This window comes from Amphiprion ocellaris, chromosome 24, assembly GCF_022539595.1.
Source record: "Amphiprion ocellaris isolate individual 3 ecotype Okinawa chromosome 24, ASM2253959v1, whole genome shotgun sequence".
NCBI lineage: Eukaryota > Metazoa > Chordata > Actinopteri > Pomacentridae > Amphiprion > Amphiprion ocellaris.
In genome coordinates this window covers 10249909-10316722 of record NC_072789.1, presented here as the reverse complement: position 1 = coordinate 10316722, position 66814 = coordinate 10249909, and the positions used below count along the sequence as shown (strand labels likewise).

Genomic DNA, 66814 nt, shown 5'->3' with positions numbered 1-66814 from the left:
AGGTAAGTTCTGTGCCTCACATGTTGAAGATCCATGGTTCAAATCCCCACTCACACCTTTTATTTGTCCTTTGGATGCTCCAGTACTAATTGATACCATCATTTAAGCCAAGTTACAGCAACACTTTGTAGGAAAGGTGGTGCAGAGGTAAGTTCTGTGCCTCACATGTTGAAGGTCCATGGTTCAAATCCCCACTCACACCTTTTATTTGTCCTTTGGATGCTCCAGTACTAATTGATACCATCATTTAAGCCAAGTTACAGCAACACCTTGTAGGAAAGGTGGTGCAGAGGTAAGTTCTGTGTCTCGTGTGTTGAAGGTCCATGGTTCAAATCCCCACTCACACCTTTTATTTGTCCTTTGGTTGCTCCAGTACTAATTGATACCATCATTTAAGCCAAGTTACAGCAACACCTTGAAGGAAAGGTGGTGCAGCGGTAAGTTCTGTGCCTCACATGTTGAAGATCCATGGTTCAAATCCCCACTCACACCTTTTATTTGTCCTTTGGATGCTCCAGTACTAATTGATACCATCATTTAAGCCAAGTTACAGCAATACTTTGTAGGAAAGGTGGTGCAGAGGAAAGTTCTGTGCCTCACATGTTGAAGATCCATGGATCAAATCCCCACTCACACCTTTTATTCGTCCTTTGGATGCTCCAGTACTAATTGATACCATCATTTAAGCAAAGTTACATCAACACCTTGTAGGAAAGGTGGTGCAGAGGTAAGTTTTGTGCCGCTCATGTTGAAGGTCCATGGTTCAAAACCCTGTCCTGATCTTTTATTTGTTCTTTGGTTGCGCCAATACTAATTGATAGCATCACTTGAGCAATGTTGCACCTGGAGCCACTGTACAGCCACAACAGAATCCACCACAACTTCCTCACAAAGAGCCTCCATCCAAAGCATGAGGCGCCGCCTGGTGGTCGGAGGAGGAACCAAGAAATAGGAAACACCTCCTGCAGACATGGAGGCAGAATCAGTTGGCTTTAAAACCCAGAGAGGTTTCAGTTTCCAGCTGTCTCCAGTGAATGAGCAGCAGCAGCATCCAGTGCAGGTTGTGCTTTCTAACCATAGACTACAGTCTATGGGAATGACTGACAGGTCGTCTGGTCGCTCATTCACTCTGTTCTCCTGCTTTGGATTTGGTGCAGCTGAGTTGTGGCTTTATCTTGGGTTACAGTGAGTCTTCTGAGGTTTTTGGTCAGACAGAGTCGCAGCGGTAAGTTCTGTGCCTTACATGTTGAAGGTCCATGGTTCAAATCCCCACTCACACCTTTTATTTGTCCTTTGGATGCTCCAGTACTAATTGATACCATCACTTAAGCAAAGTTACAGTCACACCTTGTAGGAAAGGTGGTGCAGCAGTAAGTTCTGTGCCTCACATGTTGAAGGTCCATGGTTCAAATCCCCACTCACACTTTTTATTTGTCCTTTGGTTTCTCCAGTACTAATTGATACCATCATTTAAGCCAAGTTATAGCAACACCTTGTAGGAAAGGTGGTGTAGCGGTAAGTTCGGTGCCTCACGTGTAGAAGGTCCATGGTTCAAATCCCCACTCACACCTTTTATGTGTCCTTTGGATGCTCCAGTACTAAATGATACCATCATTTAAGCAAAGTTACAGCAACACTTTGTAGGAAAGGTGGTGTAGAGGTAACTTCTGTGCCTCACATGTAGAAGGTCCATGGTTCAAATCCCCACTCACACCTTTTATTTGTCCTTTGGTTGCTCCAGTACCAATTGATACCATCATTTAAGCCAAGTTACAGCAACACTTTGTAGGAAAGGTTGTGCAGAGGTAAGTTCTGTGCCTCACATGTTGAAGGTCCATGGTTCAAATCCCCACTCACACCTTTTATGTGTCCTTTGGATGCTCCAGTACTAAATGATACCATCATTTAAGCAAAGTTACAGCAACACTTTGTAGGAAAGGTGGTGTAGAGGTAACTTCTGTGCCTCACATGTTGAAGGTCCATGGTTCAAATCCCCACTCACAATTTTTATTTTTCCTTTGGATGCTCCAGTACTAATTGATACCATCATTTAAGCAAAGTTACAGCAACACCTTGTAGGAAAGGTGGTGCAGAGCTAAGTTCTGTGTCTCACATGTTGAAGGTCCATGGTTCAAATCCACACTCACACCTTTTATTTGTCCTTTGGTTGCGCCAGTACTAATTGATACCATCATTTAAGCCAAGTTACAACAACACTTTGTAGGAGAGGTTGTGCAGAGGAAAGTTCTGTGCCTCACATGTTGAAGATCCATGGTTCAAATCCCCACTCACACCTTTTATTTGTCCTTTGGATGCTCCAGTACTAATTGATACCATCATTTAAGCCAAGTTACAGCAATACTTTGTAGGAAAGGTGGTGCAGAGGAAAGTTCTGTGCCTCACATGTTGAAGATCCATGGTTCAAATCCACACTCACACCTTTTATTCGTCCTTTGGATGCTCCAGTACTAATTGATACCATCATTTAAGCAAAGTTCCATCAACACCTTGTAGGAAAGGTGGTGCAGAGGTAAGTTCTGTGTCTCACATGTTGAAGGTTCATGGTTCAAATCCACACTCACACCTTTTATTTGTCCTTTGGATGCTTCAGTACTAATTGATACCATCATTTAAGCAAAGTTACAGCAACACCTTGTAGGAAAGTTGGTGCAGAGGTAAGTTTTGTGCCGCTCATGTTGAAGGTCCATGGTTCAAAACCCTGTCCTGATCTTTTATTTGTCCTTTGGTTGCACCAATACTAATGTATAGCATCACTTGAGCAATGTTGCACCTGGAGCCACTGAACAGCCACAACAGAATCCACCACAACTTCCTCACAAAGAGCCTCCATCCAAAGCAGGAGGCGCCGCCTGGTGGTCGGAGGAGGAACCAAGAAATAGGAAACACCTCCTGCAGACATTGAGGCAGAATCAGTTGGCTTTAAAACCCAGAGAGGTTTCAGTTTCCAGCTGTCTCCAGTGAATGAGCAGCAGCAGCAGCATCCAGTGCAGGTTGTGCTTTCTAACCATAGACTACAGTCTATGGGAATGACTGACAGGTCGTCTGGTCGCTCATTCACTCTGTTCTCCTGCTTTGGATTTGGTGCAGCTGAGTTGTGGCTTTATCTTGGGTTACAGTGAGTCTTCTGAGGTTTTTGGTCAGACGGAGTCGCAGCGGTAAGTTCTGTGCCTTACATGTTGAAGATCCATGGTTCAAATCCCCACTCACACCTTTTATTTGTCCTTTGGATGCTCCAGTACTAATTGATACCATCACTTAAGCAAAGTTACAGCCACACCTTGTAGGAAAGGTGGTGCAGCAGTAAGTTCTGTGCCTCACATGTAGAAGGTCCATGGTTCAAATCCCCACTCACACCTTTTATGTGTCCTTTGGATGCTCCAGTACTAATTGATACCATCATTTAAGAAAAGTTACAGCAACACCTTGTAGGAAAGTTAGTGCAGCGGTTAGTTCCATGCCTCACATGTTGAAGGTCCATGGTTCAAATCCCCACTCACACCTTTTATTTGTCCTTTGGTTGCTCCAGTACCAATTGATACCATCATTTAAGCCAAGTTACAGGGACACTTTGAAGGAAAGGTTGTGCAGAGGTAAGTTCTGTGTCTCACATGTTGAAAATCCATGGTTCAAATCCCCACTCACACCTTTTATTTGTCCTTTGGATGCTCCAGTACCAATTGATACCATCATTTAAGCCAAGTTACAGGAACACCTTGAAGGAAAGGTGGTGCAGCGGTAAGTTCTGTGCCTCACATGTTGAAGATCCATAGTTCAAATCCCCACTCACACCTTTTATTTGTCCTTTGGTTGCTCCAGTACCAATTGATACCATCATTTAAGCCAAGTTACAGCAACACCTTGAAGGAAAGGTGGTGCAGTGGTAAGTTCTGTGCCTCACATGTTGAAGGTCCATGGTTCAAATCCCCACTCACACCTTTTATTTGTCCTTTGGATGCTCCAGTACCAATTGATACCATCATTTAAGCCAAGTTACAGGAACACCTTGAAGGAAAGGTGGTGCAGCGGTAAGTTCTGTGCCTCACATGTTGAAGATCCATAGTTCAAATCCCCACTCACACCTTTTATTTGTCCTTTGGATGCTCCAGTACTAATTGATACCATCATTTCAGCCAAGTTACAGCAACAGTTTGTAGGAAAGGTGGTGCAGCGGTAAGTTCTGTGTCTCGTGTGTTGAAGGTCCATGGTTCAAATCCCCACTCACACTTTTTATTTTTTATTTGGATGCTCCAGTACTAATTGATACCATCATTTAAGCAAAGTTACAACAACACCTTGTAGGAAAGGTGGTGCAGAGGTAAGTTCCATGCCTCACATGTTGAAGGTCCATGGTTCAAATCCCCACTCACACCTTTTATTTGTCCTTTGGTTGCTCCAGTACCAATTGATACCATCATTTAAGCCAAGTTACAGCAACACCTTGAAGGAAACGTGGTGTATGGTAAGTTCTGTGCCTCACATGTTGAAGATCCATGGTTCAAATCCCCACTCACACCTTTTATTTGTCCTTTGGATGCTCCAGTACCAATTGATACCATCATTTAAGCCAAGTTACAAGAACACCTTGAAGGAAAGGTGGTGCAGCGGTAAGTTCTGTGTCTCGTGTGTTGAAGGTCCATGGTTCAAATCCCCACTCACACTTTTTATTTTTTATTTGGATGCTCCAGTACTAATTGATACCATCATTTAAGCAAAGTTACAACAACACCTTGTAGGAAAGGTGGTGCAGAGATAAGTTCTGTGTCTCACATGTTGAAGGTCTATGGTTCAAATCCCCACTCACACCTTTTATTTGTCCTTTGGTTGCTCCAGTACCAATTGATACCATCATTTAAGCCAAGTTACAACAACACCTTGAAGGAAAGGTGGTGCAGTGGTAAGTTCTGTGCCTCACATGTTGAAGGTCCATGGTTCAAATCCCCACTCACACCTTTTATTTGTCCTTTGGATGCTCCAGTACCAATTGATACCATCATTTAAGCCAAGTTACAGGAACAGTTTGTAGGAAAGGTGGTGCAGCGGTAAGTTCTGTGTCTCGTGTGTTGAAGGTCCATGGTTCAAATCCCCACTCACACTTTTTATTTTTTATTTGGACGCTCCAGTACTAATTGATACCATCATTTAAGCAAAGTTACAACCACACCTTGTAGGAAAGGTGGTGCAGAGGTAAGTTCTGTGTCTCACATGTTGAAGGTCTATGGTTCAAATCCACACTCACACCTTTTATTTGTCCTTTGGTTGCTCCAGTACTAATTGATACCATCATTTAAGCCAAGTTACAACAACACCTTGCAGGAAAGGTGGTGCAGAGGTAAGTTCCATGCCTCACATGTTGAAGGTCCATGGTTCAAATTCCCACTCACACCTTTTATTTGTCCTTTGGTTGCTCCAGTACCAATTGATACCATCATTTAAGCCAAGTTACAGCAACACCTTGAAGGAAACGTGGTGTATGGTAAGTTCTGTGCCTCACATGTTGAAGAGCCATGGTTCAAATCCCCACTTACACCTTTTATTTGTCCTTTGGATGCTCCAGTACTAATTGATACCATCATTTAAGCCAAGTTACAGCAACACTTTGTAGGAAAGGTTGTGCAGAGGAAAGTTCTGTGCCTCACATGTTGAAGATCCATGGTTCAAATCCCCACTCACACCTTTTATTCGTCCTTTGGATGCTCCAGTACTAATTGATACCATCATTTAAGCCAAGTTACAGCAACAGTTTGTAGGAAAGGTGGTGTAGCGGTAAGTTCTCTGTCTCGTGTGTTGAAGGTCCATGGTTCAAATCCCCACTCACAATTTTTATTTTTCCTTTGGATGCTCCAGTACTAATTGATACCATCATTTAAGCCAAGTTACAGCAACACTTTGTAGGAAAGGTGGTGTAGAGGTAAGTTCTGTGTCTCGTGTGTTGAAGGTCCATGGTTCAAATCCCCACTCACACTTTTTATTTTTTATTTGGATGCTCCAGTACTAATTGATACCATCATTTAAGCAAAGTTACAACAACACCTTGTAGGACAGGTGGTGCAGAGGTAAGTTCTGTGTCTCACATGTTGAAGGTCCATGGTTCAAATCCGCCCTCACACCTTTTATTTGTCCTTTGGTTGCTCCAGTACTAATTGATACCATCATTTAAGCCAAGTTACAGCAACACCTTGAAGGAAAGGTGGTGCAGCGGTAAGTTCTGTGCCTCACATGTTGAAGATCCATGGTTCAAATCCCCACTCACACCTTTTATTTGTCCTTTGGATGCTCCAGTACTAATTGATACCATCATTTAAGCCAAGTTACAGCAATACTTTGTAGGAAAGGTGGTGCAGAGGAAAGTTCTGTGCCTCACATGTTGAAGATCCATGGATCAAATCCCCACTCACACCTTTTATTCGTCCTTTGGATGCTCCAGTACTAATTGATACCATCATTTAAGCAAAGTTACATCAACACCTTGTAGGAAAGGTGGTGCAGAGGTAAGTTTTGTGCCGCTCATGTTGAAGGTCCATGGTTCAAAACCCTGTCCTGATCTTTTATTTGTTCTTTGGTTGCGCCAATACTAATTGATAGCATCACTTGAGCAATGTTGCACCTGGAGCCACTGTACAGCCACAACAGAATCCACCACAACTTCCTCACAAAGAGCCTCCATCCAAAGCATGAGGCGCCGCCTGGTGGTCGGAGGAGGAACCAAGAAATAGGAAACACCTCCTGCAGACATGGAGGCAGAATCAGTTGGCTTTAAAACCCAGAGAGGTTTCAGTTTCCAGCTGTCTCCAGTGAATGAGCAGCAGCAGCATCCAGTGCAGGTTGTGCTTTCTAACCATAGACTACAGTCTATGGGAATGACTGACAGGTCGTCTGGTCGCTCATTCACTCTGTTCTCCTGCTTTGGATTTGGTGCAGCTGAGTTGTGGCTTTATCTTGGGTTACAGTGAGTCTTCTGAGGTTTTTGGTCAGACAGAGTCGCAGCGGTAAGTTCTGTGCCTTACATGTTGAAGGTCCATGGTTCAAATCCCCACTCACACCTTTTATTTGTCCTTTGGATGCTCCAGTACTAATTGATACCATCACTTAAGCAAAGTTACAGTCACACCTTGTAGGAAAGGTGGTGCAGCAGTAAGTTCTGTGCCTCACATGTTGAAGGTCCATGGTTCAAATCCCCACTCACACTTTTTATTTGTCCTTTGGTTTCTCCAGTACTAATTGATACCATCATTTAAGCCAAGTTATAGCAACACCTTGTAGGAAAGGTGGTGTAGCGGTAAGTTCGGTGCCTCACGTGTAGAAGGTCCATGGTTCAAATCCCCACTCACACCTTTTATGTGTCCTTTGGATGCTCCAGTACTAAATGATACCATCATTTAAGCAAAGTTACAGCAACACTTTGTAGGAAAGGTGGTGTAGAGGTAACTTCTGTGCCTCACATGTAGAAGGTCCATGGTTCAAATCCCCACTCACACCTTTTATTTGTCCTTTGGTTGCTCCAGTACCAATTGATACCATCATTTAAGCCAAGTTACAGCAACACTTTGTAGGAAAGGTTGTGCAGAGGTAAGTTCTGTGCCTCACATGTTGAAGGTCCATGGTTCAAATCCCCACTCACACCTTTTATCCGTCCTTTGGATGTTCCAGTACTAATTGATACCATCATTTAAGCAAAGTTACAACAACACCTTGTAGGAAAGGTGGTGCAGAGGAAAGTTCTGTGTCTCACATGTTGAAGGTCCATGGTTCAAATCCCCACTCACGCCTTTTATTTGTCCTTTGGTTGCTCCAGTACTATTTGATACCATCATTTAAGCCAAGTTACAGCAAAACCTTGTAGGAAGGGTGGTGCAGAGGTAAGTTCTGTACCTCAAATGTTGGTGATCCATGGCTCAAATCCCCACTCACACCTCTTACTTGTCCTTTGGTTTCTCCAGTACTAATTGATACCATCATTTAAGCCAAGTTACAGCAACACCTTGTAGGAAAGGCGGTGCAGTGGTAAGTTCTGTGCCTCACATGTTGAAGGTCAATGGTTCGAATCCCCAGTCACACCTTTTATTTGTCCTTTGGATGCACCAGTACTAATTGATGACATCATTTAAGCAAAGTTACAGCAACACCTTGTAGGAAAGTTGGTGCAGAGGTAAGTTTTGTGCCGCTCATGTTGAAGGTCCCCGGTTAAAATCCACCTTAGCAGCCTTAATATCTACAACTCCGTAATACTTTTGTGTACCATCATTTAAGACAACTAACAGCTACACCCTGTAGAAAGGATAGCGCAGTGGTAAGATATGGGCCTCTCATCCAGGAGGTCCTTGGTTCGAATCCAGCTTAAAGCTCTTTTTACACTTTGGCTGCATGACAACCTCTTGCTAGCATCATTACAACAAACTCTACAAACGACCTTGTGTGAAAGATAGCACACACATAAGTTGTGTGTCTGTCGTGTGGAGGGTCGCAGTTCGAATCCCCACTGGGAACCTCTTTTCCACTTCTTCTCTATCATGCTTTACATGATAAAATCAAACTCCGTCCCTCAGTCGGTCCGGAGGACGATAGCCAAGTGGAATGGTCGTGGCCTGTGGTGTGGAGCGTCGCCGGTTCGGGTCCAAGGATGGTTCCTGCAAAACAAGTACTAACCAAGGAGATTCTCAAGTGGACGTCAAGGAAGGCTGGAAAACAAGGGAAAAAGTCACTGGAACATGGATACTGGAACACGGATACTGGAACGGGACTCTGGAAACAAAGGATGGGTAGACGGCGAGTGTAACGAGACTGGAGGAAGGGATGAGAGAGAGAGAGAGAGAGAAGAAACCAGGAGAAGGAAAAAATCCTATTTTTCCCTTTTTTTTTCCAATTTTTGGCCCAAATTTTAAAAAAAGCTTGAGCACGGTGGGGGATCGAACCGCCGCTCTCGAGGTTCCAAACCACCACCACTACCTCTGGACTACCGGTCCTTCATACTCACATACAGGCTTTTCTTCTATTTGTCAAGGAAGTCACATCAACACTGAAAGAAAAAAAAAAAACATCCACAAAATCTTTAAAAATCATAGACAGAACATAATCTGCCTACAACTTTTAAAGAACACGCTAAAAAACACAATGCTAAAAAATCACACTCTTCTCCTCATCACTCATTTTTACATTTTAACACAATTTCAAAGTCACATTCTAAAAATTCCATAAATCCTGTTTTCACACACTGACTCCTTTTATTTACTTCACTGGTGACATCAGGAGATGCTTGCAGTGAAACCACCACTGCAAATATTTATGCATTTAAGCATCACAACCGAAAACTCCCTGCAAACGTCCACTTCTAACACCACAAACATTGTCCAGAGGAAATGATATTAGCTGAACATAAAAACATGTAAAACAGCTCTGATGCTTTCATCCTGAGCTCCACTCAAACATTTCACTGTGCAGCAGCTCAGCAGTTTGTTTAAGAAAAGCATTTAGGTTCAGTCTGTGAAGCCCAAAACCCACCAGCTTTGAAAAATGACACCATTTACCAGAGTCACAAACTGTAAAAACGGAAGGAATTGTTGGATTTTCTATGTGAATGTGTCGCCTCTCTAGTTAACTCACCCGGTTACGTCTCCATCCTGACGCTGCTCTGCTGGACCGGAGCTTCTGGACCAGCCGGGTGGACCTTCCTTCACAGATCTTCCCGGTGGGAGTGATTCTGAGTCGGCCTTGGTTGACTGGAAACTCCTTAAAATGGACACATGAGAGGAGGTTGTGGACAAATCTACACAACGACTTGTTCGGTTTGTCCTGTTCTTAAATGGGTAGAAAACTGCTGAGAGCTCTCAGCTCTGACAGAGTGTTGCTCTGACTGCATGTGTGACTGAGGCTGGAGTGAACAGAGCTGCTGCTGCTACACCTCCTGCAGACATGGAGGCAGAATCAGTTGGCTTTAAAACCCAGAGAGGTTTTAGTTTCCAGCTGTCTCCAGTGAATGAGCAGCAGCAGCATCCAGTGCAGGTTGTGCTTTCTAACCATAGACTACAGTCTATGGGAATGACTGACAGGTCGTCTGGTCGCTCATTCACTCTGTTCTCCTGCTTTGGATTTGGTGCAGCTGAGTTGTGGCTTTATCTTGGGTTACAGTGAGTCTTCTGAGGTTTTTGGTCACACAGAGTCGCAGCGGTAAGTTCTGTGCCTTACATGTTGAAGATCCATGGTTCAAATCCCCACTCACACCTTTTATTTGTACTTTGGATGCTCCAGTACTAATTGATACCATCATTTAAGCCAAGTTACAGCAACAGTGTGTAGGAAAGGTGGTGCAGCAGTAAGTTCTGTGTCTCGTGTGTTGAAGGTCCATGGTTCAAATCCCCACTCGCACTTTTTATTTTTTATTTGGATGCTCCGGTACTAATTGATACCATCATTTAAGCAAAGTTACAACGACACCTTGTAGGAAAGGTGGTGCAGAGGTAAGTTCTGTGTCTCACATGTTGAAGGTCCATGGTTCAAATCCCCACTCACACCTTTTATTTGTCCTTTGGATGCTCCAGTACTAATTGTTACCATCATTTAAGCCAAGTTACAAGGAACACCTAGAAGGAAAAGTGGTGCAGCGGTAAGTTCTGTGCCTCACATGTTGAAGATCCATGGTTCAAATCCACACTCACACCTTTTATTTGTCCTTTGGTTGCTCCAGTACTAATTGATACCATCATTTAAGCCAAGTTACAACAACGCTTTGTAGGAAAGGTTGTGCAGAGGAAAGTTCTGTGCCTCACATGTTGAAGATCCATGGTTCAAATCCCCACTCACACCTTTTATGCGTCCTTTGGATGCTCCAGTACTAAATGATACCATCATTTAAGCCAAGTTACAGCAACAGTTTGTAGGAAAGGTGGTGTAGCGGTAAGTTCTGTGTCTCGTGTGTTGAAGGTCCATGGTTCAAATCCCCACTCACACTTTTTATTTTTTATTTGGATGCTCCAGTACTAATTGATACCATCATTTAAGCAAAGTTACAACAACACCTTGTAGGAAAGGTGGTGCAGAGGTAAGTTCTGTGTCTCACATGTTGAAGGTCCATGGTTCAAATCCACACTCACACCTTTTATTCGTCCTTTGGATGCTCCAGTACTAATTGATACCATCATTTAAGCCAAGTTACAGCAATACTTTGTAGGAAAGGTGGTGCAGAGGAAAGTTCTGTGCCTCACATGTTGAAGATCCATAGTTCAAATCCACACTCACACCTTTTATTCGTCCTTTGGATGCTCCAGTACTAATTGATACCATCATTTAAGCAAAGTTACATCAACACCTTGTAGGAAAGGTGGTGCAGAGGTAAGTTCTGTGTCTCACATGTTGAAGGTTCATGGTTCAAATCCACACTCACACCTTTTATTCGTCCTTTGGATGCTCCAGTACTAATTGATACCATCATTTAAGCCAAGTTACAGCTACAGTTTGTAGGAAAGGTGGTGTAGCGGTAAGTTCTGTGTCTCGTGTGTTGAAGGTCCATGGTTCAAATCCCCACTCACACCTTTTATTTGTCCTTTGGTTGCTCCAGTACTAATTGTTACCATCATTTAAGCCAAGTTACAAGGAACACCGAGAAGGAAAAGTGGTGCAGCGGTAAGTTCTGTGCCTCACATGTTGAAGATCCATGGTTCAAATCCCCACTCACACCTTTTATTTATCCTTTGGTTGCTCCAGTACTAATTGATACCATCATTTAAGCCAAGTTACAGCAACACTTCGTAGGAAAGGTGGTGTAGCGGTAAGTTCTGTGTCTCGTGTGTTGAAGGTCCATGGTTCAAATCCCCACTCACACTTTTTATTTTTTATTTGGATGCTCCAGTACTAATTGATACCATCATTTAAGCAAAGTTACAACAACACCTTGTAGGAAAGGTGGTGCAGAGGAAAGTTCTGTGCCTCACATGTTGAAAATCCATGGTTCAAATCCCCACTCACACCTTTTATTCGTCCTTTGGATGCTCCAGTACTAATTGATACCATCATTTAAGCCAAGTTACAGCAACACTTTGTAGGAAAGGTGGTGTAGCGGTAAGTTCTGTGTCGTGTGTGTTGAAGGTCCATGGTTCAAATCCCCACTCACACCTTTTATTTTTTATTTGGATGCTCCAGTACTAATTGATACCATCATTTAAGCAAAGTTACAACAACACCTTGTAGGAAAGGTGGTGCAGAGGTAAGTTCTGTGTCTCACATGTTGAAGGTCCATGGTTCAAATCCCCACTCACACCTTTTATTTGTCCTTTGGTTGCTCCAGTACTAATTGATACCATCATTTAAGCCAAGTTACAGCAACACTTTGTAGGAAAGGTTGTGCAGAGGAAAGTTCTGTGCCTCACATGTTGAAGATCCATGGTTCAAATCCCCACTCACACCTTTTATGCGTCCTTTGGATGCTCCAGTACTAAATGATACCATCATTTAAGCCAAGTTACAGCAACAGTTTGTAGGAAAGGTGGTGTAGCGGTAAGTTCTGTGTCTCGTGTGTTGAAGGTCCATGGTTCAAATCCCCACTCACACTTTTTATTTTTTATTTGGATGCTCCAGTACTAATTGATACCATCATTTAAGCAAAGTTACAACAACACCTTGTAGGAAAGGTGGTGCAGAGGTAAGTTCTGTGTCTCACATGTTGAAGGTCCATGGTTCAAATCCACACTCACACCTTTTATTCGTCCTTTGGATGCTCCAGTACTAATTGATACCATCATTTAAGCCAAGTTACAGCAATACTTTGTAGGAAAGGTGGTGCAGAGGAAAGTTCTGTGCCTCACATGTTGAAGATCCATAGTTCAAATCCACACTCACACCTTTTATTCGTCCTTTGGATGCTCCAGTACTAATTGATACCATCATTTAAGCAAAGTTACATCAACACCTTGTAGGAAAGGTGGTGCAGAGGTAAGTTCTGTGTCTCACATGTTGAAGGTTCATGGTTCAAATCCACACTCACACCTTTTATCCGTCCTTTGGATGCTCCAGTACTAATTGATACCATCATTTAAGCCAAGTTACAGCTACAGTTTGTAGGAAAGGTGGTGTAGCGGTAAGTTCTGTGTCTCGTGTGTTGAAGGTCCATGGTTCAAATCCCCACTCACACTCTTTATTTTTCCTTTGGATGCTCCAGTATTAATTGATACCATCATTTAAGCAAAGTTACAACAACACCTTGTAGGAAAGGTGGTGCAGAGGTAAGTTCCATGCCTCACATGATGAAGGTCCATGGTTCAAATCCCCACTCACACCTTTTATTTGTCCTTTGGTTGCTCCAGTACCAATCGTTACCATCATTTAAGCAAGTTACAAGGAACACCTAGAAGGAAAAGTGGTGCAGCGGTAAGTTCTGTGCCTCACATGTTGAAGATCCATGGTTCAAATCCCCACTCACACCTTTTATTTGTCCTTTGGATGCTCCAGTACTAATTGATACCATCATTTAAGCCAAGTTACAGCAACACCTTGTAGGAAAGGTTGTGCAGAGGTAAGTTCTGTGCCTCACATGTTGAAGGTCCATGGTTCAAATCCCCACTCACACTTTTTATTTCGTCCTTTGGATGCTCCAGTACTAATTGATACCATCATTTAAGCCAAGTTACAGCAACACTTTGTAGGAAAGGTGGTGTAGCGGTAAGTTCTGTGTCTCGTGTGTTGAAGGTCCATGGTTCAAATCCCCACTCACACCTTTTATTTTTTATTTGGATGCTCCAGTACTAATTGATACCATCATTTAAGCAAAGTTACAGCAACACCTTGTAGGAAAGGTGGTGCAGAGGTAAGTTCTGTGTCTCACATGTTGAAGGTCCATGGTTCAAATCCACACTCACACCTTTTATTTGTCCTTTGGTTGCTCCAGTACTAATTGATACCATCATTTAAGCCAAGTTACAGCAACACTTTGTAGGAAAGGTTGTGCAGAGGAAAGTTCTGTGCCTCACATGTTGAAGATCCATGGTTCAAATCCCCACTCACACCTTTTATGCGTCCTTTGGATGCTCCAGTACCAAATGATACCATCATTTAAGCCAAGTTACAGCAACAGTTTGTAGGAAAGGTGGTGTAGCGGTAAGTTCTGTGTCTCGTGTGTTGAAGGTCCATGGTTCAAATCCCCACTCACACTTTTTATTTTTTATTTGGATGCTCCAGTACTAATTGATACCATCATTTAAGCAAAGTTACAACAACACCTTGTAGGAAAGGTGGTGCAGAGGTAAGTTCTGTGTCTCACATGTTGAAGGTCCATGGTTCAAATCCACACTCACACCTTTTATTTGTCCTTTGGATGCTCCAGTACTAATTGATACCATCATTTAAGCCAAGTTACAGCAACACTTTGTAGGAAAGGTGGTGTAGAGGTAACTTCTGTGCCTCACATGTAGAAGGTCCATGGTTCAAATCCCCACTCACACCTTTTATTTGTCCTTTGGTTGCTCCAGTACCAATTGATACCATCATTTAAGCCAAGTTACAGCAACACTTTGTAGGAAAGGTTGTGCAGAGGTAAGTTCTGTGCCTCACATGTTGAAGATCCATGGTTCAAATCCCCACTCACACCTTTTATTTGTCCTTTGGATGCTCCAGTACTAATTGATACCATCATTTAAGCCAAGTTACAGCAACAGTTTGTAGGAAAGGTGGTGTAGCGGTAAGTTCTCTGTCTCGTGTGTTGAAGGTCCATGGTTCAAATCCCCACTCACACTTTTTATTTTTCCTTTGGATGCTCCAGTACTAATTGATACCATCATTTAAGCAAAGTTACAGCAACACCTTGTAGGAAAGGTGGTGCAGAGCTAAGTTCTGTGTCTCACATGTTGAAGGTCCATGGTTCAAATCCACACTCACACCTTTTATTTGTCCTTTGGTTGCTCCAGTACTATTTGATACCATCATTTAAGCCAAGTTACAGCAACACCTTGTAGGAAAGTTGGTGCAGAGGTAAGTTTTTTGCCGCTCATGTTGAAGGTCCCCGGTTAAAATCCACCTTAGTACCCTTATTATCTTCACCTCCGTAATACTTTTGTGTACCATCATTTAAGACAACTAACAGCCACACCCTGTAGAAAGGATAGCGCAGTGGTAAGATATCAGCCTCTCTTCCAGGAGGTCCTTGGTTCGAATCCAGTGTAAAGCTCTTTTTACACTTTGGCTGCATGACAACCTCTTGCTAGCATCATTACAACAAACTCTACAAACGACCTTGTGTGAAAGATAGCACACACATAAGTTGTGTGTCTGTCGTGTGGAGGGTCGCAGTTCGAATCCCCACTGGGAACCTCTTTTCCACTTCTTCTCTATCATGCTTTACATGACAAAATCAAACTCCGTCCCTCAGTCGGTCCGGAGGACGATAGCCAAGTGGAATGGTCGTGGCCTGTGGTGTGGAGCGTCGCCGATTCGAGTCCAAGGATGGTTCCTGCAAAACAAGTACTAACCAAGGAGATTCTCAAGTGGACGTCAAGGAAGGCTGGAAAACAAGGGAAAAAGTCACTGGAACACGGATACTGGAACACGGATACTGGAACACGGATACTGGAACACGGATACTGGAACACGGATACTGGAACGGGACTCTGGAAACAAAGGATGGGTAGACGGCGAGTGTAACGAGACTGGAGGAAGGGATGAGAGAGAGAGAGAGAGAGAGAGAGAAGAAACCAGGAGAAGGAAAAAATCCTATTTTTCCCTTTTTTTTCCAATTTTTGGCCCAAATTTTAAAAAAGCTTGAGCACGGTAGGGGATCGAACCGCCGCTCTCGAGGTTCCAAACCACCACCACTACCTCTGGACTACCGGTCCTTCATACTCACATACAGGCTTTTCTTCTATTTGTCAAGGAAGTCACAGCAACAGCTGCAGCTTCTTATTAGCACAACAACAGACGCTGCGTTCACTACGTCTGTGGGTGTGGAGCTGATAAAGAGGATCTTCACCACTGACCTGAGCTGCTGCCACACGGTGAGACGTCGGGGTGGTAAATGTGGTAAATGACTATTTTAGCTGGAAACAGCTTATTTTTAATGGAATATCTACATAGGGGTACAGAGGAACATTTCCAGCAACCATCAATCCTGTGTTCTAATGCTGTATTGTGTTAGCTAATGGTGTTGAAAGGCTAAGTGCTTAGAAAAGCCTTGTGTAATTATGTTAGCATCATGAATAAAAAGTGAGTTTTCAGGGAAAACATGAAATTGTCTAGGTGCCCCCAAACTTTGGAACAGTAGTGTGTATATATGTAACGGTAGCATCTAAATGTGAGAATTGATTTAAGAGTGAGTGAAAGGGTTAATGACATCTAGGAACTTGCACGTCTTTGGTGGTCTGAATGAGGCACCATGGCACATATTAAGAAATTCTCAGCAGCCCAACATTTTCCTTAACCTTCATGTGAAAAATGTTATAAATACCAGTCACCCAAAAAAGGAGGCAAAAGGCTCCACACACACCTGTAGTTAATTAGTCCCTCTGCCTGCCGAAGCTCATGTAACCGACTCAAGTTCTCTTCAATCAGCTGAATCCACTGCAGTGTGTTTGTGTCGCTGTCTGTATTCCACCATAGAAGCCATCAAGTCTGGCAAAATGCAAGCTTTTCTTTTTGTCACATGTTTTTACTGGGGAAAAAATCACAGATTATGGAGCTCAATTGTCTCTGCTTCTTAAACACACCTGCATAGTGCTAGACAAGTAGTGTGTGAATGTATTAAAAGACAAATCTGAGGAGTTCTGTTTTCAGTGCATGTGTTAGTGTGAAAAAAAGTCATGTGTCAGGACTGTATAGCAGCAGCTCCCAACTGTAGTCACAACATAAATACTGGATGGATTAACATCCATATCACCTTTTCTGAAGGGCCGAGACAAAAAAATTAGGAGTCACTGCCTTTAAATGTCCTGAGAAAACCAGACAAACTTGTTCGTGCTGTAAACTTGAACAGACCTCCATCATGGCTTCTCAGGCAGCCACTTCTCAGTCAATGCAGCCTGAGTGTAACCTCTCTGCATGCGACCGACCTGAGCCAATAAAAACTTGTTCTCCTGGCAAATGAAGAGAGAGCCAGTCAAAGCTGGACAAACAGGGTCCAGACAGAACCGAGGCTCAGACCCTCTGCGAGCACCGACAGCAGCCTCCTTCGCCTTTCCTTTTCTGGTCTGGCTGCGATCTTCTTATTATTCTGTCTCTGTTTTGACTCTCTCACACTTTGTCCAGTCACATCTGTGCTGCTGGTCTTTTGAAATGACCCTTCATGTAGCTCTGGGAAGCTGCCAGAGCTGCTGTTGCTGACAGTGTGAAGACTGGAAAGTAGAGCAGCACCTTTAGCAATGTTTAGAAAGCTCCAAATAGTGCTGCTTTGTCGCTTGGTGGTTTGAATTGGCAGCAACACTTTGTACCAGCTGTTCATATAGAGAGCCTGTAAGTGAGCAGCTTAAAGTTCAGCGACAGCGGTGAGTGGATGAGTTAGTGGAGGGGTGACACTCCAACCCCAGGACCAAAGAGAACAAGAAATAAAAGGAGTGCTCATTTTTTAAAGAAAAGCATTTTTTTCCAATGAAGATACCATTGAATTAATCAGAAATACAGTCTAGACATTGTTAATGTGGTAAATGTCTATTCTAGCTGGAAATGGCAAATGACAAAGACATGCATTTCCTGTAAAACACTGAAACTTTTATTTTTCATCCACCAGCCCAGTTGTTCGTGTTGTTGCCATGACAATACACAATTGAGGTGTGAAGGTGAAGAGGGGAGTGTGTGTGCTTGGCTGTTGCATTTAAAAATCGACAAACTTCTTCAGGAATGACGTACTCCACCTTTCATTCACTCTCCTAAAAGTTAGGCGTTCTGGCTGTACATAATCACCTAAAAGTAAAAGAAATTTCAGTGAGTATTCCAGAATCTAAAACCAGACTTAGTTTAAACATGTCTCCATGCTTATTCATAACAGGCTTCTTGGTGGAGGCCATCACAACACTAGACACAGTCAGACATCAGTGTGAGCCTGTGTGGTAAAAGAAGGTCAGTTTACGCTGCTCCTCAGAGGAATGCTGGGAATTGTTTGCACTGTCTGCTTCAGCCTCTGCTGCTTCTGGCTGCCTCAGTTTTGCTGCTTCTTGATGCACAAATACACATTTGTTTCTATTCTCTGTCGGGAAACGTGTGCATCTGTGTTGTATGTACAGAGTAAAGAGGTTTAGTCAGTCTTAATGGTGTCTGAGAGGCTTTGGATGGAGCTGCTGTGTGTGATTGTCTGATTTAACAGACAGAATCTGGGATCAACGTTCCGTTTCTGATGCTGGCGAAGGCAGCATCCTGGTCTGGTTGGCGAGGTGTTAAAGTGAGCCGGTTTTGAAGATATTAATGCAAATAATTTGCCAAGTGCAGAAATAAAACAGGGCTTTGTGGTTTCATGGGACACAGGCAGGAGGGAATTCAGTATTCTGTTCATCATCACACTCCCTCACTTGACGAATGTTCCCGAAAACACATGACAAGGCTCCCTAATGATTCCTTTCACTGTTTCACAACATGGGGCTGAAATACCTGTGGTTTGGTGCGCTTCACTTCAAAACATGTAATGTACGCTGCAAATTGCCCGTGGAGGAGGTGGCTGTAAATTCTCACCCACCCACTGACCAGCATGAATAGGTGGAAGAAAAGGAATCCATCATTTATGTGAAAATTATCCCTCATTTCTTCGTCTGGGCACCTCTGACAGACATGTTTTGTGGGAAGGAGACAAGAGTTTGGCAGATTGTCTTGTTTTTCTAAGCTATAATATTTCATACATCCATCTTTGGTCACATGAATGTCACACAGTGGGACACTGGAATCACATCAGCCTTTTCATATTAGAAAAAAAGGGGTAATTTTGTGGTTGCTTGAGCACCAGAAAAATACTGTAAAATAACCATCTTTTAAAAGTACAGTACATTTTCCTTAATTTAAAATACAATTCTTGACCTAATTTTACATGAACATGAACTTTGTTATTTGTGGTTGACAACACAGATTGCAAATGTATTTTAATGTGTTTTTTTTTCTAAATTGCATTTTATGGCTATTCACATTTACAGGTTTTAATATTATTTTACATGAGACACATAAACTAATCAATTATTTTTGTAATGTGATCAATATTTTCCTGTATTTCAATAATATTAGAAAAAACTGTAATGTAGAATTAAAACATTCCATTAAATTACCATTGCTGTTGTTTTTTTTTTCTTTTACAGTATACCAAGTGGTGTTTGTGGTTAAACCCAGTCAAGCCTTCACCCACAGCATTACCTTTATAATAACATACTAAACAGTGATTTGTAAAGGTTTATGTAGGCACAGACGAATGATGTTGCCCTGTCAAATGAGGCATCAGATGAGGAAAAATACTTCAGTGTGTGGGTCTAGTTGGAGTAGAAGAACAGCATATTTTCATGTTTAATTTGGAAGACTTGCTAATCTCCATAATTCCACTGTGATTTGTCCCTTCTTTGTCTACATGCTTGTTTGAGAAAGACTTTATAGGATTTCTGTTGTCAATCCAGACCTGGAACAAAATCTTTAAATACCTTTAAATGTAGGCAACGGCAGGTTTATATGAGTAAATGGGTTGACTAGAATTTGTAGTGTTGAAGTGATGTAGAGTCCTTTTCTTTTCACCTACAATGCAACATTCTTTACTTCAAACAAAAAAGGCATTATAACAATATATTAATCTTCAAAAAAGACAGTGTTTTTTCAGGACAAGGTAAAAGACACAATTTAAAATGGTAAAATAGAAGATATAAAAAAGCTCAAACAGAATAAGACTGGAATAAAGCAGTGTTCGTGTGAATAAATGAACTTACAATGTAGGTTCAGTGAGATCCAGCCTCTATGAAGCATACAACTATGCCTTTAATGTGTTGTTAATCTTATTTTTAGCCACATTAAACTTATTTGAGTGTGGGAATGGAGAGTTTAACACTTTTACAGTGTCTTCATAGCCAATATTTACTCTGTCCCCTGGACATGAGTTCTGGTTGCAACCTAATTCCTGAATCCACAATGTTCTACTCTGCTACTAGTCCCAAATGATCTGCTGTTAAATTCATTTCATCACTTGTTTATGTTCTGTTTCACCCTGTCTGGATCCATTCATGATAGAAATACTGCTTCAAGTGGTGTTGGAACAAACCCCTGACTCTGGGTTTCATGCTGATTCATGTCACAAAATGCAGTTATATCATATATATGGGATAGAATTTAAGACTAGTATTCTTTACATATGAATCAAAGCAATTTTATGCAATAGTGTTTGCACTGCAATCCCTGATATGTCATTTCTAGGAAGTGGCTTGTCAAAATAAATAATAACAAGTGTAGCAAACCTTTAATCCTCTATTTGTACAAATGTAGGGTAGAGAATACTGACCTCAATAACAACAATTCAATAACAACTGAACATTACAAAACCTGCATGTCTGATAAGTAATAAAAGTTTAAATTCACCACAACTAGCATGTAAAATGTTTCTCTGATCAGTTTGTGATACTTAAACTCAAATACTGAACAACTCAAACATTTGCTCTCAAACCCACTGGGCCCAGATTTTGGCCAGACGAAGAACCAGATGAACAATGACTCGGCAGCTTTTCAAGCCATGAACAAGCTTTTTTTTTTGAGGGGATCCACCTAAAACTCATTCATTTACTTCCCACCATTAAACACTGGGGCTTTCCAGTCCACATGTATCTGGCCTCTGTTCCAAGGGCAGCAGAGGAATGAAATGCAAACCAAGGGTTTGGCTCCAACTCACAGCCAAATAAATAAAATATTTGATGGGGAGTCGCTCCGAAAGCTGTGGTATTCTCTCGTATACATGTAGTAATCCTACGTTCATGCTCAAGGCCAATGATGTGCTCTCAGAGTTGGATGACAGCATAGTTGGCACACGGGGGATGAAAGAGTGCTATAAGTCTGTGCCATGGAAAATATGGCAGTTTTTATCTGCAGTATAGATGTTATTGAAGACAGTAAAGAGTGAGGGAATTATTATATCCCAATTGATTCAAGGGCTGTGATAAAATTAGATATTTAAGTTAGTATAAATTATTGTCATTCTATCTGAAGGAAATGTGAATTATTTTGACTATTTTCAACATTTTTTGCTATAAAAATACACTCAGCTAATGCATGAAGGTCCAAAATGTCTGGCAGCCAGTTATGTTCAGGTGTGTGTGTGTGTGTGTGTGTGTGTTTGTGTGTGTGTGTGTGTGTGTGTGTGTGTGTGTGTGTTTTTGTGAGTATAACAAAAGCATCAAGCAGCCAAACAGCATTGAGGAGCCATAGTGATGACACATGTGGCCTCTTGGAAGTATGATGGGTCACATTTTTCCTCACTGTGGGCTCATTTTTCACTGCAATATAAAGTCCGGCACCTCTATGGAAGCCGAATAAACATGGTTAGAAATCAGAAGAAAAGTCTTCTGTGCAGTATAGAAAAGTTATAATGGCATAAATCATAACAAAGACAAAAAAAGTTTAAAAAAATAAAATAAAATTGAAAAACATCTGAAATCATGTTCAACATCTTTCAAGTGCCCAGAGTTGTTACTAATACTGGGAAAAGAAAGAAAAAAAATGTTCAAAAAAAGTCCCTGTATTATTTGCAGCTGAGTCACTCGTGGCTTGTTGGCTTTGTCTAGCAGTGCAGCATTTCTTTATAGAACAAATATTTCTTTTTTTGAGAATTTTTAAATGCACACAGAATAAAGCTGTTTTCATAAACTGTCACAATTTGAAGTGAGGATTGGTTTTCTAAAGAAAGATCCAATTATTATCTGTGATAAATGTTGTAATTTAAGTAAGATATTAAAGACGGCATGTCTTTTAAACCCACTGGCAGGTTTTGGGGGTTCAGAGGGCTAAACATCTGTGAAAACAATTTTAATTAGGAGACTCTGTTCACTGGGTTATTTAAGGACAAGACCAACTTCATGTATGACTGAACTGGAATCCAGACAGAAGATAGAAGATATTGTTGCGTTTTCTTATCACTGACACTTGTATATCAGCAGCATAGATATTTTTTATTGCTTTTATTCAAATCAAAGGTATTCACTGAGTAAAAACGAAGGAATCACTACGTGTTTTGCTGGTTAGAGAAAACAGAGTGTGCCAGTAAAAGTTAATGACAACACATCTGGAATGATTTTAATCCCAAACTGATGGTATCTAACAGTCTACCAGTATGTTTAGTTTCACTGCAGTGCTCCCTGAATGGAAGTGATTCCAATAATCAACCTCAGCCAACAAGATGGTGTAAAATCATGAATTATCCCTGGTCTGCTGGACTCAGACCATTGCATCATGCTTATGAAAACATTCAAAGTGGAACAAAGTGCTGCTATCCACACACTGACATGTTAACAGTGCAGTGACACTGAGGGGAGGCAGTTTGCTCACACATAACCCACTATTTCTGTCCTCACCACAGACTTAATGGCCACAGGAAACGCTGGTGAAGGCGGTTAGCTGCAAACAATCCTTATCCTGCGATATCACGTGGAGCTGGCATGCTTTGGCGTCGTTGGCCTGACTTCACCGACCGAAGGAAAACACACAGTGACAAACTGAACAAACTGTATTCTGGCTCAAGCAGCATTACGTTTGCACGAGCTGTCCCCCTTTAGCATGCTACGGTGAATGGTTTCCTCACCCCGAGATGCTAATGATAATATTTGACCTTCTAAGCAATTTAAAGCACAGGTCTGCTCTTCGTGAGGGTCTTTCTTTTCTTGAAACCTTACCAAGCTTTATTGTGAATTAAAGCTTTCACGCCATATGTTGTACATTATATTTAGTGTGCAAATGTAGTCCAGGAAGACGGCATAAATTCTGCAAAAAGAGAGCAGTCAAGTTGTATGTTTGGGTTGGAAAACCTCTGCTCTCAGCCTCTTTCATGTCTGATGTTCTGTATCTGCTCTGTGCATATTTATTCCCCTGCAGTAATTCAAACAAAGTCGGGCACAAGAACACTGAGGTGATGCACAGTTTTCCAGCAGGGATGTATCTGTCTGCAGGAGGCAATGAATTTTACATTGCACAACAACGCAGTATATAGCTACAAACATTTCTACATCAGATTATGATGCCAGAATGGAAGTTTCTAAATCCAAGAAACAAGCACATGTAGCGGTTACTCTTCATCAAAAACAGATTTCTTCATAATTTCAGGGCAGTTAGACATTAAGACAGCTGTGACACTGTGGATGAACTTCTTATTGTCCAACATACTCTGTTAACTCAAAGCGCACAGTGGATGGTAAAAACCTGAATTGTTCAGATTTAGTGTGGACAGTCTTGGTTTTCTGTGCTTTAATTGAAATTAAAATAACAGAAGAGCATAGCTTTTTTTCACCGTAGGAAATGCACAGGGGTAAATGAAATGTATGATAATGAGGATGGCTGAATTTGACTTGCCTTGGGTTCTGCATTCAAGTTTCAATCCACTCAGTGTCACACTGTGGCGGCTTAGTAAGACAGCTAAACAAAACAAAAAAAGATGGAGTCTGTGGTTCCAATTCAACACAGTTTTTTGTCAAATTACATGTATATCTCCTCATGCCACTGGACTTGGGGAAAGTGTCTTCAGATTTTTGCCTTCAGATCTGTTTGTCTTCAGATTTAGTGACTTTTCAGACATGTTCAGCTCCTTTATTTCAAAAAGCTCAAAGCGGCAAATCTGGTGACTTTGTGGTCAAACTTTGGTCCAGAATTCAGCTAACCTGTATCATCATTCAGACCACCTCATTCCACCACATCACTCCTGTGTGTTGTTTTTACTGTTTTTAACTTGTATTGTGTATATATAAAAATGTTTGTTTGTACGGCGTCCTTGAGAAAGGCACCTTCAAATAAAATCGATTATTATTCTAAAAGCAAATGGAAGTAAAGGGTTGACAGCAGTTGACACGATGCACTATGCTAGTTCGGGCTTGACATCATCTAATACCACTTAGCAACTTTTATGGGCAAGAGGGACCACAAATCTGGCACATGCTAACAATCTAAATATGGTAACTGTCTAAATATCACCAATATTTCTCTAGAATTGCAGACTCTACCCTGAATGTTATTAGCAATATATGTGTTTTCAGGCACAAAAGGCACAAGTTTTGTAAAGATTGGAACTTGAAGCTATTTCCCAACCGATGCCAGCCTGTTTATCTGTCCAACCTTTTGGTCAAAACTGAAAGAACTGAACAACTATTAGACTGATTGTCACTGAATCCGATTGAAATATTCTTGCTTCCCTAGAAAATGGATCCTAATTGCTGACTAACTTTTCTAATAATGCCATTAGCATGTTTTCTTATCCATTTCACTGGACAAGTTAAGTTTGGTGCTTAATTCAGCCAAATAAGTTGCCAACTATCACTCACTCAGCTGTGCCAGTTACTGTACTCTGGTGCTTTAAATGCAGCGTTCTGGCTTTAATGGAGGGATGAAGACAATCTGTCGACTCCAGAACCTCTTTGTATCCGGTTGCTCATAGTTCCTGCTGCCAAACTTATAAACCGCCCTCCAACGGTGGAGAGAAACATTGGAGTTGCAGCTCCGACCAAAAGCTGGCTCTGAGACGACCGGATTAACAGCCAGACAGAAAAATTCAGAGGTGGTCATGAGAGCACAAACAGCTCGCATTAAATAACTGGTTCCAGCAGGAATCAGAGGCCCTGCTTGTTTCGCTGTGAGGAAGTGCTGCAGACAGTGTTGACTGATGTATAACATTTACTTTGTGCACCATATGTACGCTGCGATGGGGAACGTATACACAGTTCTGCCTCATCTCATTAGAACCATTAGCCTTCCTGCCCTACAGCTGTAACCAGTATTTGGCTAGCATCTCTTCATGTCATGACTTCATGTAACTACAGTCAGGAGCCGCATCTGTTCATGACTAACATCTCTCATGAGCCAAAATCTGAAAAGTGCACTTCACAATGACATGAAGCAGATCCAGTACGTAAGACGCAGCTCTGTTAGCTATTTACAAATTAGTTCATGCACGTGTGCACATACATCAAACCTGGAAGAGTCAGAAGTGCAGTCTGGGATGTTTTTTTTTCTCTTAGGGTTCTCAGATCTTCTTCTGATTGTCTCATAGTTGGGTGGAAATGTAATGCCTTGAACCCATTACCAAGCAGTGTTCAACCTTGATGAGGTGCATAATAAGAATGATGTTATATTGTGCTGAGTAATAAACATGGAAAATTGACAGTTATAGCATGTGAGCATCTTTCCAGTTCTTGATTCTATAAAGAGGCAGATAAAAACAGAGTTGTTTAGTCAGATATGACTGATTTTACTAGCTGACATGTTTACAGATACATTTATGTTCAAATTAACCTTTGCTGAATGGAAAACACCAAACCAAAGCTGACTTTGTTTTACAGATATCATAACTACATACATTTGGTTTCCACTGTTTGTTGCTGTAATGATTGTGTGTTTTTTTTGGCATATTTTTGAAGATACATGTATGGCAGAGCAATATACACTAGGTATTAAAGCTAGCTGTTAAAGGAGAATGTAATAGGTCTGAATTCTACCATTTTTCCAGTGTTCCATACAGCGAGATGATAAATTTGCACCAGTCTGTCAACACAACACTTTAATTCAGTGTTTCTCAACTGGTGGGTCGCGACCCAAAAGTGGGTCGCGGGGCCGTTTTTGGTGGGTCGCGAGCCTTTTTCTAAAAAGAGAGAAAAATAAAGATAATCCAATTTAGTGGCGAGTCATTGTAGTTCCCCTCCGCACCCGCAGGGGTCGTCGTGTCAGCAGCGACCGGTGAGGACACTCGTATTACTGTAGAAGAAACTGCACGTTTTCATAGCAACAGCAGCATGGCAAAACGCAAGTACGACAGCGAGTACATTAAATATGGATTTTCCTACATCGAAGACAAAGGAGTCCAAAAGCACGCATCTGAATAAACTTTTCGAGCGGTTTAGCGACTACTTTCCCGATAAACAACCCGAGGACGACTGGGTGCGCGACCCGTTTGGAATAAACATGGAAAGCATCACGTAGCCTAGCAGCGATGAATGTCAGCTGGTGGAGCTATCATGTGACCGCACTCTCAGAAAGAAATTCACAGAGGTAAGCCTTTCCCAGTTCTGGTGCAACGATGTGATGAGAGAGTATCCCTCCATTGCTAGTCGAGCTGTAAAAATCCTCCTACCATTCAGCACCACATACCTCTGTGAATGTGGCTTCTCAGCTCTAGTTCAGCTGAAAACAAAATACCGAAATAAACTGAACATTGAGCATGACCTCAGAGTTGCTTTATCATGCATACAGCCAGATTTTGAGACTCTTGTAAAGGCCAAAAAGCATCCTCAGCTAAGCCATTAGAACTTCATGTAGTTCTGCAGTACTTTTATTGTGACTTGTGACTTTTGTTTATTTGTAAGTACTTAAAAACACACTTTTCTTTCAATATTGCACACTATTTTTTTCCCCAAATATTGGCTTTCAAATATAGTTAAGCCCTTTGAAAAATGTTTTATTGTGTTTACATTTTGAGATTGATCAGAAAATTAAGCATTTCTTCACTTTAATAATTTGTTGAATGCACTTCATCAGTTTTCATGTTTTGGACTCTTTTGCACATATTTCTATACATAGTTTCTCCAGCTACAACAGCAATGTTGCAGACTTGTGCAGTATTATGAGAAGCTACTGGTTTTGTTGAATTGCACTTTTTTTGTAGAAAAAAAAATGCACTTTTATATATCCTGAGAACTACTTGAGGCTATTGTTCTACTTGTTTCAAAGTCCTCAGTACTTGAATTAGTATTGCTGCTTGATTTTGAGTTGTTGTGAAGTACTTGAGTTCAGGTTTAAAAGTTTTGTCTTCGAACGCTCAATCAATAAATTGTTGATTTTTGGAGAAATATTGTTTGGGTCACGACTTGTCATTTCAGTTTTATGGTGGGTCCCAGGCCCAGACCAGTTGAGAACCACTGCTTTAATTGACACTCTTTAACATTTTTTAGAGCCCACTATTTACCTTCCTACCTCCTAAAAACACTTAATTAATCCACTAGTTCTTTCTCTAGCAAATAACCAAGAGGTGCACAAAGGGAAAGGGAAGGACTGCATTTTTCTTCGTCGTTATGAGGCTTTATGGGATGTTCTAACAGACGGGTGCAGTGGTCGGCCAAAGTCAGGTCTGCTGAGTGGAAAAAAAGAAAGGAGCTACTAAAATCTGTGGTGTCCAAACTGTTTGTTGAATTTACTCCCGCTATCTCATTTCCTTTCCCTCTTTCTTTGGGTAATGGCCACTACTGACCTTCACAGATGGCATTTTGTCATCCTCATACCTGAACCAACGCCACTACCCGCCATTTTTTTAGCACATTTTCAGTCTGAAGGATCATGTTGATGCCTTTGCAAAAAGCTACTTATAATTATTTTACCACAAAACCAACCCTGACTGCCTTCATGTCACCTTCAAATGATCACGTCAGAGAGAGGTGCCAGGAAAAGAAGTAAGACCACTGCTCATGAGTGTTTCTTTTTTTAATCTTCCTTCGTCCCCTATACTTCATTTCAGTGTATTATTGGTTTTGGATCACGTTGTATTTCCAGTTTTTGCCAAATAGTAGACCAAATATGTGCCCACTAACCAATTATATTCATGGTGACTGCATTAATCACATTTCAGTCAATCATATGTAAGCTTTTCTGTAATTGCTTCAGCGTTAGAAATAAGTTGGAACTGTTTGGCAGGACATACTTCTGGTTTTAAGCCCGTTGCCCGTTGGATAGTGCCACTTTTTTAAGACCTGAGAAAACAGCATGAATGTCCTGTAGGGCTCTCAATCATTAATCCAGCCTCACAGTTTTTACAGAAACATGAAATATGGACTAGATACACCTCCATTTGTTATTATCAATCATCACTACAAGCTGCCAGCCCAAGATGAAAGGAAGCTGATTGAGGAACAGGAAACAGGGAGTTATAGGAATCATTGCCAAGGTTGTTGGAGCTTTTCATGTTGCTGCAGCAAACTTGGCTTCGAGTTCTAAGTGGCAGCCTAATAACTACATGAACAGGAATTCTGCATGCAGACAGGTATGAGGTCAGTATTTCCATGCAGCTGACTGCTTATGTTCTCTTGAGTGTACGCTGGGAACAGATTTCTGCTCTCTGGACTCCAGTTGAAAGTGATTCCTGCAAGATGAGCAAAACTAGCTTCATCTATACATTACAGCTGCACAACTGAGCGTGTGGCTGTGTTTTTCTCTCGGCATTAACTGGACAGTGAGTGAAGTCATGACTATTTGCGTTACAAGTTACTTTAACAAGCAGAAATTAGCACTGCGAGACCCGGGACAAAGAAGCTGACAGTGAAAGCAGTCGAGGGGGGAGAAACCAAAATGTTTTCTGTCTAAGCGACTCCTGCATGAGAACACGTTAAAGAACTAAAATAGCAACATAAACAAAAGCACAAAGAATAATTCCTCAAATCTGAACCAGCTGTTCAGAGTGGGCATGTTCTCCCCTCTGCCTCTGGTTGTTACTTTGACATGCTGAAGAATTTGGACAAAAGTTAAATATTTTCAACTTTTTTCTTTTTCTTTTTGTAGGCCAGAAGCTCTGGGGAGAGTTGCATGGCAGAGCAGAGCTCCCATACATACATGCAAATCTGAGCAGGCCTGGGCAGCCTTAACTTAGCTCAATTTAACTTAGCTCCCCTCATTTAGTATCCCAGCTTGGTTTTCTTTGGCACTCTAAAAAGTAGCTGCTGCCCTTCCATGGCACAGACATCCATCTTCATGATGGATAACAGGGCAATTTACAGTCTTATATTTCATATATCTGTAAAACATCTTGAGTAAAACACTTTTTAACAATGCAAATCGAACAATAGGGCTGCCTATTGGGTAGATTCAGAAGATCCATTGTCCACAGAGAGTGAATTCCAATATATGCAAATTGGTTTCTTGTTTTTACCCTTACAAAAGTTGCTAGAATGATTGTAGATTTCTGCTCTAGTGGACGGATGTGTGTGTGGCTTTCTTTAATGCTCCAATAAGGGCTGAAAAAGAGGAAAGTACAGTTCTAATACTAAGTGGCTCCTTTCTTTCATCCATGTTCTTTAAAAGTCCCCAAAGAAATGGAAATTTGAGCTCTCCAAACAGCTTCTAAGTAGACCTTGTGGTGAGATTGTTTTATCAACTACTGTGTGTGTACTGTAGTTGCCACAAAAAGCTCCCCTCTCAGCTAGAGCTTGACCTCAGCCAGCGCTGGCTAACCAGAGTAAGTCAGACCCTGCCCTTAAATCTCTCTGCATGCAAAGAATGCGCTGAGAGGTCCAAGTCAAACGAGAATCTTCCTCCTTGTGATGTATGGCTGCGCAGTTGATTGGGTTTCCTCTTTTCCCCTCACTTTGTTTCTGTGTATAATAACCTCTAATACTGCAAACATGCAGTTCCAGCGGTGGTTTCTCCCTCTCACACAGATCCTGTTTTCCTCCCTCTCACATGCACAGATCCAGTGCTTCTCCTCTGGCAGCTCGTGCAGCTCCACCCACCTGTAGATAAAAGCCAAACCCTCACCAGGGCTGCTGTTCAGCGTCTATCCCAAACTCCTCAGAACTCTGTGGTACTTCCAGTCTGCAGCAGCAGCAGCAGCAGCACAAAGGTAGGTGATGCGTCACCGCTGGCACAGCAGGGTTTAATGATGTGTTGGTTTGCATAGCCACCAGGTTCAGTTTTTTTGATGGAACAGTAGCATTTTTGGTCCACCAAGACTTCTGTAGGCATAATCAAGCTATTGTGTTGATGTGTGGTTGTGAAAAGCAGAGCCTGGTGCATCTTCCTTATGTCTTGGTTGTTTGAATTCTTGACACTATGCACAGCTAAATTTTTGAATGATTCAAAGGAACATGGGAACAGAGCAGCAAAGCAGTGTTTCATAAGACACTGCTGCTGACAGAAGTCTCTACAGATAATGTCTGACGGTTTTCCAAATGCAAAGAGAGGAAGAAAAGAAAATCCAAAAGAGACACCTGGGAAGGATAACTCAGACTTAAGCTTGTTAAAATAAATGCACGGTGCAGCATCTTGACAGGATTTAGCAGCAGTTAATGGAATGTCTTGACATTTTAGAATTTTTAGTTGCACGTCTTTCAGCACCGAAGGCAAAATGTGGGCCCTCTTTCCTCCAGTGTGTGAGGAAAAAAAGGATTAAGTGCTACGGTTATTGTACTTTAATCTAGCCCACATAAATAAAGAGAAAACAGGATTAAAGTCACTATGAGAAATAGGCTTTCACGCAGAAGAGTGGCTCTGAGAAATGAGTCAGAGATGGAAATGTTGGGCTTCAGGAATCTCCCTTTTTCTAACTATCATGCAGAAGTGAATGTTCAGTGAACTGAATCTGGTTTTAAATGGCTGATAATGTTATAGTTCAAAGTGACAAACATTTCTTTGTGCATGCTGACCTGAAGGAGCAACGCAGACAGACTTTTCACCTCTTTACCCTCCCAGAAAAGCTGGATCACAGTCTATGGGAGTGTTGGGTTTCACACCAACATGGGATAACGCCAACATTTAACATCCCGAAAATGAAGTTGTTCGACTTTTCTCCGCACCGTTTTCTCCTGCAGAAGTAGCTTGCAATAGCGTGAGAGCAGCAGACATGTTTTGGTGCCAGCAGAAGAACGTGCTTGTAGCCAGTGACTTTCCCAGACCTGCCTGATGAACTGAGGTGATAAGCTTTTTCATAGAATATTATACTTAACTGTGAGCTTCATATAAAGCTGAGGGTAACAGGGATTTTCTCTTAATACTTGGAGCTGTTTTGTAACTTTTATTTGCAATGGCAAGAAGCAGAAATTGATCATACTTTCTTGGAAGAGGACTTAAATTACACATATTGGGGTTGATTGGGGTCCTAGACATGCAGTTCTTGGTGCACTGGAAAGACTACTGGCATCCACAAACTCTTCTTGGATAAGACACCAGTGTTTTGCAGATTTGACGAGGTCAAGAAAGCTAATCTTAAGAGAAGATGATAAACTATTTATCTAGAGCAGTATTTCTACCAAAAAGACTTCCCAAGATGTGAACGTGCTTTAGGATTGCATTTCTTTTACTGAGGGCATTTATCCAGAAGCTTAGCTCAGTCCATAAAAAGTTGAAGCTTTGGGTCACGGAGAAAATCAATTTGAAATATGTCCTCACAAATATGGCCGCTGCAGTACATTCGTGTTCTTCATTGAGGCTATGTGTGTGTCTGAATGTACGTCCAAAGGCCCGAGGGTAGCTGGATCTTCTCATGTGAACTCAGAGTTTTGGCCCCCAGATATGTGTTGCAAATCCAAGTTCTTACAAAATGCTGCTGTCCAGTAAAAGAAAATGTTAAAAGCGTTCTTCAAAACCTTCAGCTGGTCAGGAATTGACTGTATGCTGAAAATCCATTTTTATTGTGTTTTGTTTTTTAACAAACTTTGAGCGGTAAATTGAAAGCCCCCCAGACACCTAGATAGCCTCCTAGTTTTACAAGCAAATAAGAATTCCACTATGTTCCATTTGACAAATTTAAATGTTTTGCTGTTGGCTGCAAGAGTGAACACAACAGTCTTCATGCAGTCCCACCATCTCAGGAACTGAAGACCCAGTAGTTTACTTTTGTTGTCGATTGCAATGTCGCCACAGCAACAGGAAAATCCTTAGTGTTAGTATGTTGCACATCTAATAGCCAATGTTTATGTCTGATAGCTACTCAAGTGCTTTCTGTGCTCACATATACAGCATTTTAATACGTAATTTCCAATAAAGCAGACAGAACAAATTTGAAATCAAAACAGAAACGCATCCCATTAAGACGACATTCAAGCAATGACTTTAGAGCTGTTTCCAATCTGTGGTTCTGCATTGCTGAAATACTCATTTTTATAACCGCAACGTTGTCAGACAAACTCTACAAGCACAAGAGTTAAAAGCAATCTTGCAGTGCTTCCATGTCAAATGATCCCTGCCATGATAGAGACTGTTGTGCTCCACACTGTCAGTCACAGACACAGAGAGAGTCTTCTTCCTGAAGGGGGCAGAGACAGTAGCAGCTACAGACACTGAAACAGCCCATTAGAACAGGATTAACACCAGTGGTTGCACAGTCATGGTGAAATGAACAATCTTTGCAGTATTTTGAGCTGAAAGTCACATCCTGGGAACATGTGAGACTGTCATCATTTTGCTGAAAAGAAGCACAATAGGGGACCTTTAACTTTTGGGAAGATATTATTGTATTTCCAAAATGGTGAAGTATTCCATTAGCAGGAGGTCACAAGGCCTTCTGTTTGTGAATTTGTTACGCTAAGGAGTCAATTATTCTTTAATTTCAGGTTATCTTGACTGCATTATGGATGCAACAGAATTCCCTTTAATGTCTCTTAGAAATTTTGTTGTGTTTGACTTTTGTTTTTATTGACAATCTGCATCTTGTTTGCATTAAGCTTCAGACAGAATGCAGGCTGTATAAGTAAACCTACGTCCAAGAGAAAAGGTTGAATCCAGTTCGTCTGCAAGCAGGCCGTTTCTTTCTATATTTGCTGCTCGGTAAAAGTCTCCTGACAGCATTTTCTCTCAGTGTCAGGCTCCTTCCCAGTTCTCACCTACCGAACAGGAAGTGTTTATGTAGCTCGGAGGGAATGTGTCTCTTGATCCTGCAGCTGCAGCCTCTGCGATTTGAAGCCATGTGTCCAAACGCTCTCCTGCTACCGTGCAGACGACTGCAGCCGAAGACACAAGTCAAAATATGAGCTTTATATTTCTTTGCGGCAATGTTGCATTGTTAATATAATGCAAAAACATTTTTCTGACAGCACAGTAGCTGGCATTGCGATCACTCTCTCTACATGCCCCAAGTGGGAGCTTAGTCTTAGAACACCATTCTGGCATTACAGCTCTAAGTTTTGCAGATTTATTGCAAAGTATCTCTTATCTAAACTCCTAAGTAGACAGACTCGTAGCTCTTATTATACCTCGTAAATACTCCACTGCAAAAACATCTGGACAGTAGGGAGAGGGAGGATCATATTTTTTCTCTGAGTGGCAGATTTTATGGTATGACTGTGTAACACATTAAGCTTGCTGGGGCTGTCGTCATATCACATTACTGTCACCGGTCAGGCAATCTAGGCATGTTGCAGCAGGCCACAAATGATCCCCAGCCCAGTTTATGATGTCAATAAATCGATAACTGAAACTCAGTGACCACTTGTAGAAGTCTGTGTATTATGTAGAATTAGAAAACGCTTTGAGGAAATCATCATCAAAGTCAAATTATCGGTAATAAACCCGATTGGATCCCCTCTAAGAGCAACATATAATCACCACCCGGTCAGTTTTTAAATAGTAGCCTGCTGCCAGCCTCCAAATTGCACCAATTACTCCCCCTCTGGAAGGTTTCATCTGCCCATTTGCACTATATTTAGATATGCCGTGTGTTTAAATTGCAAAAGCATTATTCTTGTGATGCTGGAAATCGCTTGAGGTCAATTTAGAATGGAGCATTACTAGTATTTTTGTGGACTGGAAGATGCACCCAGATTCTTTATCCTTTTAAATAGCAAAAAGAGGTACAGGTAAAAGGTGTGCATTTAAAATCCTCCTGAAGTAAAAGTACAAAGTTCTGTATATTAGATGTCAGTATTAAATAGAGCCTTTCTCTGCCTGTTACAGATACATCAGTATCGGCACATGTATGTTTTTTTTCTCGTGGTTTGTCTTATCAAATGCAGAAAAAGATGTTTTGGATAATCTAAAAATAGCATCATCACATCGTTTGTCTGATGAAGCACCTCAGACTCTATCATTTAGAATTGTCTGTGTGCAGCACATGTAGCAGAGCACAGCTGAACAGATGGCGGTGTGGAGTCAAGCGATGTCTCCATGATAAGCTGCTGCTTTATGAACTAAATTGTTGGAAAGAAATGACCCCATTAGGTTCCTCAAATACTGAATGTCACACAACCAAGAATGCTGGCCAATTTATCAGTATCTAAAAAACTCTGCATCAGTATCTGCCCCCCAAAATCCAGTATTGTTCAAGGCTTTAGTGTTGAAGTGTTTGTTCATCAGAAAATCATATCAGATTAGATTATTCATAGAGCTGTATCAATGTGAAAGCAACAACAAGCAGCTAGTTTATATTCAGATATGTACACTACCGTTTCTCTTAGAAATGCCGTCTCTTAGAAATGTCCTTATATTTGAAAGAAAGGCAATTTTTTTTTTCAATGAACATTAAATTACTCAGAAATCCAGTCTAGACATTGTTAATGTGGTAAATGACTATTCTAGCTGGAAACAGATGATTTTTAATGGAATATCTCCATAGAGGTACAGAGGAACATTTCCAGCAACCATCACTCCTGTGTTCTAATGCTACATTGTGTTAGCTAATGGTGTTGAAAGGATAACTGATGATTAGAAAACCCTTGTGTAATTATCTTAGCGCATGAATAAAAGCGTGAGTTTTCATGGAAAACATGAAATTGTCTGGGTGACCCCAAACTTTTGAGGTCAAGCTCCTGATATATAGGTTCATCCAGTCCATCAAATCACACAACAAATGTGAGAGGTTGAAGTATTGCTTGAGTTCTGCTACACAAGTGTAGATTTTTTTTTTCTTAACTTTTCTCTGAGGCCTTTTTTGGTGAAGTATTGAATAATTTTACCTCCACAAGTGATCTAAATGAAACCATGTGTGAAGTTTAGAGGGGACGGCACTGCTGAATGGGACTGCTGAATTTCCATCCACCTGTTTTTATCCACATGCTGAATTTGCAAGCAAAAAGAAGTGGAAACACAAAATGAGATTTGGATGGAAACTTTACTTTAGACAGCTGACATGTGATGAGGCCCAACAAAGCTCACAGACTGGGAGCCCATTATATTCTATGAGCTTATGTGTATTTTTTTATGTAAAATCCTAACTGGACCAGTAACTAGTTAGCTATCAGATAGTTGTAGTGATGTACAAAGTCAATTTTTTTGCTCTACAATGTATTAGAAGTGAAGAAGTAAAAACACTAAATATAGTTACATTGATTAAAAATTGTGAGAAACAGAAAAGGGGAAACAACGTGAGGCCTTTTGCACAAAATATATTTATGCAGCTGCAAACTGCAGTGGAGTCTGTGGTTTTAGCATAGCATACAGGATCAGATCTGGTTATTGTCCAAGCATTGTTATTGCCTATAAAAATATTAATTCACTAGTGGAGTAGCGATTTAAGAGCCAGTGCAAATATGTGAGAGGGCACGAATTAAAAGGGGGCAAAGCCACGTGAAGTTCAGGCAAAAACGTGGGACTGATCCGATGCTAGAACGAAAAGCTTGGAAAAGTCCAAAAAGCCTCTCAAACGTTTCCTTCCTGCTGTGGGAGAAAGCAGAACATGTCATATAAAATAAACTCTCTTCACAGTAAATATTTTCACATTCAAAAATGCATTCTTCCCATCCTTGCTTCCTGTGGATTTTTTTCCTAATTCTCTAGTATGTAAAAAAAAAACGGAAGCGCTTTTTATTTCTAAGTTGCTCTTAACCATCGTCCACTGATATCAGATACTCTGTTATGACAGAACTCAAAGACTGGCAGGAACATGATTCTTCTCTCGGTCCAATCTTTGCCTGAAATGAAAATTGTGGCCAGACTTTCGGTGACTTGTGGTTCCCAGAACTGCTGGAGAGGGAAAATCTTACAATGAGACGGGTGAAGAGGTCGGACAGCCGGTGTGTGTGTGAATGCCGAAGAGGTGTAGGTGCAATTATGTGCATGTACGTGCACGCGTGTCAGAGGTCAGTCAGGCAGTAAGCAATTTAAAACTCAGCCCGGTGCGACTTCCCCTTCGTGGTCGGTTGATAATTTGTAACATCATTTTAAAATGTTTTACCACCTTATAATGAGCCTTTTCAATCCTCCTAAAGGTCGGCTAACCCCTCGTCTGCCTCGTCGAACCCCGGGCTGCCGACGCCTCCGAAGGCGACTCCGGCCTTCGCTCTGCAAAGAGATCGAGTAGGTGTGAAGGAATGCTGAAAAAAGAGCAAAGTAGGATGGAGGGGGAACTTGAGCAGACATTTAGCTTCATTTTTCAACTCACGGTGACCCTTTTCGTTTAGCTAAGCAGGAACGGGGAGGAAATGTTACTTGATGACTGAGTCGGGATAAATCACCTGCTCGGAGACAAAAGCAGCAGTGAATGGAGAAAGAAAAACAGCTAGAGGTCCAAAAACAGGCTCAGAATATGACTTGTGGTTTGTCAGAATAATACTGGGAGAGACTGTTTTTTTGTGGGTTTCAGATGGAAAATGGAGGATATGATGCTTAAAACCAATGGCCGGTATCGATTACACAAAAATACAAATAAATCAGAGAATACAAAAGTGTTTAAATCCGCTTTTGTCAGGAAAATTAGACATTTTCATACGAGTAGCAGCACATTTGATTCTCCACCCAGTCTGTGGAAAATACCAGTAAACAAAACACACTGATCTGAGCATTGATGTAATTCAAAAAATGGAATTTGGCGCCCTCTGTTGAACTAACTACCTCACTACCAGCCTTACTTTCATCCTGATTGATAATATGAACCCAATGAACTTTTTGCTTTTTGCAAGAAAAAATTACAAAAACTGGAGCCGATTCATTTTTTTTTTTCACGAGCAACAGACCTCTACCTTCTGCTTCAGTGTACAGTGAGTGATTTTTGACCAGAAGCATCCCTCATGACCCTTTCCTGCAGAAACTCCAAGCACACCTGCAGTCGGAGCACAAATGGTGGCCGGGGAGAATCGCTGTAGAGGTGGAGTGTTTTTCTTAGAAACGTTAGGTAATACACGGCATCAGCTCGCACACATCCATGCAAATAGTCACACATACACACACAGGTGCGTTCCCCAGATGTTGTCTTGGCAGTTCCACTGCTGTTAGCTGATTGTTGCATTCTTTCCATGTTTGTATCCATGAAAGCTTCTTCACACTGCGCTGACAAATTAGTTACATGATCTTTGCAAAATCTGAAAATGCTGCTTGTTGCAACGTCAAGGGGCTTGTTTTTATGTTTATGAATTTGTTTCATACCTCAGTGTGTTGAGATTGGTGCAGCAGTTGATTAATAAAGCTAGTAACATCCAGCCAGTAAAAGAGAACAACATCTGTATTGTTCTTGGGTTTGCTGTGGCTCAGGTGGTTGAATCCCACAGCTAATGTTGCAGAAGTATCAGAGCAAGATACGGAACCAAAACTGCAAAGTGAAAAGTGCACAGGTCAAATATTTGCATGTGAAATAAAGTAGAAGTGACATTATTTTTCTTCTAATGGTGAATTTTTCCATTAACCGGACAACCAAATGGTCAAATCAGTTCAGTTTTATTTGTATAGTGCCAGTTTACAACATATGTCACCTCAAGGCACTGCACACAGCAAAGACCTAAGAAAGAGAAACTCAATAAATCTAAATGATTCCCTTTAAACCTGATAGTCTGTGGGTAAAAACTGTTTATCAAGCTTGTTGTTCTGGATTTCACACTTCTGTAGCCCCTGCCTGATGGCAGAAGTGTCTTGCTCATCTGTCCCTGATGGTGTTGTGGGCTCTCCTGAGGACCCTGGTCCTGTCCATGTCCTGCAGTTCAGAAGAGTATGCACACTGGTCATTTTTGATCTGCTAATGCTGCTTATTTATGAAATTCTGAACAAGTCACACCAGGTAGTTTCGATTGTCCTAGCATGTAAGGGTTATTTTGGAATCATATGCTAAAGTCAGTTTGTAAATCTTAGTTTTGTTTCCGATGACCCTGGAATCACTCCTAACATGGACCAGGGTGGCTCTGTTTTCCTTAAATGACAGCTGGTTTTTAGGACTGTCCTTGTTAGCTTCCCTGAACAGGAAGGGCCCTCTGCAATCTGCTTGAAGCACAAAAGCCAGACCTGACCGCAAGCAATTAAGACTGGCAGCCGTGTCTGTGAGCATTGACATGCCTCTGCTCCTCATCGTTTGTTTATCGAGAGCTAGAGTCGCCCATCTGGAATCGGTCAGCAGAGGAGCACAGAGGAGAGATGGAAATTTGATTATTTTCAAAGCCGAGCTGGAGGTGATAAAAGACTTGTGGCTCGTCACCAAGAGGAGCCGGCTGTGGTTGCGAGCATTGGCAGAGAGGTTCAGAGGAACCAGCAACCACTCCGGGCCCAGCAGCCTCTGCTGGATGGGATTGTCATCAGGCTGCGGAGGTGTCTGAGGAGTTTTCATCAAAGCCAGGTTCATGCAAATGACGAAAGACGAAAAAAATAAGTGGGACTCTCAGTGGGCTCAGTTCAGTCTTGAGAAGATTTTTATCATCGATCCAGTCAAACACACACACATATACACTACCATTCAAAAGTTTGGGGTCACTCAGGCAATTTCATGTTTTCCATGAAAACTCACACTTTTATTCATGTGCTAACATAACTGCACAAGGGTTTTCTAATCATCAATGAGCCTTTCAACACCATTAGCTAACACAATGTAGCATTAGAACACAGGAGTGATGGTTGCTGGAAATGTTGCTCTGTACCTCTATGGAGATATTCCATTAAAAATCAGTCGTTTCCAGCTAGAATAGTCATTTACCACATTAACAATGTCTAGACTGTATTTCTGATTCATTTAATGTTATCTTCATTGGAAAAAAAATGCTTTTCTTTCAAAATTAAGGGCATTTCTAAGTGACCCCAAACTTTTAAATGGTAGTGGACTGGGGCTTAACGCATTAATTTTGCCAAATTGGCAAATTAACTCTATAGTTTTGCACTTGAATAATGTAAACCAGTTTACATTTCATCCTGTGCTACATCATACAACCACATAGAGCTTGCCATAATCAAATGAACTCAAATAAACGGGTCAGCTTGCTTTTTTGAGGGAAAATTTAGAATTTGTTTCAATAAATTCATGTCTTAGTTGCAGCCCCAGTCCATGTGGGGTTTTTATTTGCTAGACACACAGTGAGAAACATCAGCAGTCAGCTTCATGGCTGGAACTGAAGTTTGCGGCCTCAAAAACAGATTCCCACTTCTAGAGTTCCACACATGACAAACCTAAGAAACCAATCCTGTCCTAGTTTTGTATCAATATTCTTCTTCAGGTGAGAGCCACTGAATGTTGCGTCATCTGTGAGATTTACACCTTCACAGCTGTTTTCTAGGTTTGATCTGGGGAGATTTTAATAGCAAGAAAAGGGGAGAGAGTTCAGTAACTGAAAGTATCAATGTCTGGTGAAACTCACCCTGCTCTGTTTCTTATCATATAAAACAGTCAATCCATGAAAAAGTGCACAGTGTTTTGTATTTTTAGATCTGCTTTGGCCACATTTATTAGCAACTAAAGAAACTGTGGAGGAAAGAGTTTTTATGTGCAGCTTTCGATCATGGCCATACAGTTTCCCTTCTTCTCTCGTCTGCTTTCAAAACCATGTAAATGCATAAACGTCACGTCTGCTCCCTCGACGGTGTCTCAGGCTGAACTCTCCAGCTTGTACATTCTGGTCAGAAACACCGGCTGTACTGTAAAAATGTAGAAATTACATGGAATTTCAGCTCCACAGGGCTTTTACTTTAAATAGCTCCATAAATCTTAGCCATCGCCACATGCGTGCTAATACATAAGTCATATGTTTGTGCTGAGGGATGTAGTTCCTGGAAATTACCTGCTAAAGCTACAACAAGAATTGGATATAGAAAGCAGATAAGCTTAGTACATTGTGCGTGTCGGAAAACAGACAAAAAACCAGAACAAAATGATTCAGGAGGTCACTTTATTTGCTGTATGGAAGTTTTATGGAGGCACACAATGTAGTTAAATATCAAAGCTGAGCATACAAACAGTGTAATGTCCTTACAATTCAACACTTATCAGTGTTTCAGTCTGTGGTCCAGACACTCCAATTGCTTTCCCATTACACTGTCTGGAAACCAACAGATGACTGATGAGATGGTACTTCTGTAATCAAAGCCTCTCCGTACTGTGTGTAATTGGAGTAAATAGCGGAGTCGCTTTCACATGGATGAGATACTTGTTTGTAAAGCTCCGGTGGAAATATCAAAGTGGGGTGTATAAAACTGATACGTGTGATCCATGTTTGTGGATCTGAAGTGTGAAGCCAAGTGGAGATCACTCGGTAATAGCAGGGTGCAATCAGACAGCAAATGTTAGACAGTGAATGTGAACATTAGGGGTGTTGTGTTGCAATTTACCATTATTTATAATAACTGTATGTTTTTTCAAATGAAACACATCAAATAATCCAGCACTTGTAAAATCTGGTTGACATTCCAGCATAGAAACAAGGACAAAAACACAACAAAACACATAGTAAACAAGAAAAGCACTCTGAGAGCGCAGTACTCCGCCAAAGCCGCTCAGTCCTTGTATCATTCCCGACGGATAAGTCCCGATAAGTCCACAGTGGTGGATTTCCAGGCGTAATACATTACATAAAGCCTTTGAAAACAGTAAAACATGAGGATGAGGTTAACCACATATACAAGTGTTGTTATTCTTCCCTATTCCATTACAGCCATTACGATGTGCAGTAACCTCTGACTCCAAGTTCAAACTTTAAAATTGTAAAAACACCCTGTAAAACACTCTGTTGCAAAAATGCAACATCAGTTATATATATTTTTCTGTTATTAACATATATACACTACCATTCAAAAGTTTGGGGTCACTTAGAAATGTCCTTATTTTTGAAAGAAAATCAGTTTTTTTCAATGAAGATAACATTAAATGAATCAGAAATACAGTCTAGACATTGTTAATGTGGTAAAAGACTGTCCTAGCTGCAAACGGCTGATTTTTGCCAACATCTGAACATGAAATTACCAACATCTTGTGCACTGCCACCTCTGTTCTTCACTGTCAGGACTATGCATCCACTGTAGTAGTCCTGGTGAGGTTCAACATTTTGAACAAGTTTGCTCCTGTGTTCTAATGCTACATTGTGTTAGCTAAGGGTGTTGAAAGGCTAATTAATTATTAGAAAACATTAAAAAAAATTGATGTCATTTTTGCTATTTTTTTCTATATTTGGATTTTACAGGGTTAATTTTTCACTAGCCTCAGTTCTAATAGTTTATTTTTTTCATTGACTGCAACATTAAGGTCTGAAGGCAATCAAAAATGAAACGTGTGTCAGAAGTGCGTCCAATTAAGTGGCATCTGCTAATAAAGTTCGACATAGAAACCAACCCCTGGTCTCTGTTTACTCTCATCTAATCTAATTCTGTTTGACATGATACACTGCAATGATCTGCAGCAGCATGTCAGTGAAATGGAAACTGAACACTTACAGTAATTCACACGACATCTCACAGCGTACTAAAACCTCACAGCATCGGGCTTTGATATAAACATGATTTCCACATTTGCGAACAGGCTCGTCCTGTGTATATAATATGTGTGTGAGAGAGGATTTATTTGTTTTATCGTGATTGAAAGTGAGGAAGAAGTGGAAGGTTTTCATGGTGTATTGCCAGAGGAATTATCTGTGTTGGATTTTTATGGGTGGTCCCTGACAGTCAAAGTTAGACTTTTTGCAACAACAGATTCCTAATAGCTAGTTCAGTGTTTATATGTAAAGAGACCAGCATGAAATGACAAGTTTACTTCATGCATATGTTACTGGTGACACTTTAAATTGGGTTCAGTCGATCTGAATTCATTTTGACGTGCAGGGCAGCCTGTTATTTACAAGAATGGTAATATTTGCTGAAGTTATGATGACCAAATTAAACTCTACAGTTACACACAAAAAGTTATTAGAGTGACGAAAACAGTGAGATGGTGACAGTTTTATGATTATGGCGAGACACAGCGCAGCACATCAAGCAGGCCAGACAACTACTGTCACATATTTATCACTTCTTGTTGGCAAACATAGACTGAAAACATGTTTTATGCCCCCAGCTGGAGCTGGAAGACTATTCAAAGTATTCAGTGTTCAGTAGGGGAGTGTGGGGTAAGATCAGTCAGTTTTTACTCGAGGTGTCGTTTCAGTGGAGGCATGGCAGTAATGTCTAAAAATAAAATATGTACACATACTTCCAAATGTGGGACATCTATGGGAATAATTGGTTTGGATCTAAAATAAACTGTTTTTAAAATATGCCTTTCCAAAAAAAAAAAGCGTTTTCTTGTCTCAACTTGCCCCTAGCCAGGGGTAAATTGAGCCTTTGGAGAAAATATGTTGGGGTAAATTGTGCCATCAAGTTTATTGAAGTTAAATTGAAAATTGTATATGTTGTATAATGCTGTATCAAAGCAAAATCAATGAAATCAAACCAAATTACCTCTTAAAAGTTGTATTTATATTAGCGCTGGGACTTTAACGCATTAATTTTGATTAATTTATTACAGAAAAAATAGCACGTTAAAAAATAACGCATTTAATCGCACCCTTCTCAGTTCCCTAATTTCTGGCACACCAGTAACACAAATGAACACTCCAGTCCAGTAGGTGGCGGTAATAAACCTAAAGTCTGTTTGTCAGAAATAAAAAAGATGCACAGGATGCACTGAGTGACACCAGCGCACAAGAAAGTTTGATGAACTGTGAAGGAAGACAAGACCGTATTGAGCTTTCTTGGGTTTTCTTTTAAAGATTGTTAGAATTTGCTCCATTTTTTCATTCCACAGAAGGCCTGAACATCGTCGTAGGTTTTGGATGGTTAGTTTTGACTTCAAAAAAACAGCTAATTTGAACTGTTTGTGTTTGACCAGACAACAGACAAGAGAGTTGGGAACGGTTGAGGTGTCGGGAATAATAGAGGTTTCCTTGTGAAAACAAGCATTTAAGGATGGATAAGGATTTCCATGTGTTGAGTAAGATGTGAATTCATGTATTTTTAGAATCTTCATACCATTTAGTTGCTCACGCAGCTCGTCTGATGAGTGGAATCAAATGTGTTTTTGTCTGCTTTGCGTGTGTAAACGATAAAATCTTACATTTCCTTGGAGGTCCAATGGAACATGTGTTTCCAAGATTCAGTCTGTCCTCTTTGTTTTTCTGACTTATTGTTTTATGGAGGTCCCCCTGTTTCCTTGCCAAACATGTGTTCCTTTATTTTCTGCTGAGCTTTGAATGGGTCCAAGAGGTCTAGACTAAAGCGGCTGCGATCACTTCAACATCCCAACGTGTGAAATCATGCTCAGTTTAGATCAGCATTGGAGGATCAATGTCTTGCTGGGTTTATATCTGGAAAATATGTTTAATAAAGGGATTTGCTCCAGCACTGGGGTTTGGGAAAACATGAAAAGCAAATGGTTGAGTCTGGCCTTTTAAACACTTAAATCACTGAATTCTAGTCAGCTGACAAGCTGTTTTTAATTTAAGCTTTCAAACTGACTGTGTGTAACTTGGCCACGTCCCCCTTTTCTCTACAAAACATGTATTTGAAATGTAAACCTAAACTTTTATCCATTTTATTTGACAATTTTTTAAGATTTTTAGAAATTATACTGACTCAGCCACTCGTTTTTTCTCAGGCGTGTAAGTCTGGAACCTCACCCAGTACTCTTTAGTGTAAAAATATCTGCTTCATACAAAAACAGCAAGATTTCTTACAGAGGTTTTTATTTAATGCCAGAACCACACTACTATGAGAAATGTTCCTGTAATTTTAACATCATAATTTAATCTTTAGTCTGCTGTTGTAGTTCTGAATGTGATGAACAGTGAAACAGATCAGGTTCAACAACACACAGTCTCCACTTTTTTTCCCTGGGGAGAGGAACTTTTGGTGCCAACTAGAGGTTTTAGTATGTAAAGATGGATAAACCATGAAATCCTGAATAGCAGTTTTGAAGCTCATTGTGGTGGCTTGAGCTGTCACCATGTTTTCAGTCAAAAATCTCAGATTTGTGTCTGTGGGGCAGTTATGCTAAAAGGGCAATGCTGCACATGCTTGATAGTAGTGTGTATGCATGAAGTACACAGATACAACCACTTCCCAAGTTTTCCAAGTGGACTAGAAAAGTAGTATAACAGAAAGAACTATGTACACATCTGTGTGCATGGAGATACCATAAAGATTTAACCAAATATTGGTCATATTTATTTTTCTAATTCATAATATTAAGCTTTAATACAATTTTTAAGAAAGACTTACACTACCGTTCAAAGATCAGCCAGACAATTTCCTGTTTTCCATGAAAACTCACACTTTTATTCATGTGCTGCCATAATTGCACAAGAGTTTTCTAATCATCAGTTAGCCTTTCAACACCATTAACTAACACAATGTAGCATTAGAACACAGGAGTGATGGTTGCGGGAAATGTTCCTCTGTACCTCTATGGAGATATTCCATTCAACATCTGCTGTTTCCAGCTAGAATAGTCATTTACCACATTAACAATGTCTAGACTGGATTTCTGATTCATTTAAATTTATCTTCACTGAAAAAAAAATGCTTTTCTTTCAAAAATAAGGGCATTTCTAAGTGACTCTTTAACTTTTGAATGGTAGTGTATATAAAAATTTCCCTACCTGTACAGTTAGCTACAGCCAAAATACTGTAAACATGTTTTTTTTTTCTCTATAAAGTTGCTAATTTTAACCTATGGTTCAATGGGGATCGACTCACTTTTGGAACCAGTTTTTGGCATTTAAGCTTTGGCTTCATTTTTTAGCCCAGGAAGTCGATGCTTGGGTTTGACCAGAGCCAAAGGAAAATCACCAAACTGATAATAGTTGACAATTAAAAAGATTTCTTACCAGTTTTGGTAATTGAGCTTCATTTATATAAGCAAAACAGGCATTTCTGCCAACCAAAGTGTCAGAAATAACTGAAAAATACATTGATTTCTCTTGTAAAGGTAACACAGATGCATTGCTTTTACTGTATGCGGATCAGTGATGCTGATTATCATGCTTAGTCCACTGATAAATGTCCATTCTGAGGCAGGAAAAACTCTCAAATCTGAGTCTGGGCCTTCACTATCACAGTCTCTGTCCATGGTGCTGGATCTATACATTGTGTATGTGATGACCCAGTAGACTGGGTTTCATTTGTTTAATACGAGCTTTTCATAGTTTTGAGAGTAAGTTTTCACACTAAAACTATGTGTGGTCAAGGGGAAAAAAAGCTTTATTTTTATGTTACTTAATGTTCATCAAGCGTCTATATATCTACTATATGAATATCATTCATACAGAAATTATTTGGCAGTGATACCCATTTAAAGTTTGTGTCCCTACCAGACAACAAGGCTTTTTTAAGCAATATGTTTTGAGGAGTAATCATTTTCATTTCTGAAATTGCAACTGATGATTCTCAGCTTGGAACGACGAGTAATAAAACACACAACGTTTCATGCTGATACCAAATACCAAGTGGACAGAATATGTCTGCCAGGTGGGGATGGCAGCTCAGCGTTACAAACCCCAGGCTTCTGTGAAAGGTCACCACCTGACATTCACTGACATTCATATTTCCACAGCAGGGCCCAGCAGGACTGCAGCTAACGCCTGGCTGGATCCCGAGCACAGCCGCCCCACTCATGCCTTGGAAAAGACCCAGAGAAGCAGCCTAAAGTGAGGGGAAGGAGAGGAGAAACCAGACGAAGGAGGGGCGAACCCTTCAGTTTGAGAGGAGGAACAATCAGAAAGTAAGGAGATGGGATGTTTTGCGTACTCATCATAAAAAAAAAAAACACACAAAAAAATCAAATGAAATTCATGTAAAAGGATGATTTGCATATTCAGTTTGCAGTTTGTTGTGAAATTTTGCACATAAACATGTGAATTTGTGCAGTTTCTCGAATCTTATTAAAACTTTACTTACTCAGCTTCAATATATTGATTGATATGCATCTAAAGTACATCCATCCATCCATCCATTATCTATACACCGTTTAATCCTCATTCAGGTCGTGGGGGGCTGGAGTCTATCCCAGCTGACTTAAGGTGAAGGCAGGGGACACCTTGGACAGATCACCAGTCTATCACAGGGCTACACACTACCATTCAAAAGTTTGGGGTCATCCAGACAATTTCATGCTTTCCATGGAAACTCACACTTTTATTCATGTGCTAACATAATGGCACAAGGTTTTTCTAACCATCAATGAGCCTTTCAACACAATTAGCTAACACAATGTAGCATTAGAACACAGGAGTGATGGTTGCTGGAAAACCAGCACAGAAAACATGCAAACTCCATGCAGAAAACTCCCAGGTCCAGGCCACGACGTGAACCGAAGATATCCTAGTTGTGAGGCGACGGTGCTAACCATCAACCCAGTGTGCAGCCCAACTAAAGTACACTTATCTCAAATTTATATTTAATCGTAAGCATGGTTAGCAGGCCTTCACCTAAAATATGTAAATACTAAAGTATGATTCCCAATTTACATCCACAAAGCAAAAAATGTGTGTATGATTCTATGTGTGTAAATGAACAGGTAAAATTAGTTTTTTAGTCCCGATGTTATGATCTAAACATTGTTGAAAGGATCATTGTTGCAGTCAGATTTTAAGCCATTAAAACAAAAAACCTGAATGTTCACTCATACTTGTGAGACTAAATACCCACAAATTCCCATAAATATCACAAAGAACATGATCAATATGTTCTCAGTGGTCACCATATCTCCACTATTATCACTGGCATTTTGAACTTTTTATGTTTATTACTTTAAAAATCTGTCATACTTTGAATTCCATTTATGTATCTGTAATAGGCTGCAGATGAACAACACAGATAAAGAACCTGTCATTTAAAAAATATTCGAGTGGAAACATTCAGCGTGACCCACTTAGTCTGTTTTTTTTTTTTTTTTTTTTAAAGTGCCCCCCAAAAATGTAAGCAAATTTTTCTTCAGTTTTCATGGCTATTGAAAATCTTTGATCTCTTTGGTTCTGTTTCAGGACACACAAATACTGCAGCTGAGGAAAACATACATTCACCATTTCACCGTTTATTTTCACACAGCGCTCTTGGCTGCACGTAGACGACCTCTTTAGCACAGACATGTTTAAAGGATTAAGGATTATGTTCTAAACTGACCACGTCCCCTGTGGGGCCTCTTAATTATAATATATATATGTAAGTCATGTCAAGGATATGAGACTCTGAGGCTTTTACACTGCATGTTTGAATAGATGTGTGAACAAGGGGAAGGGAGGACATGTAGCGCACATACAAGTAGTGGAAGGTTTTTCTTTCTTTTTCAGTTTGACCACAGCAGGTTTCATGAAACCCAGAGTGTTGGCTTTTGGAATCAGCTCTGTAGCTGCATGATTGAGGGGCACAGCCATGACTCGGCATGAAGGCTGCAGTGTTGATTTTTGGCTTTTATGGAAGAGTTAAATGCTGTTTTTACAATGTTATGTACCACTGGGGAGCAGCACATAACCTGCAAGACTTCTGGCCCAACTCTTTTTTTATTCTGTCTTGCTGGAAATGAAATGATTTACCTGAGTGACCTCAAGTGTTTTGGAATGATTATAGGTAGGCGATTAAAGGTTGAGTTAATAATCATAACTACCTAGTTAACATATTTAGATTAAGCACCAAACTCTTGGGCTGAACTGCAGCTCCTCATATTACCACTTCAGGCTTCATCTAAACGTATCTAATCCCTACAAACATCTGTGCTAAAATGTGCAAAACTCACCCATTTAAATTGTATTAAAGTCTAAAGATACATATAACTATGGAGCAAAAAGTACATTTGAAAAATCTAAAATCTATAGCCTGCTTTCAGTAAGGCTGTACAATTTTAAATGAATTGTAAATGAAGTTTCAAACACTTTGTCCAATACAACCATACCAAAGTTAAGTGAGCAAACTTGCTTTCTACCAAACTATCACTGAAAGGTAGCATTGTAAGAGTTCTGTCCAGTTGTTGCCCCATTCAACACTGGTGTAGTTTGGAAAGACATTATGTATAAACATATGTGTCAGTATAAATGACAAATTCTTCACAGTTGCTGAGACAAAGTTTTTACACTTAAACACTACTATGTGTATTTCTCTTTTCTTCTCCACTATAGAAAATGGTGACCATAACCCTTCAGCCTCTCTGCTTAGTCATCACAGTGCTGCAGCTGTGGTCATTACGCCTGGCCTATGGTGGAGCGTATTATGGTCATAAACAGCCGCCACAGCAGCACCAGCCGTTGCCACAATACAATGATGGGTTTCCCCAGCAACAGTTTCTAGGTAACGAAATGCCACACCTGCCTTATGGCAAAGAAGTGCCATTACTGCCTCAGTATGGAAAAGAGTTTCCTCAGCTGCCTTTGCAAAAAGGAAAAGAGAGACCACTGACAGACAGCAAAGGTGAGGATTGTAAGAGCAGCAACTTTAAAGCCATGAAAATGAAACTAAAATTTTTAACCAATAACTCTATTTTACATATTCTTTAATGTACATGTAAGCTCCTCAGTGGCCTCGATATGTCATCACAGAATTTGACATCACAGAGATCTAATCAAATCAGGATTGTTTGTGATTGATGTGTTTTCTTGATCTGTATTGATTACTTTAGTGGCTCAGTATCCACTTCTATCAACCACGTTTCCTGTTTTTTGCAGGACCAGCTTTCCCCAGAGGAGCTAAAGGTCCACCTCCCCCCGGTCCAGGTGGAGAAGGTGTCCGAGAGGGACCCCAAGGAATTCAGGGCCCTCCGGGACCAGCAGGACCAGCAGGACCACCAGGACCTTCTGGATTACCAGGCCAGGGATTGCCAGGTTTGCCTGGAAAGCCAGGACCTCCCGGTCCACAGGGGTACCCAGGAATCGGTAAACCTGGTATGCCAGGTTTGCCAGGAAAACCTGGAGCACCTGGATTACTGGGACCAAAAGGCGACCTTGGTCCTAGTGGTGGTGAGGGACCAACTGGACTTCCTGGACCTCCAGGACTCCCAGGTCCCACCGGATTACCTGGGATTTCAAAACCAGGAGGTCAGGGGCTACCAGGACAGCCAGGTCTTCTAGGAGAACCTGGCCTAAAAGGTCCACCCGGAGTTCCCGGTCCTCCAGGCCTGAAGGGGGACAAAGGCAATGGCCAACCTGGTTTTCCAGGTTTGAAAGGACCTCCTGGGCCACCAGGTCCACCTGGACAAGCAGGCATCTCTGGCATTGCTAAACCTGGTATGAACGGCCTCCCTGGGCAGCCAGGGATACCAGGAAAACCTGGTCCTCCTGGAGAACCAGGATTGGAAGGGTCACCTGGTGATAGAGGTCCACCAGGACCACCGGGGATACCAGGAATTGGAAAACCAGGGAAAGATGGTTTTCGAGGGCAACCAGGGCTTTCTGGAGGTAAAGGGGAACCAGGGCCTCCTGGTTTACCTGGGGGTCCAGGCATGCCAGGTTATGGTAAACAAGGTTTTCCAGGACCTAAGGGACATAAAGGACATGCTGGTCTTCCTGGACCACCTGGTCCAAAAGGAGATAAAGGTCACAGAGGTCTTCCAGGGGTCATCGGTCCAACTGGTCCAAGTGGAATTCCTGGCCCACCAGGTCCAATAGGGCCCCCTGGTAGTCTTGGCTTCCCAGGACAAAAGGGAGAAGATGGTGACGGCGGACCAAGAGGAAATCCAGGAGCAAAGGGTGACATGGGGCCTCCAGGTCTCCCAGGGCAAACTGGCAGGTCAGGAGAGGGTGGACAGACAGGCCCAAGAGGTTTACAAGGGCCCATTGGGCCTAAAGGAGAAGCTGGTATGAGGGGCTTACCTGGTGCCCCCGGTGCTGCAGGATTACTGGGACCACGAGGAGAGGGGGGACAGCCTGGAGAGAAAGGCCATCAGGGACCCCAGGGTATTCCAGGACTCACAGGACCAGGTGGGCCACTTGGACCTCCTGGGCTTCCAGGGCATAAAGGTGAAACAGGCCCACCTGGTAAACCTGGCTACCCAGGAGAGGGAAACCCAGGACCCCCTGGTCATATTGGTCCTCAAGGTAACCCTGGTCCTAGTGGCCCTCCTGGACTTCCGGGGCAACCAGGGCAACCTGGGCCTCCAGGTCCTCCAGGACCACCTGCTGCATATCCAGACCTCGGACAGATCCTTCCTGTGAGTGGCCCTTACAGTGGTCAAAAACAAGGTTACAAGAAACCAAACAATGGAGGTGAAATTAGTGGAACTGGCCTGGAAATGCCTGCTTTCTCAGCTAAGCTCACAAATCCATTCCCCCCTGTTGGTTCTCCCATCATCTTTGACAAACTCCTGCACAATGGCAATCAGGACTATAATCCCCAAACTGGCATTTTCACCTGCCGCATACCAGGGATCTACTACTTTTCTTACCACATCCACTGCAAGGGAGGAAACGTGTGGGTGGCCCTAATGAAGAACAATGAGCCGGTAATGTACACTTATGATGAGTACACAAAGGGCTTGCTGGATCAGGCTTCAGGGAGTGCGGTACTCCCATTACGAAAAGGTGACACCGTGCACATACAGCTACCATCGGACCAGGCTTCAGGACTTTATGCTAGTCAGTATGTCCACTCCACATTTTCTGGATACTTATTGTACCCAATGTAAGGGATGTGTATAAACAAAGCTGTTAACAGTGACAAATTGATGGCAAAGTTTACCATAATGATGGTCCGACTCCAGGTACAAGGTAGGTCATGCAAGGAAGTTTACAGTGAGTTGTGGCAGAATAATCTTTTATTGTAGCAACATGCTTCATTGAATTGTTTGGATTTTATGCACCACATGTGTGTTAAATTACCCCAGTGGAGTCTCCAGTAAGAACAGTTAACAATGATGGCACAAGTATGTATATAAATGTTATAAAAAAACATGTGGTTATTGGCTCTAACATTGAAAACAAAGACTCTTGAGGGCTCTTGGTTGATTGGTTGGCAGAGGTCAAAAAGAATTACCGAATATCCCAGTTGTCATATTTCTTGTATGTTTACATGTTGCATTTATTCTTATATCTATCCACACACAATATATCAGTGTTCATGATATGGCTGAAATAGTTCATTAAACAATGAAGGTTTATGCTGCAAACTTGTATCTACTTTTTTTTATTCACATAACAGGATAGCATTTTTTGTTGTTGCTTTACAGTTATAAACTGTACACTTGGCACATAAAACACATGAAATTCCTTTTTTTCTAATATTTCATGTCCAAAATCCACCTACTCAGAGCTGTAACAGAGAATTGGGTTATGTATTTGGAGTCATCATACAGTTATTAAGTTATTTTATGTTTTTTGAAACACACAATTTTTTATTACAGCAATATCTCCATACGCTTGTAATATAAAACACATGTTCATCTGACAGTAAAATACTTTTTTGGATGAGTATTTTATAAAATGTCAAACCATATCTCAGTCCAGAGCAGAACAGGAAAACCCCTTGGCAGTTTTCCCCCCAATCTGACAAGTCTTGATTCTTTTCTTTTGACCTTTTGGTGTCTTGTTTTATTTGTGATAGATATGAAGTCTTTGAAACTTTTTTCTTGTCAGTATTCTCTGTAATTTATTTGTTTGACTACTGATTACTTGGATCTGTCCTGTTTGTTGAACAGTAAATGAGGGAATTCATTCCAAAATGCATAACACAACATACACACCCTGTTGCATAAAAATAAGACATATATGCCAAAATATGTTGATGCACTAACTCATTCATACCAAAATCTGTACTTTTTTAATTATTATTTTTTATTTTGTACTTTATTTCTTCAAACTGTGGATGTGCCATTTTGGAATGGAATTCTTTAAAAGTTTTTTTCTTGCTTTTTTTTTCTTTACTTTGGACACCGGTGTGCAGAATTAAATGGAAAACTGTGGCCAAAGTATGTGAATTTTGATCTTCGTTGTTTTTGACTGTTTAGATATTGATTTATTAAAGGAATTAAACTATATGACTTGTCTTTATATATGTTGTCATTGCAGTTAAGCTTTCAGTTGTTTAAATAATGTCTAAATGATTTTTTGCAAGACTCTCCCAGTAATAAAATGATACGTTGTTAATTTGGGCATCAAGATTAGTTCTTTACATGAAAACCCAAAAAGGAAAAGCCACATACAGTTGACATAGACACAAAGCATCCATGTCCGAGCACGCTAACAGGTGCAGCAGCGCCCTCTGCAGTTTGTGACAGTATTAGATATATACAACACAACTTAAAGTAGCATACAAGTCATCCAAAAGAGTCAAACGTAAATCAACCAGAAAAACGCAGAAACAATAAAAAGAATTAAACAAACCACAAGTGAAATATACATGACTAAAAAAGAACACAGCTGCTGATCAAAAGGCCTCCAGGGATTTTAAAATCCAGAACTGAAAAAAGCTGATGTTTTGTGGTGGAGTCTCAGCATTTTCGTGGAGTCCTGAGAGAAGAGGACAAAAGTTAGGCTGAAAGAAAACTGATTAAGCATGTCAATACAAATAGCACAGGTTGGTAGAACACTGCTCAATCTTTTAGAGTGGGAGAGTAATTATCTTTGCACTAATTGTGATCCATCAGATGATGAGCAGGTGTGAGAAAAGGAAAAGCTGGGACTGAGGCTCTGCTTCTTCAAGCAGGAAGGAAACTGTGCAGAGCAAAGATCGATACAATCTTTGACCTCACATCAGAACAATATTTAGTTTGGGTGAGAATAAATCAGCCAGATGACAGCAACAGACTCAGCAGCAGCAGCATGGTGTTGTGATTTGGACTGTTTCAAACATGTGAGTCAAGAAGTATTTCCACTATCATCTGTACATGTAATTGCAGCTCTGTAAATCTAACTGTGCACTCGAGCACAGTCGTGTCTCACATTTTATATTCATTGTACTCTGAAATAACTTGAAAGTGGTGCAATTTGAAGGTTAAAACTGTGTATATCATTGTATTTTTGTGTCAATCCCCAGCCCCCTTGTGTCTTTTCTCTCCATTTTTTAGACCAGTTCAGTTTTTAAGTTGGCAACTTGCTTGATGCCCGTCATTTGTGATTGCTTGTGTTGTTACTATGACCATTTTTAACCAACCTAGATGCCACAATGCCTGTCCCACAGCACAAACAACATGGTACCCTGACTCATAACATAGACCTGGGTGAGGGCAGAACAGCCCCTAACCAAAAAGCCCACAGCCTCTGAAGATTTGACACTTTCTAAGGGGTATTTTAAGCTTTTACAGGTGGTGCACCATTCAAAAATTATAAACAATTCCGTTACCTCTGGGTCTCGCCCATCTGGGATGCGGAGACAAGTCACTAAATTGACTTTTATTCATCCATCCTCACCTACGACAGACTCTTGAGAGAAGGTCAGACAGAACACTGCACTATGGTTGGACAATAACCTACAGATTTTAAGAGAACACTATGACAGTGTCATAGCTTTGGGCCTGGAAGGACTGCAGAAATTCCACCTGGGTGTCTTTAATAAGGCAGTAGCCTGGGGAAAGGCCAGATACAAACATAAACTCATCACCACCTCAGTGAATGTTCTCCAAGGCCATACAGTTCAGAGAAGAGGAAAAATATGAGTCCCGCTCCTCGGTCAAAGTGGTGGCTCCCAGAAAAACCTCCTTTGACCTGCAAATGGAGATGCACAGGACAGTATGAATTGTAGCTCTCAAGTTACAGTTCCACCCCTCCAGACAGAATACCCACCAATAGTCCTTATGAATAACAACAGAAGAGATAAAACAAACAATGCAAACAGTACATTTCTCACAACATACTCCAATGTTGTGGTTGCAGACGAGAACTTCATCTCTTCTGCCTTCCTTGCAGACCCAGAATCTGAGAGGCTTCAGGCTGGCAGAGCAAACACCATCAATGGCAACAGTGACACCTGGTGGACATAAAATGATAGTTGCGTTGGGAGACTCAAATCCGGCACATATCCCTATGTATCCCAGAATTCAGTCTTAAACACACACCATGTTGGCCATAACCATCATACACAACATATAGTGTAAGTGTAGACCATTTACCACAAAGACTACAGAACTTAGGCGATGCACTGTTAATAAAGGAAGGCGAAAAATGTAAATATAAACATTAGCTGAAAGTTCAGATGCCACACACAGCAAACATATGTCAATCATGCCTAGCAAGAAAACAGAGTCCTTTAGTTTCATGATTTGAAACTGTCTGCTGTTACTATTCTTCTTTACTGGAAACTTCCCTTAGACATTTCAAATTAGCAAAACGCTTTACAGCCGTACTTCTAAACTAGTGTTTAATAGATGCAGTTCAGGTTTCTGCTCAGACACAAACTGGGCTGGGCATGAAAGTTTGTCAAACTGTGCAAAACAGGATGTCACACTAAGAATTCATAAGGTATCAAAGTAGTGTTTCACATTTAATGTGTGAAGTCTTTAAGCAACTCAAGAGCTGTCAGCAGTTCATGGTATTTTCCTATCCTCTGCCTTGGTGTCATGTCTTCCTTTTTGCAATGAAATTGAGATGTCATTTTCATGCAGGGCCTGAGAATAATTGAATGACTGCCCATGAGTGGGACGTAAACATAGCTGATACAAGAGTCTGCTTTAGAGAAAACAAAAATACATTAAAATAACAGTTTATTCAGTAGTAGACATGATGAAATTCTTGTTATAGACACTGTAATGAAACTTTTTCTCTTTTTCATGTATAATATTGTTAACACCATGAGATATTAATGGTAATAATCAATCTTGCAGTGTCTAGTATGTGTTAAAACTACCAGTCTGCAGACAAATTTACTCATTACTTTAGCATGGCATCCAAAATACCCAGCAAGCGTCAGCTGATTAAACATACACACAAGTAGCAAGTTAAAGAAAATAGCATAGAAACAGATATCCTACAAAATAGGGTGACAATTATAGTATGTGAACCATATGCAAAAGCCTTAGATCTTTACTGAAAACACCAGCTGAGGATGACAACCTTTTAGATGATGCTGCCCATGTCAACACAAGGTTACCTTCCATAAAGTCAAACAGCAAGACGTGAACCAAAGTGCTAAAGAATTTGAAAAGGCCGGCCAGAAAACACAAAGAGTGAAGAAAAGAAGACAGAAGAAAAGGTAAGAAGTCAGTAAAAGTTAAAGTCAGGGTGTCAACCTCTTCTAAATGTCAATGATATAAGGTGGGGCTTGCAGCAATTTTGCAGGCTGTGAAGTGTGAATGGTTCTTAGGTGAAAACTGTCCCATAGGTCAGTAGCAGCCACCGCAAAGCCTCAGTCAGCTCTATTTTTGTGCTCGTAGCATCTGGTTGCTCAAACCTGGTTAAGATGATGCAAGAGTTCTTTTAAAAAGGATGGTGCTGACTCATTTATAACTTTAAAAAGAAACAATGAAATCTTAACCTCTACCTTAAAGCTAACTGGAAGTCAGGGGGGTCAATATTATAGTATCAGTGTGCAAGTAAGACAATAAACAGATGTGCATTTTATTATAGGTAGTACGGGTTCCTTTGTGAAGGAGTGTGCTTTATGCAAACGAAAGATGCCACACTCCTTTTTTTTTTTGTTTTTTTTTTTGTGCCACACTCCTACAGTCACTTATTATATTGAACAAAGATAACTCACAAAACACAAAATGCTGGTTTTAAATGATGATTTCTTGAACCTAACGACTGGTCGGTCCCTTGGCAGCAACAGTTGCAGTTAAATGTTTGCTGTAGCTTGAGATCAAAAAGCTCCACCTTTGACTCATCAGTCTACAGCAGACCTGGGCATCGTACGGCCCACGGCCCACATCCGGCCCGCCGGATGACCCTGACTGGCCCCTATGAGGTCATTGGAAAATATTAAAAGTCAATGCAAATATATATCATCACAATGCATACAAGCGATACGCCTGCACTGCTTTTACTTTGAAAGATCTGCTAAGGTACCGTTTTTTTCGTACAAACATTTGACTGATGCAGAGCTTGGAGGATGTCTGAAAGTTTGCTGCTAAACTGCTAAAGCAACAAGGATTTTTTACCAAAGCTCACACACAAAGGGATGTCAGTAAGCCATTCTCTGGTGGAGAGTTTATAAAACAATGTCTGGTGGACTCTGCAGTGTTTATAAGCCCGGAGAAGAAAGGAGCGTTCGTTAATGTGACCCTTTCCAGGCGAACCGTAACGAGGTGGGTGGAGAGCATCACCGAAAATCTGGAGCTTCAGCTGCACAACAAAATGGACGATTTTGACGTTTTCTCCTTGGCTCTGGACGAGAACTGTGATGTCCGTGACACAGCCCAGTTACTCATCTTTGTACGTGGACTAACAAAAACCTTAGAGATGAGGAGGAGCTGGCAGCTGTGCAGCCAATGAAGGGAACCACGACGGTGAGTGATTTATTCACTGAGGTAAATACACGCATGAACAAGGTGGGACTAAAATGGCGGAATTTGGTTGGTGTTACAACTGATGGCTGTCCAAATCTGACAGGGAAAAATGTTGGACTTTTGAAACGGATGCAAGATAAAGTGACTGAAATAAACCCAGAACAGAAACTGATATTTTTGCATTGTATTATACATCAGGAGGTGCTGTGTAAGTCAGTGCTAAAAATCAACCACGTGACTGATGTTGTAGCTAAAGTAGTTAACTTCATCAGGGCAACAGCATTGAATTACAGACAGTTTGTTGTCTTTTTGGAGGAGATGAGAGTGAACATGGTGACCTTAGTTACCAGACAGCTGTCAGATGGATCAGCCTGGACAAGATGCTTAAACGAGTTTGGGATCTGAGAGCAGAGATTCAAGAGTTTTGTGAGAAGAAAGGCAGGGACATCACCGAGCTCTCAGATGCAGACTGGATATCAGACCTTGCTTTTGCTGTTGATGTGACTGCACTAATGAATGAACTAAATACCAAGCTGCAAGGCAAGGGCCTCTTTGTGCATGAAATGTACAGCCTGGTGACCACTTTTATGAGAAAGCTGAAGTTTCTCTCAAGCCAGTTGGAGGGCAACATTCTCACCTACATGCCCACACTGAAGGAAATCACACCATGAAAAATATCTGCAACTCAATAGGCAGCAATCATAGTTTAAATGAAAAAAACAAAGTCTTTCATTAAGTAGTTGTGTTCTGTGTTCCACATTTTCATTGCACCACTGTAATGTTGCATTTACTGTTTTTATTGAGATATATATTGAGCAGAGCTGTAAGTGTACTGGTCCGGCCCTTAACAACCGTCAGAGTTTCTCATGTGGCCCCATATGAAAATTAATTGCCCACCCCTGATGTAGACGGACCTTAACTGAGGCCAGTGAGGTCTGCAGGTCTTTTGATGGTCATCTGGGGTCTTTTTTGACCTCCTGGATTTAGATGTCGACGTTCTCTTGGAGAAATGTTGGTCGTTGATTCACTCCTGGGAAGGTTCACCACTGTTCCATGTTTTCTCCATTTGTGAATAACTTCTCTCACTGTGGTTCTCTTGAGTCCCAGAGCCTCAGCAACGGCATTGTAACCCTTCAGACTGATGAATGTCAGTGACTTTGTTTCATACCTGTTCTTGAATTCTTTAGAAGGTGGCATTATGGGCTGCTCTTTGAGACCCTTTAGCTTCTTCTCATGTTTAAGTTCAACAAGCCTGGCAGTAATCATATGTGAGTACGGCTGGTGAAAATAAATTGAATTAACAAATGAATTTGGTAATTTGGTGGATTGGTAGCTTCCACTAATCACTTTTTCACATAGGGCAAGATGGACTGGACTGCATTTTCTTCCTTTCCTTCCTGCATTTTGTGTTTTCATGGGTTAACTTTGTCTTACACTAAAAATTAGTTTGATGATGTATAACATTTAAGTGTGACACAAAAATAAATATAACAAAAATAGAACATTTCTGCACACGGTACATGTTCTTTCAATCTACATGTACCCAACCTACATATTTAGTCAGTTAGAGAGTCCACAATGGTAGAACAAAACCACTGAGGTAGAAACTGAAACAGCAGGGCCAAAGAATTTTCCATCAACAGCCTCATGGTCACCACAGTGGCACCATTTCATCCAAACAGGTTTAGCTCAAAATGTCAATCTGAACTTTACAAAGTCAAAAGTACTGAAGTGGACAATAATCAGTATATAATAAGGCTAAAAATAAAAATCAAAACTACAAATACAAGATATGTTGCTCTATGTGGCTGTATTTCAACACAGCGATGCTTCCAGTTAAAGACTAACAAACTGACAGTAACATGATGCTTGGTAAGCAGTGACTAAATACATTTACTCAAGCATTGTACATTTTGAGTTACCTGTACTTAACTTGACTATTTTCATGTTCTGCTACTGTATAATTCCATTCTACTACATTTCATAGGCAAATATTGCACTTTTTACTCCACTACTTTACAGATTTTGCTTAATAATGCAAACTGTAATGTAACGCGGCAAATCATTTATGGCATAATATTATAGATGTAGATAAAACTGCATTGATCACAAGCTTCCCAGCAGTAGTTAAATGATTTTTATCAATTCCAACATTCCAGTGATGAAAACATTAATGAAAAATTCTAAAAAAAAATGCCATTCTGCATAATGACTATTACTTTTTGTACTTTAAGCGCATTTGTTGCTAATATTTTTGAATTTATCCTTGTAACACAGTATTTCTACACTGTGGTATATCTACTTTTAATGAAGCATGAGATCTAAATACTTCATTCACTTTTGTTATTAGGTGTAATGTTTGTTCACGTCACTGTTTATGCTGCCATGTCCTAAATGCCACCACTAGTAGTTTAGGCTGAAGAGAATATTATTAATTTTACAGATGTTTTGTTATAAATCAAAATAGTAGACACAGAAGTTTTGACCTGACAATGGCGCAAAAGTTATTACAATTACTCCTGGAAAATGCCTTTTTTTAGGAGTAACAATCAACAGGTGGAATTTGCTGATCACATCTCCATGTAAATTTAGATCTTGAACATTTTCTGCCATGTTTAATGTTGTCATTGCTGCACTTGAAGGAGTTCCTTTAAAATATTCCATTAGAAGTCAATAACAGTCACCGTTTTCACCTGTAATCATCGAAAACTTTTGCAAGAGGAAGCGAACGTACTGTGGGCCGGGCCGATTTTGCACACTGTGCTGTTGCATGTGAAAAAGGGGGTGACACAGCAGTTTCTTCAGTCCTGTCAGTTTTTCTGTAGCTGCTCGTCAACTTCCTTATTTGCCCGTCAGCACTGTTTCCTCTTTCGTTAACTGATACGATTCCTCTTCAGCACACAGTTTCGAAAAGTCTTTTTTGATCTGCCAAAGAGGACAAACTGTACAAATCTGCACTTAACAACGAAACATGAATGTAGTCTGTTGCTGGGATTGAGCAGTCTTCATTTTAAAGAGGGATTTTTCAAGGTGCTTGTGCAAGACTGGTGAGTACAGAGTAATCGCAACAACAAGTCCAGTCTTTTACCGACGTACAAATGTTCCTTTAACCCAAAAGCATGGTTGTGGTGTGATTGCTGTCCTTTTTGTCTCCAGCTTCATGTTTTCTGTATGAGCGAGAAGGAAGCGACAGTGAAATGGTGACAGTCATGGGTGTCTCTGTACAGTAGTGAACACGCGGTGTGTGTCGGAGTGTGTGTGTGTGTGTGTGTGTGCGTGATGTCGGGAGACACCAGCACCCTGTCCTGGAGGAGCATGTCTCCCACCAGCCAGTCGGATTTCTCCGATATGTCTCCCACGACAACGGTCGTCACGGAAAACATCTTCTCGGTGAAGATCATCAAAGTGTGTTTCCATAGCAACAGCTCCAACTTGGGCAAAAACTTCAAACTAGTCCGCTGTGAGGAGGGATGGACTGTCAAGGTAAACTCTAGTCTTCACCCGACTGGATTCTTAGCAATTATTGATGTAGCTCTGTTCAAAGCAACTTACAGAGCACCTTACTGATTCGGTTCAGTTGAACTTATCTATATCACACCAACAACAATCAAAAGATATTTTGCAGAACCCACTAACGCAAAGTGATGTTGGCATGGAAAACCCTCACGTTAAACATGAACACAACTCAAGCATCTCATAGGAAAGATAGAAAACAGACAGAAACAAGGGTGGTGGAAGAGAGATACAGCAAGATCAGTGTTAAATGAAATAGAAGGTACAGCATTCAGAGTGTTAACCCTCGTGTCGTCCTGCGGGTCAAAATTCACCCGTTTTAAAGGTTGAAAATGTGGGGAAAAAAAAATATTTTCACAGTGTAACTTCTGATGTCCACATTTTCAACATTTTTGGGAAATCTTTGAACATTTTTTGGTGGAAAAAGATAAATGTTAAAAATGTTTCTTAAGAACATTCACAAAAAAAATCTGCTGGATTTTGGTTGATTTTTTTTGTGAATGTTCTTAAAGAAAATATTAGAAGATTTACTGATATATATGTGACCACTTTAGATATTTTTAGGATTTTTTGGAAGATTTTTACTAATTTTTTGGAAAATATTTACAATAATTTTCTTGCCAAATTTGGGGGATTTTTTTTTTTTTTTTTTTTTAAATAAAACTTTTAAGGGAAATTTTTAAGGAATTATTGGACTTTTCTTCCTGAAGGTTTTGCAAATTTTCTGGAATTTGGGGACATTTTTTGCAGATTTTTTGGATTTTTTGCAGACAAGGAAACAATATTTTTTGTTGCCTGTAAATGAGGACAACAGGAGGGTTAATTATAGCTGTCAGTATACAGTTCGGTCATACTGTAATGAGAATGACACAGAAAACTACATCAGTGATGGTTTATGATACAGGTGAGAGGGCTAGAGTTTAACACCAGAAGGGCCCAAAGAGAAGACCTTTAGCTTCAACTTTAGTTTTAAGAGTGAAATGACCAGAACATTTCAGGAAGAGGGCTTTTCTTGAGCTGTTTCATAATAAATCGTTTTTTTTTTTCTTCACACAGTGGTGAATTTCAAGATATGACATTTTTTTAAAATTTCCAGAGCTATATGCTTGATACGTTTTTCCATCATAGGAAGTCATCAGTGTTGTGCTGTCCAGTGGCTGTGTGGGTCCAGACATAAAGCACAGCCTCTGCTATGGTCTCCTCCTCAAACACCTCAAGTCCTCAGAGATGCACTGGCTGCACCCAGACATGGCCATGCTGGAGCTCATCCAACGCTACGAGCAGCAGCACCTAGAGGCCGAGTGGAGGTCTGTCACATTATTGTTTGTGTTTTGAAGCTTGTGAATTTTTAATTTGATTTGATCGTTTCCAGTGGCTACTTTCCTAAACCTTTAGATGCACGAGTGATTGGACCCAACCCTTTTCCATAAGTGGGTCAAAATGACCCGTATAAGAATTGATATGTTTTTATTCCATTTTTTGCCATTTTGGTTAAGAATAGTAATTTTTATTATTTGTTTGTATTATATTTTTGTCCACACAAGAATGATTTCATGTTTGAAATATGTTTATTTTTCACTTTATAACATGTTTTGAACATTTTCATGCAAACATACCACAAAAATCCACAGATATTGCAAGAAAACAACCACACGGGCCATTTTTGACTCACTTATGCATCTAAGGATTAAATACACTGACTAGCTTGGAGCTAAGACTGATGCTTGTTTGTCTCCAGATACGACCTGAGGATCAGATACATCCCATCAGACTTCATGAAGGAATTCCAAGATGACAGAACCACAATGCTCTACTTTTACCGACAGGTAAACAATGTGACTTGCAAGTTACTTTTTGAATGTTTAAAACTATTAGGAGCTGATTCAGAATCAGGATTAGGCTTAGATCAGGTGGGAGAGCAGTTATGATGAGTGAGAAACACGTTTTACAGCATGGTGTTGAACTTAGCTGAGTTTTAAAGATCCTACATACAGTGAGTGCAGACCATTTACCATTTAGACAACATTAATGGTTAAGTGCAGGTCAGTTTCTGTAACAGCTGTTATCAACGGAAGGTCTATTTGTGCTGTGCTTATCCACAGGTACGAAGTGAGTTTATGCAGCAGTACGCCTCAAAAGTTAGTGATGGAATGGCTCTACAGCTTGGTTGTCTGGAAATTAGGTGACGTAAAAATTATATATACATTTACTGCTGTTTTACTGATTTCCATGGTTCTGATTTGTGTCGAATTACAGATAATAGCTGGTAAAATCTTTAGAAATAAAAGAATAATGTTGACCATAAAAAATCCGGCTAAAACTGTCAGTGAAGTCCGCATTAATATATGTATTTTTATAAATATTAATGTTTTTTAAATGACATTTGATAGTAAAATTGCATTGCATTTAAATCAGCTAAAAATATCAATATGTTACAAATATTTGCAGTTACTGAAACTGAGATCTAGGATTTAAAGGATTTTTAAAATTCAAAATAATTTTCCTTTTTTTTTTACAGATTTTTTTTCTATTTCTTACATAAAAAATAATGTCTATTAAAATCTGGGGAAAAGCATCAATTTAAATATTGACCATAAAAAATCAAGCCCAAACTGTCAGTGATGTCTGTATTTTTATAAATAACTTTTTTTTCAAAGTTTGACAGTAAAATTGCACTATTTTTGCTGCATTTAAACCTGCTAAAATATCATTATATTACAGATATTTGCAGGTACTAAAAAAAGATATATATTAAGGATTAAAAAGTATAGATTTTTAAAACAATTTCGCAGTTTCTTCTTTTTTGTTAAATTACAGTGAATATCTAGTAAAATCAGAGAAAAAAGAAAGCATTTAAATAGTTATCTGTAAAATTTAAAAAAAAAAATATTTAAAAACTTTCCAAATCAGTACACGATCCATAATGTCCACATAAAAATTTGTATTTTTACAAATATTAATTCCTTCTTGAAAAATGTCTTTACAAATATGTGGCAACAACTGCCTTATAAAAGCTTCTAACAGAAAAATTTATTGTACGAGTTTTTTTCTTTTAATTAATGTTTTTATTGTGCTTCCAGGAGATTCTTCAAAGATATGAATCCAAATGGACTGGAGAAAAAGTCCAACTTTGAACTGTTGGAGTAAGTCGTGTTTACATCAGGCTTTTAGTGCATGCACTGATAAAAAAAAATACATTTGATTTGCTGTCGAGACATGATATTTCATTTCATTTTAAAATTGACGATTGCAGCACACATAAAAAGGTTTGGGGTCACCAAAACAATTTCACCTTTTTCATGAAAACTCACACTTTTATTCATGTGCTAACATAATTCTACAAGGGTTTTCTAATCATCAATTAGCCTGTCACCACCATTAGCTAACACAATGTAGCATTAGAACACAGGAGTGATGGTTGCTGGAAATGTTCCTCTGTACCCCTATGGAGATATTCCATTAAAATCAGCTGTTTCCAGCTAGAATAGTCATTTACCACATTAGCAATGTCTAAACTCTATTTGTGATTCATTTAATGTTATCTTCATTGGAAAAAAAATGCTTTTCTTTCAAAAATAAAGACATTTCTAAGGGACCCCAAACTTGTGAACGGTAGTGTAGGTCAGCTCTATGCCACTGTACACTGATGACAAAGAGAAAACTCATATGTGGTATCAACTGATCTAGATGGAGACGGAGTAAAATGATCAGATGCAGTCTGTGGTTAGCATTAAAAACACACTCACTGATGCTGAGAAGAACAAAGTTGGGCACACGTGTCTCACAGCTGGTTAAGAAAAAAATGTCAAACCATAGAAATGCGGCTTTGCAGCAAGAAGTGTTTTTGCTTGTCTCGTTGTTGGTCTGACTTCCGTTTGTTCGTCCGTTAGGAAAGATGTCGGGCTGGACCAGTTTTTTTCCAGAGAGCTCATTGACAGCATGAAAGTAGGAAGCTGAAGAAGCTGCTTTACACTCTAAAGTTGCATACAGAAATGACATGTTGAGTGATCGCTGCTTATGTGTTTGTGTTTGTGTGTACATATCAGCCCAAGCAGCTGCGCCGGATGATCCAGCAGACCTTTCAGGGCTACTCCACTCTGAAGCAGGACCAGTGCATGGTCAAGTTCTTCACCACGCTGGCTCAGTGCTACAGCTTCACACAGGAGAGCTTCGCCTGCCAGATTGTGGTTGGTTTTCACAACTTCTGAGCACCTCAGTAGTTGTGTAAATGGTTGCTGATTTTTAACAAAATGCAATATGTGTTTGTGTTTCCAACGTCTATAGCACGGCTGGAGTGTAACAATAGAGCTGGTCATCGGCCCCGACGGCATCAGTCAACATACTGAGAACTCAACAGTGTGTTTAAACTTTCTCTCACTCTCAGCTTTTGAGATTTGCTTCTTGACCTCATCATTTCAAGTGAACTGAGGATTTCCTTCTCTGTTTATTCCGTTTTACATCTCTTGCAGCCCATCTATCTGGCCAAGTTCTCTCAGGTTCGCAGTATTTCCTGCTCTGCAGAGAGTGATGGTCGGGCTCTGCTCACTGTGCACATAGAGGGAGCCCAACAGGTAAAACTACACCTACTGATTTGAATACCAATGCTGTTTTTGTTCAGCCGCTTAAAGCTGCAGTAGACAGCATTATTTTGTTTTTGGGTGCTATTGGGCAAAGTGATCTGAGAGGAAACTGGACTAGTCTTGTATCTGTTTTACGGCTTTAAAAATGTAGCACATAGGGGTGGATTTTAGTCAATTACAGGCTTTCATTACTGCTGTCAACTACAGTTTTTAACAAGTAACACCTCCACCTTTGTGCAGCCAAACTAAAGAACCCTCTCTGGATACAGACACTTGGAAATACTATATGTGTCCTTATTTGATGTGAAAAACTCTAAAAATTCACATTTTGACTTTTTATCTAATCAAAAATTGTAAATTAGAGAATGAATAACGTTTTTACTAATGAGTCAGTGATCCTGATGGTATTGAAACTGCTCAATAGATTATAATCTGCAATTCTACCAAATTTGAAGCAAGAGAAATGAATCATAACATTTCAACATGTACTTTAGTCATACTAGATGGTATCATTATTAAAGTAGAAAAGCACTCAGAGAGCGCAGTACTCCGCCAAGGCTGTTCATTCCCCCATATGGCATTGTCAGAAATGCAGCATTTTTATTAGAAATGCAGCATTTGTTTATTAGTTATTGATGATCAAAAATCATGGCAATATAGACTGTGTCCATTTAATATAGATTTACCCACAAATAAAATGACCTTGCGCTGAGCACAGGTGTGTGTTATGCATGTGTACGTTATGTACGGATATCGAATCGTGGGCGACGGGAATTGATGGGACTCGGAAACACCCTCACACTTTCATCAATTGTTCCTTGTATCATATCTGAAAGATAAGTCCTGATAAGTCCGCAAAGGTGGATTTGTAGTAGGATCACAATCATGTGATCATCAGCAGGCAGCTGACGTAGTGTTCACTTGTTGTCATAGTTACAGTGACGCCGTGCCGCTATCTCGCAATGATACTAAAATCTTTAACAAATCCGTGGATCCAGACTATAAGCAGCATCACTGCCAAAATCTAATGAGGTGGTCCTTCTGTCATTTCTGACCTTCCCTGAAAATTTCATCTAAATCTGTTAGTTCATTTTTGAGTAATGTCGTGCACAGACAAACTGACAGACGGACAAACGTACGCCGATCGTCACATTACTCCTTGGCTGAGTAATAAGCCACATTTTGCATCCTTTGAAATAATCTGCTCGAGGAAATGAGGCCGCCTTTAACGCAGAGCCCTTCCTTTTTTATTTGAACCTCTCTTGAAGTGCCTTTTACTTCTTTCAGTAATATTTCTACTTTATGTTTTTATCTGTCTAATAAATTCTGAAGATTTTAAGTCATGTTTAGGTTCTGTTCTGTTTTGCTGCTTTGTGAAGCATTTTGCAAACCTGAATTTTAAAAAGTGCCATATGAATAAAGATTATTCTAATCATTATGACCAGATACAGGCCGGTCCAGGTAAGGGGACCTTTAAAAGGGGTGAAAGAAACTCAAATTTATCTGTACAGAAAGCAAAAAAAAGCATTATTTAGTTTGGTGAAAAGTTAGCGCTACTTTCTGGAGTCTGGTGGATGACTGAACTTTGAACACGGCCTGTTTCACAACACTTTGACTTGTACTTTTAAAAGAGTCTCCTGAGATTAAAGTGCAATATATTTTAAGCACCTAATATCTTCTGTCTTCAACCCTCTAGCCGCTCTCAGTGAACACTTCCTCCCTGGCTGTTGCAGAAAACATGGCCGACCTGATCGACGGCTACTGTCGACTGGAAGGCAGCGCAGAGAGTTCGCTCATTAAAAGCAAAGGTAAGTAATGTAGCAGTGTGTAAGAAAATGCTGCTCTTATGAGTCCAAAAACTAAAACACAGTGTCAGTGTGGAGATAATTAAACTACCTGGCAGCACCTGAGTCATTTCTATTATTTATCAGCCTTTCAGATTCACTGATTTTCAGATACATTAATGTGCTTCACATCTCAAAGATCTGGATTAAACAATAAAACTAACCGGAGACATCTATTTAAAGGAGTTTTTGGACACTTCTTGACTCTTAATAAAAGTATAGTAATGAGGCTCCAGCCACATATCACAGCAAATACACAAAAGGATGAAATATAAACGCCTGAAACATGCATTTTGATGCTCCAGAGTGTCGAACTAAACAGGTGAAATCTGCGTTTAAATGTGTGATTCTTACAGGGAGAGACACAAGACTGAAACTTCCTGACATCCCACAGCGGTGAGTTTGATGAGTCACATTGGAAAGTCTTGTTTCTTTAATGCTGTTCAATGACACATATTTTTTTCCACTGTGGTGATAAACTGGTGTGTGGGCATAGTTTTGTTTTG

At 40.4% G+C, this 66814-nt stretch overlaps 2 protein-coding genes across 6 annotated transcripts in view; both read left to right on the top strand.

The window, feature by feature from the left end:
* Positions 1-25901: 25901 nt before the first annotated feature.
* LOC111585695 (collagen alpha-1(VIII) chain-like) lies at positions 25902-51970 on the top strand. 4 transcript variants are annotated; one of them, XM_055008452.1, is made up of 5 exons: positions 25902-26169; positions 29571-29722; positions 45572-45736; positions 48126-48414; positions 48669-51970. In XM_055008452.1, exons 4-5 carry the CDS (start codon positions 48129-48131, stop codon positions 50621-50623), a joined length of 2241 nt encoding a protein of 746 aa, XP_054864427.1. In that variant the 5' UTR covers positions 25902-26169; positions 29571-29722; positions 45572-45736; positions 48126-48128; the 3' UTR covers positions 50624-51970. The 4 variants fall into 4 exon arrangements, with proteins under 4 accessions (XP_054864427.1, XP_023151038.2, XP_054864426.1 ...); XM_023295270.3 differs by having other exon boundaries at positions 45569-45736; positions 48126-48294; XM_055008451.1 differs by having other exon boundaries at positions 45569-45736.
* A 7142-nt stretch (positions 51971-59112) lies between these two features.
* The window catches only part of LOC111585687 (protein-tyrosine kinase 2-beta-like), a 24568-nt gene continuing 16866 nt past the window's right edge, over positions 59113-66814 (top strand). Inside the window, exons 1-12 of one of the 2 annotated variants that reach the window (XM_055008446.1) lie at positions 59113-59418; positions 59528-59854; positions 61013-61191; positions 61623-61710; positions 61987-62066; positions 62965-63027; positions 63775-63829; positions 63931-64071; positions 64169-64240; positions 64354-64455; positions 66161-66272; positions 66665-66704. In XM_055008446.1, the coding sequence (XP_054864421.1) occupies positions 59651-59854; positions 61013-61191; positions 61623-61710; positions 61987-62066; positions 62965-63027; positions 63775-63829; positions 63931-64071; positions 64169-64240; positions 64354-64455; positions 66161-66272; positions 66665-66704 (1136 nt within the window). In that variant the 5' untranslated portion in view covers positions 59113-59418; positions 59528-59650. The remainder of the gene's footprint in view (positions 59419-59527; positions 59855-61012; positions 61192-61622; positions 61711-61986; positions 62067-62964; positions 63028-63774; positions 63830-63930; positions 64072-64168; positions 64241-64353; positions 64456-66160; positions 66273-66664; positions 66705-66814) is intronic. The other variant, XM_055008445.1, reaches the window with a different exon arrangement.

Coding starts and splice junctions, on each gene's coding strand:
- LOC111585695 (XM_055008452.1), top strand. CDS start 48,129: ATGGTGACCATAACCCTTCAGCCTCTCTGCTTAGTCATCACAGTGCTG. Junction 48,415..48,668: donor ACCACTGACAGACAGCAAAG/GTGAGGATTGTA, acceptor TGTTTTTTGCAG/GACCAGCTTTCCCCAGAGGA.